At 40.6% G+C, this 72,089-nt stretch overlaps 5 non-coding genes across 5 annotated transcripts; all 5 read left to right on the top strand.

Moving 5' to 3' along the window:
- The first annotated feature begins 41,836 nt into the window (after window positions 1-41,836).
- On the top strand, window positions 41,837-41,910 carry TRNAN-GUU (transfer RNA asparagine (anticodon GUU)). Its single transcript has one exon. It is a non-coding gene; the product is annotated as a tRNA-Asn (tRNA).
- Window positions 41,911-44,171: 2,261 nt separating this feature from the next.
- Window positions 44,172-44,245, top strand: TRNAY-AUA (transfer RNA tyrosine (anticodon AUA)). The gene has a single exon. It is a non-coding gene; the product is annotated as a tRNA-Tyr (tRNA).
- Window positions 44,246-57,012: 12,767 nt separating this feature from the next.
- On the top strand, window positions 57,013-57,086 carry TRNAN-GUU (transfer RNA asparagine (anticodon GUU)). The gene has a single exon. It is a non-coding gene; the product is annotated as a tRNA-Asn (tRNA).
- A 5,766-nt stretch (window positions 57,087-62,852) lies between these two features.
- TRNAN-GUU (transfer RNA asparagine (anticodon GUU)) lies at window positions 62,853-62,926 on the top strand. The gene has a single exon. It is a non-coding gene; the product is annotated as a tRNA-Asn (tRNA).
- A 4,598-nt stretch (window positions 62,927-67,524) lies between these two features.
- Window positions 67,525-67,598, top strand: TRNAN-AUU (transfer RNA asparagine (anticodon AUU)). Its single transcript has one exon. It is a non-coding gene; the product is annotated as a tRNA-Asn (tRNA).
- Window positions 67,599-72,089: the final 4,491 nt, after the last annotated feature.

Below are 72,089 nucleotides of genomic sequence, written 5' to 3'. Positions count from 1 at the left end.
AATTGTCCCTGGGCAGCTGGATGTGTCCAGCTACCAACATGGCTGCTGCAGTCACGTGTTGCTCGACTGTACTCTGCTGTTTTTTGGGAGGGGAGGGGTCAGGGCTTACCCTCCCCGTAGATTGGAACTGGTGCCTTTTCCAGAGTCGCATACTTTTTCCGTATCCTACTGTCCTCTTGAATGGACTTTGTCCTGATCGTGATACTGTGGCACCAACGCTAGCCTTCTAAGCAGTTTGCCTACCGGCGGGGTGATGCACGCTGCTTGTTTACCACCTGCACTCCCCTCACACTCCTGTAGCATAATTGGATATTCCTGTTGGCCATCCTGTGGGCCCATATTCCCATGGCCTCTGCTACTGAGAACACATCTACTATCGCCACATCCTTGGTTAGCTCATTGATTGGCATAATGTAGAAATTATACATTCAAAAAAGGGGTGGGTGGGATTCCCATTACTTGGCACCGCCGCGCTCTCTCCTGCGGGAGTCCAGTTTCCTTACCCGGGATGGGGGGGGGGGGGGGAAGGGGACACACTCCGACTGCCCTGGTTCCCAACCTGCCAGTTCAAGTATTTGATTCACACTGAACTTGATGCTGCTGCGCAGGCGCCCTGCCGCCAGCCCCCTCCTCGCTTGCTGGCACTTGGCTCCCTTGTTCCTCTGTCTGGCTTCGCCATACAAGCTGGCCAGCCTGTGGCCCCTTATGCCGCCAGCCCGCCTGTTGACGGCCACCATCATGCCGCCTTCTCCCGGCCAGCTTCTTGGCCAGATAAACTGCTTTGGCCCCTGCTGGACACTCCCTGATTCCTGCATCTCTGCCAGCTGCCTGTGCTTCAAATGTCACCAAACTGCCAAACCTGACCAGGTGCCCTGGCTGTTTCTGAATGTGCCTTGCACTGTTCCTGACTAAGAAACCGCAGTGATAAATTTCATGCTGTCGCAGCTTATCTCCCTGCCCCCGCCCGGGCCTAACTCACGAGAAATAGCTAGAAGAGGCAAACGGTTCTATCCTCCTAACATCTGATGCTAACATCAATGGTTGCCCCCCATTGGATCCTGCTGCATTTCCATTGACTTCTGCTAACAAAACCAGTAGCACGCTAAATGCGAACCTCAATGGTTACGAACCCTCGGGAACCAGCTGCCTCTATGCATCTCCGCTACCGGCAGACCGTGGCCCAACGCTTCAAAGCAGTTAGTTAGGAAAAACCTTCCTAGCCTCCTATTGTATGCCAACATCGATGCTTTGAACCCTTGGATGCTAAAACTGTCTTGGGCCCTCAGTTTTTCTGGTGCGATAGGCACGCTGAATACCTCCAGCATGACCTGTAGTTCGCGCAGCAATTGGCTGAGCTGCAGCTTGTGGCCCTGCCCCCAGGAAATCCTCTAGGTGGTGTGCTATGGCTCTTGACCCTGTGCGCACCTGCCGGCACCACTGCAGGGATGAGTTAAATGCTCCGCAGACAGCACCCGAAATGGCACAGCCCATTGGCAATACATTTTCCCCTGAAAAATTTCACCACCGCAGCTTTGTCCCATGAGACTGAAGCTCTCCTGATGCAGGGGAAGCAGCATAAAGGCTGACTCTGCCCTTAGGGCTCCCAATGCCAGGATCCATAACGTGATCGGATCCTGAAATATGATATTGTGTATATACTGTCTGACATGTAGTATCATGTTATTCCCTATATTGTAAATTACATTTCTTAAACTGCCTGCCAGGCTGTAATTAACATAGAGGACAGTTGTAATTCCCCTTTGCTGGATTGTAAAAGAACAGGATGTTTATTTTTCACCACAGGGGGGGAGCTGTAATGTGGGACAGCTCAAAAAGCCTGATACATGGCTTCCAGACTCTGCCTCTTCCCAGGGGTTATCATCACACCTCACAATAGGAGTATCTGATAAGGCTGCTTCCTGAATGACAGCCATAAAATTGCTGTAGGACAGACAAGATACCCAATCTCTGAGCTTCAAACACAAATACTTTTGAGTGTGTATAACCGGACAAGCAGGCTCCACACACAGTGTCTTCAATTTCATCCTCCAGTAAGGGGGGGGGGGGTTCCTTTTGAGTGGCTAACAGGGCATAAGACTGACCTGCTCACCCTGCCTTGTGCTCGGACCATCCTAATAGCCACCTCAACTTGCTGGTACTGCCCTGGGCATAGTTCCTTGCCTAACGCGTCGGTCACCAAAGCCCCTTTGCGGTAGGACAGGTGCTGGTGGTGCGATTTTCTCACGTACAAACCCCAGCTGTCTCCTTACGGGCCTTATGTCCCTGGAGCTACCGTTGGGCGTGCCTCTCTGGTTATAGGTCCCTAAAACCATCCTTGAAGCCCCCCGCAGAGAATTGACCTCATCATATTTTCACCACACCTTTCCCCTGTGTTCCTTGTACACAGGATACATGAAATTGTTGTATTTTTACATGCTCATGGCTGCCTCTGGGTAAAAACAGTGTCCCTCAGAGGAAAACCAGCCAAACACTGGTAGAACATACAAACTCCACACAGATATAGCTCTGGTCAGGGATTGAACTCACAACTCCCGTGCTGAAAGGAAGCAATGGTACTCTTTATGCCGCTCAGCCAATGCTCATTTGTTTATAGTTGTACTGACTGTGTTCCACCCTTTTGTTTGGCCTTCTCCTTTCCCTCAAACCAGCCTCTATTAATGAACCTATATCTTTGAAAACCCTTTTCCTATCCCTTTTCTGGTTAGTATAGGCAAATGGCCTGCTACTGACCCGGAAGCGCCTCCCACAGGGTGCACGCTTGCACAAAGCCTGCGCCTCGTCCTCATTTGACTCCGCAGGGCCCTGCTCTAGTTCTAAGCCCAGCTGCACCTTCTAGCTATTACAATGCCCCCCCGCAAATTTAACCACAATATTGCTAACATTCTGTACATTCTGCACATTTCCTGGCTTAACAATTACATTATGCAAATTTACTATCATTGTTGATGTTCTCACCATTCCTGCGCGTCATCTCCTCCTCGATTTAGCCGCCCTTATCCTAAATGGATAGGTTCCCTGCGCCATTTATTAGCCACACATGATTTCGCCATCATGACCCCAACCACAAACTTCTCCAGACAAACATTGATAAACATTGACATAATTTACATTGCTGTTATTAATAGCTTTCTCACCACTCCTGCGTGAAGAGTCGTCCTGCCCGTGCCGAAACTGCCGCGCTGGGACCTCGCAGGACTTTGCGAGGTCGTGGTGTACTGCCAGCCGTGGTCTGATAAAGCTTGTATGCTGTCGATGGGGCTATGCCGGTCAGAGCGCAGCCCGTGCTGTAATGTGCTTGGGCTTCCCGGCCGCTGGATTCCGCGGGGAGCCAGATCCCGGCCCACCCGCCAGTCTTCTCCTCGCAATGCTGTCCGCTGTGGTGTCCCTGTATCGCTGTGCGGTTCCATGGTCGCCTCTTCCTTGCGATGATGTATAGGTATCACTGTGCGGTTCTGCGTTCCTTCTTCTCTTGGCGGTGGCGTCCCTGCTGCGCTGTAATGCTCGTCACCTGTGCCCACATGTGCCCCCCAGGCCTGCCTCTGCCTCTGGTGCTGGCCTGCTGCAGAGATGGAAGTGGATAGGTGGATGCTGACGTCCCGGCTCTGGGGTGCCTAGGGAATCTTGGCCTAGCTGCTGAGTGGGATATCCGTCGCTGTCCCCGTTCCTGTTCGATCAGCCTGCTGCAGTCTTGACCGATGCCGTCTGTACTGAGAGAAGGGCCTGCATGGTTACGCTGCTCCCGACACACCTGGCTCCTCTATCCCGGCTTCTGGACCATCTGATTCTGTGGCCGCGGGCATACCTTCATATATGGCCGCTAAATCGACCACACCGTGCTGACTTCCTCCCCCACCTCCTCCTGGACACTCTGTGGGATAATTTGCTTGCTGCTGGATCTCCCTGGCTCTTTGCTCCCATGAGACTGGGCTACTGTCGCTGGGAGGGAATGCTGCATCTTTCTGCTGGCTCTCCATGCTTGCATGCTCCTGCTGCGGTTATTTTCAGCACTGCACTCTCCAGGACAAAGGCTGCCTACCCCCCTGCTCTTTCCTTTTATGCTCCCCCCCCAGCTGCTCCGCCCCCGCTGCCTTTACTGGCTGGTCTGCTGGTTGTTGTGTGTAGGGAGGGATGGGAATACCTCCCCCCCCCCCCCCTTTCGCCATGCTGCCGGCCCACGGGCCGCCTGGCGACCCTCCCCCTTAAGGCGCTCCGGCGCCATCTTTGCGGCACCTATGCTCTTCTAACCTCAGCCTGCACGAGACCCCTTCCCTCACTCACTCTCGCTCTCCTGGCGGCCACTGCGCAGCCGCAACAAATTGAAAAGCCCTATCTCTATAATGGGGCATATTTCTCTTAATTAAAAAAACCCTATAACTTTCTGAAAAATCACAACCCCAAAAGGCACTACACTGGGGCATACTCTATCTAGTAAAACAAACCCCAAGTCTTAATTCGTCCTCTATCCGGAGTTATGCCTTCCCAAAAAATATCTAATTCACTCTATAGGAAAACGGTGTCAAAAAGCCACAAAGGAAGTCACAGAAAAAAACTGACAGTTGGAAATTTAGGTTACTCCCAATTCCTCATTTTTTATTATTTTGCCCTGAAATTTGGCATGCAGCACCGGGTGACGATTCTACACGCCCATGCCAAATTTCAGCTCAGTACGTCCAATCAGTTTTGAGGTGTAGCCCCTCAAACACCATGCCCCCATCTCAGAAGTTCCCTATGGGAGAATTCCGTTTGTTCGATTCAGCCTTAATATAAGGGCACGACCGTGCCCTTATAATATGTATCTATCTATCTATCTATCTATCTATCTATCTATCTATCTATCTATCGTATGTGTGTGTATATATACATCTATACATACATGCGCTAACACCTGGACATACACTGATGTACCCACACCTAATATCCATACATACACGCCCTGACACCTGGACATACACCAACATTCCCACACCTGCATCTATACATACACATGCTGACACCTGGACATACACCAACGTACAAGCACCTGCATCTATATATACACGCGCTGACAAATGGACATACACCGACGTACCCACACTTGCATCTATACATACATGCACTGACATCTGGACATACAAGCACCTGCATCTATACATACACGCGCTGACACCTGAACCTACACTGACCTTCCCACACCTGCATCTATACATACACATTCTGACACCTGGACATACACAGACGTACCCACACCTGCATCTATACATACACGCGTTGACACCTGGACGTACACTGACGTACACACACCTACATCTATATATGCATGGATGCAAATGTGGGTACGTCTGTATACGTCCAGGTGTTAGCATGTGTATGTATAGATGTTAGGTGTGGGTACATCAGTGTATGTCCAGGTGTCAGCAAATGTATGTATAGATTCACATGTGGGTAAGCCGGTGTACGTCCACGTGTCAGCATGTGTAGGTATAGATGCAGGTGTGGGTACGTTGGTGTACGTTTAGGGGTCAGCGTGTTAATGTACAGATGTTGGTGTGTGTATGTCAGTGTACGTACAGATATAGGTGTGTGTGTGTATGTATGTATGTATGTATGTATATGTATAGAGGAAGGTGTGATACATACATATAACACATACATGATAGATACATACATATATCACACACACGATAGATAGATAGATAGATAGATAGATAGATAGAACCCATACATACAAGATAGATACATACATACATACATACATGATAGATACATATATATACACACACATACGATAGATAGATAGATAGATAGATAGATAGATAGATAGATAGATAGATAGATATCACAAACATATATGATTCATACATATATCACACACACATACATGATACATACATGAGAAAGATGAGGCCAGGGCCCCCTGCTGATGTTGCGTTGAGGAAGGCAGTGTTCCAGGGCGGATGCCAGTCGGGGAGAGCGCCGCGCAGCCCGGGAAAAATACTGCTGAGGAGCTACATCTGGAAGAGCCCCTGGGAGGGAGAGTGCCACATGCCCCATCCTGCGCGGCAGACTCTGCAGGCCTGCACATGGGAAGGGAGGTCTCTGGCCACACGTACTCACCCTTCTGCTGAAGCCCTCTCCAGCGGGGAGCGGGGCCAGGATGAACCTCAACCTGTGAGAACTATCTTCATGATCAAGAGATCTCATATGCAAGATAAGTATGTGTTGGGATAGGGCTGGGGAGGGTGGCTTCTCGGGCACACCCCCGTCAAGTTAAGGAGATTTAACTGAGGAAGCACAAGGGAACTCTCGTCTGGGGACAACAACTGCAGGGAGACCACATCTTTTCAGATGAACATGGGAGGGCGGAAGGCTGCCTAATACTGAAGCACCCTCAGACATTAAACCATATGCAACAACTATTGCAAGCATTCCTGGGGGAAGGTCTGCAGCAGACGGATTTGCATACGGTGATGTCATCCAAGCAGTGGGCCAAAGTTGGCTGGAACCCTCATCTGTATATGAAAAGAGAAAAGGGGCATGCAGGGCATGGCGGCCTTTTGCGGCGCTTGGATAACCCCAAGTTTGCATTAAACACCCCCACCCTCCTTCGGTGTGGGGCTCATGTTGGCCATGCCCAAGCCCCTGAAGCATTCAAGCTGATTTCTTGCAGCAGCTGGGCACTGTAACAGCTTCAGAGCTGCTCTACAAGACAAGTAAAAGGGTGTGGGCCCTGCAGCACCACCTGTAGTTTGCATACACACATATATAGGACAGCATCTCTTATATGCCCCAGGGTCAATAAAATAGTATCCTTGTCTAGGCTATCCATCCCCTCAGATAAGGTATTTGTCCATGCCGCTACAGCACTACACACCCAGGCCGACGCAATTGCCGGTCTGAGTAAGGTACCTGAATGTGTATAAATGGACTTCAGGGTAATCTCCTGTTTGCGGTCAGCACACTCTTTGAGGGTAGCCGTATCCTGGGACGGGAGGGCTACCTTCTTGGATAAGCGTGTTAATGCTTTGTCCACCCTAGGGGAGGATTCCCATCGTAACCTATCCGTTGATGGGAAAGGATACGCCATAAGAATCCTTTTGGAAATCTGCAGTCTTTTATCTGGAGATTCCCAAGCTTTTTCACATAACTCGTTCAGCTCGTGTGAGGGGGGAAAGGTTACCTCAGGCTTCTTTCCCTTGTACATATGTACCCTCTTGTCAGCGACAGGGGGTTCCTCTGTGATGTGCAAAACATCTTTTATTGCCATAATCATAAATCGAATGGATTTTGCCAATTTTTGCTGTAACTTTGCATCATCTTAATCGACACTGGAGTCAGAATCCGTGTCGGTATCTGTGTCAACAATCTGGGATAGTGGGCGCTTATGAGACCCTGACAGTCCCTGCAACATAGGATCAGGCATGGGTTGAAACCCTGACTGTCCCAAAGCTTCTGCCTTGTCTAATCTTTTGTGCAATGAGTTTACACTAGCATTTAAAACATTCCACATATCCATCCAATCAGCTGTCGGCGGAGACACCACATTCATTTGCTCCCGCTCCTCTCTAATATAGCCTTCTTCCTCAGACATGTCGACACACGTGTACCGACACACTTCACACACAGGGAATGCTTTTTCTGAAGACAGTTTCCCCACAAGGCCCTTTGGAGAGACAGAGAGAGAGTATGCCAGCACACCCCCCAGCGCTATATAACCCAGGAATAAAACAGTAACTTAATGTTTGCCCAGTAGTGCTGCTGTATGTAATTTGCGAATTATGTGCCCCCCCCCCCTCTTTTATACCCTCTTGTCTAACGTGGTATAAGCAGGGTAGAGTCCGGGGAGCTTCCTCTCAGCGGTGCTGTGGAGAAAAAATGGCGCTGGTGAGTGCTGAGGGAGAAGCCCCGCCTCCTCGGAGGCGGGCTTCTGTCCCGCTTAAACTGTAAAATTGGTGGGGGCTTATACATATATAAAGTGCCCAGCTGTATATATGTTATATTTTTGCGAAAGAGGTTTATATTGCTGCCCAGGGCGCCCCCCCTGCGCCCTGCACCCTTACAGTGACCGGAGTATGTGAGGTGTATGGGAGCAAAGGCGCACAGCTGCAGTGCTGTGCGTTACCTCAGTGAAGATCATGAAGTCTTCTGCCGCCTCTGAAGTCTTCTTTTCTTCTCATACTCACCCGGCTTCTATCTTCCGGCTCTGCGAGGGGGACGGCGGCGCGGCTCTGGGACGGACGGCGAGGGTGAGATCCTGCGTACCAATCCCACTGGAGCTAATGGTGTCCAGTAGCCTAAGAAGCAGGACCTTGCAACTCAGAGAGTAGGGCTGCTTCTCTCCCCTCAGTCCCTCGATGAGGGAGTCTGTTGCCAGCAGTGCTCCCTGAAAATTAAAAACCTAACAAAATACTTTCTGTCAGAAAGCTCAGGAGAGCTCCTGAAAAGCACCCAGTCTCCACTTAGTACAGTATCAAACTGAGGTCTGGAGGAGGGGCATAGAGGGAGGAGCCAGTGCACACCCAGAACTAAAGTCTTTCTTAAAGTGCCCATGTCTCCTGCGGAGCCCGTCTATCCCCATGGTCCTTACGGAGTCTCCAGCATCCTCTAGGACTTTAGAGAAAATAGGATTTTAATACCTACCGGTAAATCCTTTTCTCTTAGTCCGTAGAGGATGCTGGGCACCCGTCCCAGTGCGTACTGTGTCTGCAGTTATTAAATGGCCCTTAACTCCAGAACATTTATGTGGAGATGAAAACATCCAAGGAAGACTGCTCTCCAGCCTCAGAGGGTTGCATCCGTGGTCCCTAGGATCCCGTCCTGGATCCCGAACCATCGCCCCTCTAGGTGGTGAGAACTGTGCAGCCACCAATGGAGTGAGATTCTGGTCTTGGAAGACAGGATTATCCTCCGGTGCATGTGTAGGTGGGATCCGGACCACTTGTCCAACAGGTCCCACTGGAACACTCTGGCATGGAACCTGCCAAACTGAATGGCCTCGTAGGCCGCAACCATCTTCCCCAGCAACAGAATGCATTGATGGATTAACACTCTTGCTGGTTTCAGAATTTGTTTGACCAGACTCTGGATCTCCAGAGCCTTTCCACTAGAAGAAAACCTCTTCTGTGTCCAGTATCACTCCCAAAAACAACAACCGCGTCATTGGGACCAACTGCGATTTTGGCAAGTTTAGGAGCCAACCATGTTGTTGAAGAACTGTCAGGGAGAGTAGATGTTTTGCACCAACTGGTCCCTGGATCTCGCCTTTATCAGGAGATCATCCAAGTACGGGATAATTGTGACTCCTTGCTTGCGAAGGAGAACCATCATTTCCGCCATCACCCTGGTGAAAATCCTCGGAGCCGTGGACAGACCAAACGGCAACGTCTGAAATTGGTAATGACAATCCTGAATTGCAAACCTCAGGTAGCTTGATGCAGTGGCTAAATGGGAACATATAAGTAGGCATCCTTTATGTCTACCAAAACCATGAAATCTCCTTTATCCCCAGGACTGGAGATCACTACCCTGAGAGATTCCATCTTGAAATTGAATTTCTTTAGGTAGAAATTAAGGGATTTCAGATTTAAGATTGGTCTGACTGAGCCGTCCGGCTTCGGGACCACGAAGAGGCTTGAATAAAAACCTTCTCCCTGCTGACTAAGGCTGATTTGAACAATCGGTGAGGGGGAACGTCTTGAAACCCCAGTTTGTACCCTTGGGACACTATTTGTAAAGCCCACGAGTCCAGGTCCCAATGAATCCAGAACTGACTGAAGAGTTTTAGACGTGCCCCCCACTGGTGCGGGCTCCTGCAAGAGAGCCCCAGCGTCATGCAGTGGATTTGGCAAAAGCAGAGGACGATCTCTGCTCCTGCGATCTTGAAGAGGCTACAGACCTCTTCCCTCTTTTCCTTCCTCTACCTGCAAAGAAAGGGGAATCTTAACTTCTTGCATATCTATTGGGCCGAAATGACTGCGTCAGATAATGATGCGTCTTCATCCGTTGAGAGGGAACATAGGGCAAGAAGGATGACTTACCTGCGGGAGCTGCCGAGATCAAATTAACTAGGCCGTCGCCAAACAAGGCTTCACCTTCATAGGGAAGAGACTCCCTTTCTTCTTGGAGTCAGCATCAGCATTCCCTTGGTGAATCCACAATGCCCTCCTATCCGAGACTGCCATGAAATTGGCCCGTGAGCACTTGTGCCCGGTGTAGGATTTTTAAATATGTGTAGTTTACTGTATGCAAAGGTTTAAAACCTTTTAGGAACTGAGATCTAAGGTGTATTACATGTAGTTTAAAAAAAACAAAAAAGGTTTATTTTATGGCAGTAGTATGATGCTCACACCTGTTAAACTGGATACACACAGAATGCCCTACACAGGGGGTGAAATGAGCGCCCCCCCACCCCCCGTACGCTCAGCACACATCACGCTGTGCTGAGCGGGGGCAGAGATGTGTGCTGAGCAGTTCGCTCAGCACACATCTCTCCCCAAAATCGGGCCGTGAATACGGACCTTTAAACTGGATCCACACTTAGATTATCTGTCCAATTTTTTTTTTCTAGTTGAAACAAAATTATGCTAATATGTGGCAGCAAATGACAATTGACCATTTGCTCACAAACACTGGAAAACATCCAAAAATGGTCATTTAGATAAATTGGTTAAATCCATTTCATTTAGCTAATTTATCCAAACTACCTTTATTGTATCTTTGTGGGTGAATGATGTGTGGGTCAGTGTTGAGGGTGGTGGAGGAGATGGGTAATAGGCACAGCAGGGTGTGGACAGTCAAATAGTGTGCTTAGAGGTTCAGAGTCATTGTATGAGACTCTGGCAACAGTGACTTGATGAGTCTGGTGTCCATAGGGTGGGACGCATTAACCTTTTTATGCTATTGAAATAGTTCTCCTCCTGACCGACGCAGTTCCTTGCTCCGAGGTTGGTGTATTGTCCTGTTGCAGCGCCTCTCCACTGTGGTCACAGTGAGCTGTGTGGTGTTGCTGGCGCATGCCAATCTCCCCCCAACCTCCCTCTTGCATTTCAGACCTACGTACGCATGATGGGATCTTGTATGATATGCGCGTGTGCTGTAGAGATGAAAGTGGGGGTGAGGAGGCAGATCGTGAGATGGGGAAACTTTGTGGACTGTTAGCGAAGGGGAGCACTGGGCAATCTGAGTTGCAAAGAGGGCAGCAGAAGAGGTTATTGCATGTGCACTGGTGACAGGTCCATCCTTGGTGGCCAGCCTCAGTGGTAAAGGGGTACATGAGCTAGTGTCCCTTGGCCAGCCATGTACCATGGCCACCTCCCTACCTCCTATATATTCTCCCTGATCTGTCACTTTGTTACGGTCTGCTGCTGGCACTGGTGTATCGTCCTGCAGATGCCGTCTCCGCCCATTGCTGTGACTTCCCCCAGAGTTAGCCACACAGAGTGACAGATCTGGGAAAATATATAGGAGATCATTACTTTCACTTGCAGCCTACCTTATTTTTTGCAGCCTAGCATGCTCCTGACCCCTTCTCTCACTAATACTTATACAACATTCATGAACTCATCTTAAGGTTTCTTTATTATTCAGTCACACTGTCTTGGATCCAAACCATTTCCTGTGGCATTGCAGTCAAACAATTGAGCTATTTACCCTTGCATAGAAAGGTATAATCTAAGCTAGAGAATTCTATTTGGAGCTCACCTTGTACTTTGTGAAGAAATAATCAGCTTTGTGGCTGAGCAGATATATGGAGTGTGTGGCTGCACACTGCATTGATCTGCTGAGTTGCAATGCTAATAATTTTTTTTTTGCAAAGTACCAATAGCTTCATTGTGAAGGTGGAAAGAAGGGTGTTACGGCATGGAATGTACAAACTGCGAGACCCTGCTGGTAGCGCCTTTGTCTATTTAGTAGGAAGGGCACGTAACAGCCGGGGGGCAATGGAGGAAGCCCCTTTAGGGCTGGAGCCCGGCGGCAACTGACTCCGTTGTCTCTGGCAGTTCCGCCCCTGGACTAGAGGAATGGTCAAGAACATGGCAACATTTAATGCCAAAAAATGCAAAATCATACACGTCTCAAAAATGCAAAGGCTAACTATAATATTAAGGGCATTATAATGGCAAGAGGAAAGCTATCTAAGTATTACTATTTCAGGTGAGCAATGTAACAAAGCAATAGGAAAGGCAAGTCAGATGCTTGTTTGCATAGGTTAAAGAACCAGTAGCAGAAAAAAGTAATACAGGTTGAGTATCCCATATCCAAATATTCCGAAATACGGAATATTCCGAAATACGGACTTTTTTGAGTGAGACTGAGATAGTGAAACCTTTGTGTTTTGATGGCTCAGTGTACACAAACTTTGTTTAATACTCAAAGTTATTAAAAATATTGTATTAAATGAACTTCAGACTGTGTGTATAAGGTGTATATGAAACATAAATGAATTCTGTGAATGTACACACACTTTGTTTAATGCACAAAGTTATAAAAAATATTGGCTAAAATGACCTTCAGGCTGTGTGTATAAGGTGTATATGAAACATAAATGCCTTCTGTGCTTAGATTTAGGTCCCATCACCATAATATCTCGTTATGGTATGCAATTATTCCAAAATACAGAAAAATCCGATATCCAAAATTCCTCTGGTCCCAAGCATTTTGGATAAGGGATACTCAAACTGTAATGCCACTGTATAGGTCCTTGGTACAGCCACATTTAGAATCCTGTGTTCAGTTCCAGAAGCCATATCTCCAGAAGGCTGTAAATACATTAGGGCAACTAAAATTGTGCATGGCCTACATCACAAAACTTACCTGGAAATACTAAAATAATTTGATGTGTATAGTTTGGAGAAGGGAAGAGGGAACATACAGTAATAGAAACATTTAAATATATAGGGAGGAATGTAATAGGGTGTGAGAATCAGAAAGTGAGAGATTTTGTGTTTTTTCCTGTTGTTTTTTTTTTTTTTTTGTTTGATTGTTTGTTTTTAAAGTGGCAATCCTTTACATGGCAAAACCAGGTTGATATTTGCCATGTAAAGGATTGCCACCGTGGGCATGTGTAGAAGGGGCACTGCTACTGTTGGCATTATGTGTGTAAGCTGCACTGATATGGTGGTTATGTGTATAAAGGGCACTGCGACTGTGGGTATTATTATTATTATTATTACATGCGGTGTAATGACAATAAGATAGTGCTACTGTGTGGCGTATTTTGATTTGGGGTGCTATTGTGTGGCCATGCCCCTTCCTTGTGATACCACACCTTCTTTTTTTAAGGAGCGCACTGTCCCTTTATTAAATATTGGAGAGAGGGCCCAAATTAATAGTTTGCAGGGAGGCGCCAAATAGAGATGAGCGGGTTCGGTTTCTCTGAATCCGAACCCGCCAGAACTTCATGTTTTTTTTCACGGGTCCGAGCGACTCGGATCTTCCCGCCTTGCTCGGTTAACCCGAGCGCGCCCGAACGTCATCATGACGCTGTCGGATTCTCGCGAGGCTCGGATTCTATCGCGAGACTCGGATTCTATATAAGGAGCCGCGCGTCGCCGCCATTTTCACACGTGCATTGAGATTGATAGGGAGAGGACGTGGCTGGCGTCCTCTCCGTTTAGAATTAGAATAGATTAGAGAGACACTTGATTTACTAATTTTGGGGAGCATTAGGAGTACTCAGTAGTGTACAGTGCAGAGTTTTGCTGATAGTGACCAGTGACCACCACTTTTATTTATAATCCGTTCTCTGCCTGAAAAAAGCGATACACAGCACACAGTGACTCAGTCACATACCATATCTGTGTGCACTGCTCAGGCTCAGGCCAGTGTGCTGCATCATCTATATATATTATATATCTGTCTGACTGCTCAGCTCACACAGCTTATAATTGTGGGGGAGACTGGGGAGCACTACTGCAGTGCCAGTTATAGGTTATAGCAGGAGCCAGGAGTACATAATATTATATTAAAATTAAACAGTGCACACTTTTGCTGCAGGAGTGCCACTGCCAGTGTGACTAGTGACCAGTGACCTGACCACCAGTATATAATATTAGTAGTATACTATCTCTTTATCAACCAGTCTATATTAGCAGCAGACACAGTACAGTGCGGTAGTTCACGGCTGTGGCTACCTCTGTGTCGGCACTCGGCAGCCCGTCCATAATTGTATATACCAGTGACCTAACCATGGTTTTTTTTTCTTTCTTTATACATACATACTAGTTACGAGTATACTATCTCTTTATCAACCAGTCTATATATTAGCAGCAGACACAGTACAGTGCGGTAGTTCACGGCTGTGGCTACCTCTGTGTCGGCACTCGGCAGCCCGTCCATAATTGTATATACCACCTAACCGTGGTTTTTTTTTCTTTCTTTATACATACATACTAGTTACGAGTATACTATCTCTTTATCAACCAGTCTATATATTAGCAGCAGACACAGTACAGTGCGGTAGTTCACGGCTGTGGCTACCTCTGTGTCGGCACTCGGCAGCCCGTCCATAATTGTATATACCACCTAACCGTGGTTTTTTTTTCTTTCTTTATACATACATACTAGTTACGAGTATACTATCTCTTTATCAACCAGTCTATATATTAGCAGCAGACACAGTACAGTGCGGTAGTTCACGGCTGTGGCTACCTCTGTGTCGGCACTCGGCAGCCCGTCCATAATTGTATATACCACCTAACCGTGGTTTTTTTTTCTTTCTTTATACATACATACTAGTTACGAGTATACTATCTCTTTATCAACCAGTCTATATATTAGCAGCAGACACAGTACAGTGCGGTAGTTCACGGCTGTGGCTACCTCTGTGTCGGCACTCGGCAGCCCGTCCATAATTGTATATACCACCTAACCGTGGTTTTTTTTTCTTTCTTTATACATACATACTAGTTACGAGTATACTATCTCTTTATCAACCAGTCTATATATTAGCAGCAGACACAGTACAGTGCGGTAGTTCACGGCTGTGGCTACCTCTGTGTCGGCACTCGGCAGCCCGTCCATAATTGTATATACCACCTAACCGTGGTTTTTTTTTCTTTCTTTATACATACATACTAGTTACGAGTATACTATCTCTTTATCAACCAGTCTATATATTAGCAGCAGACACAGTACAGTGCGGTAGTTCACGGCTGTGGCTACCTCTGTGTCGGCACTCGGCAGCCCGTCCATAATTGTATATACTACCTAACCGTGGTTTTTTTTTCTTTCTTTATACATACATACTAGTTACGAGTATACTATCTCTTTATCAACCAGTCTATATATTAGCAGCAGACACAGTACAGTGCGGTAGTTCACGGCTGTGGCTACCTCTGTGTCGGCACTCGGCAGCCCGTCCATAATTGTATACTAGTATCCAATCCATCCATCTCCATTGTTTACCTGAGGTGCCTTTTAGTTGTGCCTATTAAAATATGGAGAACAAAAATGTTGAGGTTCCAAAATTAGGGAAAGATCAAGATCCACTTCCACCTCGTGCTGAAGCTGCTGCCACTAGTCATGGCCGAGACGATGAAATGCCAGCAACGTCGTCTGCCAAGGCCGATGCCCAATGGCATAGTACAGAGCATGTCAAAACCAAAACACCAAATATCAGTAAAAAAAGGACTCCAAAACCTAAAATAAAATTGTCGGAGGAGAAGCGTAAACTTGCCAATATGCCATTTACCACACGGAGTGGCAAGGAACGGCTGAGGCCCTGGCCTATGTTCATGGCTAGTGGTTCAGCTTCACATGAGGATGGAAGCACTCATCCTCTCGCTAGAAAAAAGAAAAGACTTAAGCTGGCAAAAGCACAGCAAAGAACTGTGCGTTCTTCGAAATCACAAATCCCCAAGGAGAGTCCAATTGTGTCGGTTGCGATGCCTGACCTTCCTCTTTTTTCTTTCATTTTTCTTTGCGTCATGTGCTGTTTGGGGAGTATTTTTTTGAAGGGCCATCCTGCCTGACACTGCAGTGCCACTCCTAGATGGGCCCGGTGTTTGTGTCGGCCACTAGGGTCGCTAATCTTACTCACACAGCTACCTCATTGCGCCTCTTTTTTTCTTTGCATCATGTGCTGTTTGGGGAGGGTTTTTTGGAAGGGACATCCTGCGTGACACTGCAGTGCCACTCCTAGATGGGCCCGGTGTTTGTGTCGGCCACTAGGGTCGCTTATCTTACTCACACAGCGACCTCGGTGCAAATTTTAGGACTAAAAATAATATTGTGAGGTGTGAGGTATTCAGAATAGACTGAAAATGAGTGTAAATTATGGTTTTTGAGGTTAATAATACTTTGGGATCAAAATGACCCCCAAATTCTATGATTTAAGCTGTTTTTTAGTGTTTTTTGAAAACCCAAACAATTTCAGGTGCTCATCTCTACTTTCTATAACCATCACTGCATTACTGACCCCTCTTTAGAGATGTGCACTTGAAATTTTTCAGGTTTTGTGTTTTGGTTTTGGGTTCGGTTCCGCGGCCGTGTTTTGGGTTCGACCGCGTTTTGGCAAAACCTCACCGAATTTTTTTTGTCGGATTCGGGTGTGTTTTGGATTCGGGTGTTTTTTTCAAAAAACACTAAAAAACAGCTTAAATCATAGAATTTGGGGGTCATTTTGATCCCAAAGTATTATTAACCTCAAAAACCATAATTTCCACTCATTTTCAGTCTATTCTGAACGCCTCACACCTCACAATATTATTTTTAGTCCTAAAATTTGCACCGAGGTCGCTGGATGACTAAGCTAAGCGACCCTAGTGGCCGACACAAACACCTGGCCCATCTAGGAGTGGCACTGCAGTGTCACGCAGGATGGCCCTTCCAAAAAAACACTCCCCAAACAGCATATGACGCAAAGAAAAAAAGAGGCGCAATGAGGTAGCTGTGTGAGTAAGCTAAGCGACTCTAGCGGCCGACACAAACATCTGGCCCATCTAGGAGTGGCACTGCAGTGTCACGCAGGATGGCCCTTCCAAAAAACACTCCCCAAACAGCACATGACGCAAAGAAAAAAAGAGGCGCAATGAGGTAGCTGTGTGAGTAAGATAAGCGACCCTAGTGGCCGACACAAACACCTGGCCCATCTAGGAGTGGCACTGCAGTGTCACGCAGGATGGCCCTTCCAAAAAACACTCCCCAAACAGCACATGACGCAAAGAAAAAAAGAGGCGCAATGAGGTAGCTGTGTGAGTAAGATAAGCGACCCTAGTGGCCGACACAAACACCTGGCCCATCTAGGAGTGGCACTGCAGTGTCACGCAGGATGGCCCTTCAAAAAAATACTCCCCAAACAGCACATGACGCAAAGAAAAATTAAAGAAAAAAAAGAGGTGCAAGATGGAATTGTCCTTGGGCCCTCCCACCCACCCTTATGTTGTATAAACAGGACATGCACACTTTAACCAACCCATCATTTCAGCGACAGGGTCTGCCACACGACTGTGACTGAAATGACGGGTTGGTTTGGACCCCCACCAAAAAAGAAGCAATTAATCTCTCCTTGCACAAACTGGCTCTACAGAGGCGAGATGTCCACCTCATCATCATCCTCCGATATATCACCGTGTACATCCCCCTCCTCACAGATTATCAATTCGTCCCCACTGGAATCCACCATCTCAGCTCCCTGTATACTTTGTGGAGGCAATTGCTGCTGGTCAATGTCTCCACGGAGGAATTGATTATAATTCATTTTAATGAACATCATCTTCTCCACATTTTCTGGAAGTAACCTCGTACGCCGATTGCTGACAAGGTGAGCGGCGGCACTAAACACTCTTTCGGAGTACACACTTGTGGGAGGGCAACTTAGGTAGAATAAAGCCAGTTTGTGCAAGGGCCTCCAAATTGCCTCTTTTTCCTGCCAGTATAAGTACGGACTGTCTGACGTGCCTACTTGGATGCGGTCACTCATATAATCCTCCACCATTCTTTCAATGGGGAGAGAATCATATGCAGTGCCAGTAGACGACATGTCCGACTCCGTAATCGTTGTCAGGTCCTTCAGTCCGGACCAGATGTCAGCATCAGCAGTCGCTCCAGACTGCCCTGCATCACCGCCAGCGGGTGGGCTCGGAATTCTGAGCCTTTTCCTCGCACCCCCAGTTGCGGGAGAATGTGAAGGAGGAGATGTTGACAGGTCGCGTTCCGCTTGACTTGACAATTTTCTCACCAGCAGGTCTTTGAACCCCAGCAGACTTGTGTGTGCCGGAAAGAGAGATCCAAGGTAGGTTTTAAATCTAGGATCGAGCACGGTGGCCAAAATGTAGTGCTCTGATTTCAACGGATTGACCACCCGTGAATCCTTGTTAAGCGAATTAAGGGCTCCATCCACAAGTCCCACATGCCTAGCGGAATCGCTTTGTGTTAGCTCCTTCTTCAATGTCTCCAGCTTCTTCTGCAAAAGCCTGATGAGGGGAATGACCTGACTCAGGCTGGCAGTGTCTGAACCTACTTCACGTGTGGCAAGTTCAAAGGGCAGCAGAACCTTGCACAACGTTGAAATCATTCTCCACTGCGCTTGAGACAGGTGCATTCCACCTCCTATATCGTGCTCAATTGTATAGGCTTGAATGGCCTTTTGCTGCTCCTCCAACCTCTGAAGCATATATAGGGTTGAATTCCACCTCGTTACCACTTCTTGCTTCAGATGATGGCAGGGCAGGTTCAGGCGTTTTTGGTGTTGCTCCAGTCTTCTGTACGTGGTGCCTGTACGCCGAAAGTGTCCCGCAATTCTTCTGGCCACCGACAGCATCTCTTGCATGCGCCTCTCGTTTTTTAAATAATTCTGCACCACCAAATTCAAGGTAGAGATGAGCGCCTGAAATTTTTCGGGTTTTGTGTTTTGGTTTTGGGTTCGGTTCCGCGGCCGTGTTTTGGGTTCGAACGCGTTTTGGCAAAACCTCACCGAATTTTTTTTGTCGGATTCGGGTGTGTTTTGGATTCGGGTGTTTTTTTCAAAAAACACTAAAAAACAGCTTAAATCATAGAATTTGGGGGTCATTTTGATCCCAAAGTATTATTAACCTCAAAAACCATAATTTACACTCATTTTCAGTCTATTCTGAATACCTCACACCTCACAATATTATTTTTAGTCCTAAAATTTGCACCGAGGTCGCTGTGTGAGTAAGATAAGCGACCCTAGTGGCCGACACAAACACCGGGCCCATCTAGGAGTGGCACTGCAGTGTCACGCAGGATGTCCCTTCCAAAAAACCCTCCCCAAACAGCACATGACGCAAAGAAAAAAAGAGGCGCAATGAGGTAGCTGTGTGAGTAAGATTAGCGACCCTAGTGGCCGACACAAACACCGGGCCCATCTAGGAGTGGCACTGCAGTGTCACGCAGGATGGCCCTTCCAAAAAACCCTCCCCAAACAGCACATGACGCAAAGAAAAAAAGAGGCGCAATGAGGTAGCTGTGTGAGTAAGATTAGCGACCCTAGTGGCCGACACAAACACCGGGCCCATCTAGGAGTGGCACTGCAGTGTCACGCAGGATGTCCCTTCCAAAAAACCCTCCCCAAACAGCACATGACGCAAAGAAAAAAAGAGGCGCAATGAGGTAGCTGTGTGAGTAAGATTAGCGACCCTAGTGGCCGACATAAACACCGGGGCCCATCTAGGAGTGGCACTGCAGTGTCACGCAGGATGTCCCTTCCAAAAAACCCTCCCCAAACAGCACATGACGCAAAGAAAAAAAGAGGCGCAATGAGGTAGCTGACTGTGTGAGTAAGATTAGCGACCCTAGTGGCCGACACAAACACCGGGCCCATTTAGGAGTGGCACTGTAGTGTCACGCAGGATGTCCCTTCCAAAAAACCCTCCCCAATCAGCACATGATGCAAAGAAAAAGAAAAGAAAAAAGAGGTGCAAGATGGAATTGTCCTTGGGCCCTCCCACCCACCCTTATGTTGTATAAACAAAACAGGACATGCACACTTTAACCAACCCATCATTTCAGTGACAGGGTCTGCCACACGACTGTGACTGATATGACGGGTTGGTTTGGACCCCCCCAAAAAAGAAGCAATTAATCTCTCCTTGCACAAACTGGCTCTACAGAGGCAAGATGTCCACCTCATCATCACCCTCCGATATATCACCGTGTACATCCCCCTCCTCACAGATTATCAATTCGTCCCCACTGGAATCCACCATCTCAGCTCCCTGTGTACTTTGTGGAGGCAATTGCTGCTGGTCAATGTCTCCGCGGAGGAATTGATTATAATTCATTTTAATGAACATCATCTTCTCCACATTTTCTGGATGTAACCTCGTACGCCGATTGCTGACAAGGTGAGCGGCGGCACTAAACACTCTTTCGGAGTACACACTTGTGGGAGGGCAACTTAGGTAGAATAAAGCCAGTTTGTGCAAGGGCCTCCAAATTGCCTCTTTTTCCTGCCAGTATAAGTACGGACTGTGTGACGTGCCTACTTGGATGCGGTCACTCATATAATCCTCCACCATTCTATCAATGTTGAGAGAATCATATGCAGTGACAGTAGACGACATGTCCGTAATCGTTGTCAGGTCCTTCAGTCCGGACCAGATGTCAGCATCAGCAGTCGCTCCAGACTGCCCTGCATCACCGCCAGCGGGTGGGCTCGGAATTCTGAGCCTTTTCCTCGCACCCCCAGTTGCGGGAGAATGTGAAGGAGGAGATGTTGACAGGTCGCGTTCCGCTTGACTTGACAATTTTCTCACCAGCAGGTCTTTCAACCCCAGCAGACTTGTGTCTGCCGGAAAGAGAGATCCAAGGTAGGCTTTAAATCTAGGATCGAGCACGGTGGCCAAAATGTAGTGCTCTGATTTCAACAGATTGACCACCCGTGAATCCTTGTTAAGCGAATTAAGGGCTCCATCCACAAGTCCCACATGCCTAGCGGAATCGCTCCGTGTTAGCTCCTCCTTCAATGTCTCCAGCTTCTTCTGCAAAAGCCTGATGAGGGGAATGACCTGACTCAGGCTGGCAGTGTCTGAACTGACTTCACGTGTGGCAAGTTCAAAGGGCATCAGAACCTTGCACAACGTTGAAATCATTCTCCACTGCGCTTGAGACAGGTGCATTCCACCTACTATATCGTGCTCAATTGTATAGGCTTGAATGGCCTTTTGCTGCTCCTCCAACCTCTGAAGCATATAGAGGGTTGAATTCCACCTCGTTACCACTTCTTGCTTCAGATGATGGCAGGGCAGGTTCAGTAGTTTTTGGTGGTGCTCCAGTCTTCTGTACGTGGTGCCTGTACGCCGAAAGTGTCCCGCAATTCTTCTGGCCACCGACAGCATCTCTTGCACGCCCCTGTCGTTTTTTAAAAAATTCTGCACCACCAAATTCAAGGTATGTGCAAAACATGGGACGTGCTGGAATTTGCCCATATTTAATGCACACACAATATTGCTGGCGTTGTCCGATGCCACAAATCCACAGGAGAGTCCAATTGGGGTAAGCCATTCCGCGATGATCTTCCTCAGTTGCCGTAAGAGGTTTTCAGCTGTGTGCGTATTCTGGAAAGCGGTGATACAAAGCGTAGCCTGCCTAGGAAAGAGTTGGCGTTTGCGAGATGCTGCTACTGGTGCCGCCGCTGCTGTTCTTGCGGCGGGAGTCCATACATCTACCCAGTGGGCTGTCACAGTCATATAGTCCTGACCCTGCCCTGCTCCACTTGTCCACATGTCCGTGGTTAAGTGGACATTGGGTACAACTGCATTTTTTAGGACACTGGTGAGTCTTTTTCTGACGTCCGTGTACATTCTCGGTATCGCCTGCCTAGAGAAGTGGAACCTAGATGGTATTTGGTAACGGGGGCACACTGCCTCAATAAATTGTCTAGTTCCCTGTGAACTAACGGCGGATACCGGACGCACGTCTAACACCAACATAGTTGTCAAGGCCTCAGTTATCCGCTTTGCAGCAGGATGACTGCTGTGATATTTCATCTTCCTCGCAAAGGACTGTTGAACAGTCAATTGCTTACTGGAAGTAGTACAAGTGGGCTTACGACTTCCCCTCTGGGATGACCATCGACTCCCAGCGGCAACAACAGCAGCGCCAGCAGCAGTAGGCGTTACACGCAAGGATGCATCGGAGGAATCCCAGGCAGGAGAGGACTCGTCAGAATTGCCAGTGACATGGCCTGCAGGACTATTGGCATTCCTGGGGAAGGAGGAAATTGACACTGAGGGAGTTGGTGGGGTGGTTTGCGTGAGCTTGGTTACAAGAGGAAGGGATTTACTGGTCAGTGGACTGCTTCCGCTGTCACCCAAAGTTTTTGAACTTGTCACTGACTTATTATGAATGCGCTGCAGGTGACGTATAAGGGAGGATGTTCCGAGGTGGTTAACGTCCTTACCCCTACTTATTACAGCTTGACAAAGGGAACACACGGCTTGACACCTGTTGTCCGCATTGCTGGTGAAATACCTCCACACCGAAGAGCTGATTTTTTTGGTATTTTCACCTGGCATGTCAACGGCCATATTCCTCCCACGGACAACAGGTGTCTCCCCGGGTGCCTGACTTAAACAAACCACCTCACCATCAGAATCCTCCTGGTCAATTTCCTCCCCAGCGCCAGCAACACCCATATCCTCCTCATCCTGGTGTACTTCAACACTGACATCTTCAATCTGACTATCAGGAACTGGACTGCGGGTGCTCCTTCCAGCACTTGCAGGGGGCGTGCAAATGGTGGAAGGCGCATGCTCTTCACGTCCAGTGTTGGGAAGGTCAGGCATCGCAACCGACACAATTGGACTCTCCTTGTGGATTTGGGATTTCGAAGAATGCACAGTTCTTTGCTGTGCTGCTTTTGCCAGCTTGAGTCTTTTCATTTTTCTAGCGAGAGGCTGAGTGCTTCCATCCTCATGTGAAGCTGAACCACTAGCCATGAACATAGGCCAGGGCCTCAGCCGTTCCTTGCCACTCTGTGTCGTAAATGGCATATTGGCAAGTTTACGCTTCTCCTCCGACAATTTTATTTTAGGTTTTTGAGTCCTTTTTTTTCTGATATTTGGTGTTTTGGATTTGACATGCTCTGTACTATGACATTGGGCATCGGCCTTGGCAGACGACGTTGCTGGCATTTCATCGTCCCGGCCATGACTAGTGGCAGCAGCTTCAGCACGAGGTGGAAGTGGATCTTGATCTTTCCCTAATTTTGGAACCTCAACATTTTTGTTCTCCATATTTTAATAGGCACAACTAAAAGGCACCTCAGGTAAACAATGGAGATGGATACTAGTATACAATTATGGACTGCCTGCCGAGTGCAGACACAGAGGTAGCCACAGCCGTGAACTACCGTACTGTACTGTGTCTGCTGCTAATATAGACTGGTTGATAAAGAGATAGTATACTCGTAACTAGTATGTATGTATAAAGAAAGAAAAAAAAACCACGGTTAGGTGGTATATACAATTATGGACGGGCTGCCGAGTGCCGACACAGAGGTAGCCACAGCCGTGAACTACCGCACTGTACTGTGTCTGCTGCTAATATATAGACTGGTTGATAAAGAGATAGTATACTCGTAACTAGTATGTATGTATAAAGAAAGAAAAAAAAACCACGGTTAGGTGGTATATACAATTATGGACGGGCTGCCGAGTGCCGACACAGAGGTAGCCACAGCCGTGAACTACCGCACTGTACTGTGTCTGCTGCTAATATAGACTGGTTGATAAAGAGATAGTATACTCGTAACTAGTATGACTATAAAGAAAGAAAAAAAAACCACGGTTAGGTGGTATATACAATTATGGACGGGCTGCCGAGTGCCGACACAGAGGTAGCCACAGCCGTGAACTACCGCACTGTACTGTGTCTGCTGCTAATATATAGACTGGTTGATAAAGAGATAGTATACTCGTAACTAGTATGTATGTATAAAGAAAGAAAAAAAAACCACGGTTAGGTGGTATATACAATTATGGACGAGCTGCCGAGTGCCGACACAGAGGTAGCCACAGCCGTGAACTACCGCACTGTACTGTGTCTGCTGCTAATATAGACTGGTTGATAAAGAGATAGTATACTCGTAACTAGTATGTATGTATAAAGAAAGAAAAAAAAACCACGGTTAGGTGGTATATACAATTATGGACGGGCTGCCGAGTGCCGACACAGAGGTAGCCACAGCCGTGAACTACCGCACTGTACTGTGTCTGCTGCTAATATATAGACTGGTTGATAAAGAGATAGTATACTCGTAACTAGTATGTATGTATAAAGAAAGAAAAAAAAACCACGGTTAGGTGGTATATACAATTATGGACGGGCTGCCGAGTGCCGACACAGAGGTAGCCACAGCCGTGAACTACCGCACTGTACTGTGTCTGCTGCTAATATAGACTGGTTGATAAAGAGATAGTATACTCGTAACTAGTATGTATGTATAAAGAAAGAAAAAAAAACCACGGTTAGGTGGTATATACAATTATGGACGGGCTGCCGAGTGCCGACACAGAGGTAGCCACAGCCGTGAACTACCGCACTGTACTGTGTCTGCTGCTAATATATAGACTGGTTGATAAAGAGATAGTATACTCGTAACTAGTATGTATGTATAAAGAAAGAAAAAAAAACCACGGTTAGGTGGTATATACAATTATGGACGGGCTGCCGAGTGCCGACACAGAGGTAGCCACAGCCGTGAACTACCGCACTGTACTGTGTCTGCTGCTAATATAGACTGGTTGATAAAGAGATAGTATACTCGTAACTAGTATGTATGTATAAAGAAAGAAAAAAAAACCACGGTTAGGTGGTATATACAATTATGGACGGGCTGCCGAGTGCCGACACAGTGGTAGCCACAGCCGTGAACTACCGCACTGTACTGTGTCTGCTGCTAATATAGACTGGTTGATAAAGAGATAGTATACTCGTAACTAGTATGACTATAAAGAAAGAAAAAAAAACCACGGTTAGGTGGTATATACAATTATGGACGGGCTGCCGAGTGCCGACACAGAGGTAGCCACAGCCGTGAACTACCGCACTGTACTGTGTCTGCTGCTAATATAGACTGGTTGATAAAGAGATAGTATACTACTAATATTATATATACTGGTGGTCAGGTCACTGGTCACTAGTCACACTGGCAGTGGCACTCCTGCAGCAAAAGTGTGCACTGTTTAATTTTAATATAATATTATGTACTCCTGGCTCCTGCTATAACCTATAACTGGCACTGCAGTGCTCCCCAGTCTCCCCCACAATTATAAGCTGTGTGAGCTGAGCACAGTCAGATATATATATACATTGATGCAGCACACTGGGCTGAGCAGTGCACACAGATATGGTATGTGACTGAGTCACTGTGTGTATCGTTTTTTTCAGGCAGAGAACGGATATATTAAATAAAACAAACAACTGCACTGTCTGGTGGTCACTGTGGTCGTCAGTCACTAAACTCTGCACTCTCTTCTACAGTATCACAGCCTCAGGTCAATCTCTCTCTCTCTCTCTCAACCCTAATCTAAATGGAGAGGACGCCAGCCACGTCCTCTCCCTATCAATCTCAATGCACGTGTGAAAATGGCGGCGACGCGCGGCTCCTTATATAGAATCCGAGTCTCGCGATAGAATCCGAGCCTCGCGAGAATCCGACAGTGTCATGATGACGTTCGGGCGCGCTCGGGTTAACCGAGCAAGGCGGGAAGATCCGAGTCGCTCGGATCCGTGTAAAAAAAGCTGAAGTTCGGGCGGGTTCGGATTCCGAGGAACCGAACCCGCTCATCTCTAATTCAAGGTATGTGCAAAACATTGGACGTGCTGGAATTTGCCCATATTTAATGCACACACAATATTGCTGGCGTTGTCCGATGCCACAAATCCACAGGAGAGTCCAATTGGGGTAAGCCATTCCGCGATGATCTTCCTCAGTTGCCGTAAGAGGTTTTCAGCTGTGTGCGTATTCTGGAAACCGGTGATACAAAGCGTAGCCTGCCTAGGAAAGAGTTGGCGTTTGCGAGATGCTGCTACTGGTGCCGCCGCTGCTGTTCTTGCGGCGGGAGTCCATACATCTACCCAGTGGGCTGTCACAGTCATATAGTCCTGACCCTGCCCTGCTCCACTTGTCCACATGTCCGTGGTTAAATGGACATTGGGTACAACTGCATTTTTTAGGACACTGGTGAGTCTTTTTCTGACGTCCGTGTACATTCTCGGTATCGCCTGCCTAGAGAAGTGGAACCTAGATGGTATTTGGTAACGGGGGCACACTACCTCAAGAAATTGTCTAGTTCCCTGTGAACTAACGGCGGATACCGGACGCACGTCTAACACCAACATAGTTGTCAAGGCCTCAGTTATCCGCTTTGCAACAGGATGACTGCTGTGATATTTCATCTTCCTCGCAAAGGACTGTTGGACAGTCAATTGCTTGGTGGAAGTAGTAAAAGTGGGCTTACGACTTCCCCTCTGGGATGACCATCGACTCCCAGCAGCAACAACAGCAGCGCCAGCAGCAGTAGGCGTTACACGCAAGGATGCATCGGAGGAATCCCAGGCAGGAGAGGACTCGTCAGAATTGCCAGTGACATGGCCTGCAGGACTATTGGCATTCCTGGGGAAGGAGGAAATTGACACTGAGGGAGTTGGTGGGGTGGTTTGCGTGAGCTTGGTTACAAGAGGAAGGGATTTACTGGTCAGTGGACTGCTTCCGCTGTCGCCCAAAGTTTTTGAACTTGTCACTGACTTATTATGAATGCGCTGCAGGTGACGTATAAGGGAGGATGTTCCGAGGTGGTTAACGTCCTTACCCCTACTTATTACAGCTTGACAAAGGCAACACACGGCTTGACACCTGTTGTCCGCATTTCTGTTGAAATACTTCCACACCGAAGAGCTGATTTTTGGGGTATTTTCACCAGGCATGTCAATGGCCATATTCCTCCCACGGACAACAGGTGTCTCCCCGGGTGCCTGACTTAAACAAACCACCTCACCATCAGAATCCTCCTGGTCAATTTCCTCCCCAGCGCCAGCAACACCCATATCCTCCTCATCCTGGTGTACTTCAACACTGACATCTTCAATCTGACTATCAGGAACTGGACTGCGGGTGCTCCTTCCAGCACTTGCAGGGGGCGTGCAAATGGTGGAAGGCGCATGCTCTTCACGTCCAGTGTTGGGAAGGTCAGGCATCGCAACCGACACAATTGGACTCTCCTTGTGGATTTGGGATTTCAAAGAACGCACAGTTCTTTGCTGTGCTTTTGCCAGCTTGAGTCTTTTCATTTTTCTAGCGAGAGGCTGAGTGCTTCCATCCTCATGTGAAGCTGAACCACTAGCCATGAACATAGGCCAGGGCCTCAGCCGTTCCTTGCCACTCCGTGTGGTAAATGGCATATTGGCAAGTTTACGCTTCTCCTCCGACAATTTTATTTTAGATTTTTGAGTCCTTTTTTTACTGATATTTGGTGTTTTGGATTTTACATGCTCTGTACTATGACATTGGGCATCGGCCTTGGCAGACAACGTTGCTGGCATTTCATCGTCTCGGCCATGACTAGTGGCAGCAGCTTCAGCACGAGGTGGAAGTCGATCTTGATCTTTCCCTATTTTTGGAACCTCAACATTTTTGTTCTCCATATTTTAATAGGCACAACTAAAAGGCACCTCAGGTAAACAATGGAGATGGATGGATACTAGTATACTTATGGATGACGAGCGACTGCCGACACAGAGGTAGCTACAGCCGTGGACTACCGTACTGTGTCTGCTGCTAATATAGACTGGATGATAATGAGATAAAATTAAAATATATATATATATATCACACTAGTACTGCAGCCGGACAGGTATATATTATGTAATGACGGACCTTCTGGACACTGTCTGTCAGCACTGCAGACTCCTAAAGTAAGCTACTAGTATCAAGAAGATAGAAAAAAAAAAACCACGGGTAGGTGGTATACAATTATGGATGGACGAGCGACTGCCGACACAGAGGTAACTACAGCCGTGGACTACCGTACTGTGTCTGCTGCTAATATAGACTGGATGATAATGAGATAAAATTAAAATATATATATATATATATATCACACTAGTACTGCAGCCGGACAGGTATATATTATGTAATGACGGACCTGCTGGACACTGTCTGTCAGCACTGCAGACTCCTAAAGTAAGCTACTAGTATCAAGAAGATAGAAAAAAAAAAAACACGGGTAGGTGGTATACAATTATGGATGGACGAGCGACTGCCGACACAGAGGTAGCTACAGCCGTGGACTACCGTACTGTGTCTGCTGCTAATATAGACTGGATGATAATGAGATAAAATTAAAATATATATATATATCACACTAGTACTGCAGCCGGACAGGTATATATTATGTAATGACGGACCTGCTGGACACTGTCTGTCAGCACTGCAGACTCCTAAAGTAAGCTACTAGTATCAAGAAGATAGAAAAAAAAAAAAACACGGGTAGGTGGTATACAATTATGGATGGACGAGCGACTGCCGACACAGAGGTAGCTACTACAGCCGTGGACTACCGTACTGTGTCTGCTGCTAATATAGACTGGATGATAATGAGATAAAATTAAAATATATATATATATATATATATCACACTAGTACTGGCGCCGGACAGGTATATATTATGTAATGACGGACCTGCTGGACACTGTCTGTCAGCACTGCAGACTCCTAAAGTAAGCTACTAGTATCAAGAAGATAGAAGAAAAGAAAAAACACGGGTAGGTGGTATACAATTATGGATGGACGAGCGACTGCCGACACAGAGGTAGCTACAGCCGTGGACTACCGTACTGTGTCTGCTGCTAATATAGACTGGATGATAATGAGATAAAATTAAAATATATATATATTATATATCACACTAGTACTGCAGCCGGACAGGTATATATTATGTAATGACGGACCTGCTGGACACTGTCTGTCAGACTCAGCACTGCAGACTCCTAAAGTAAGCTACTAGTATCAAGAAGATAGAAAAAAAAAACCACGGGTAGGTGGTATACAATTATGGATGGACGAGCGACTGCCGACACAGAGGTAGCTACAGCCGTGGACTACCGTACTGTGTCTGCTGCTAATATAGACTGGATGATAGTGAGATAAAATTAAAATATATATATATATCACACTAGTACTGCAGCCGGACAGGTATATATTATGTAATGACGGACCTGCTGGACACTGTCTGCAGAATGCGTTTATAAAAACACCACACGACGAGTGTTTAACTTTTTCAGGCAGACAATCACAATATACTGGTGGTCAGCAGACAATCACAATACTGGTGGTCAGTGGTCACTGGTCAGTCACACTGGCAGTGGCACTCTGGCAGCAAAAGTGTGCACTGTACTTAAAATATGTACTCCTGCTATAACTGCTCCCCAGTCTCCCCCACAATTAAGCTGTGTGAGCAGTGAGCACTCAGCACAGTCAGATAATGATATACAGTATTACATATAATGCAGCACACTGGGCTGAGCACAGATATGGTATGTGACTGTGTCACACTGTGTATCGTTTTTTTTCAGGCAGAGAACGGATTAATTAAACTGGTGGTCACTGGTCACACTATCAGCAGCAAGTAGTACTCCTCCTAATAATATGCTCCCCAAAATTTGTGTCTCTCTCTAGTACTCTAGTCTAAACGGAGAGGACGCCAGCCACGTCCTCTCCCTATCAATCTCAATGCACGTGTGAAAATGGCGGCGACGCGCGGCTCCTTATATAGAATCCGAGTCTCGCGATAGAATACGAGCCTCGCGAGAATCCGACAGCGGGATGATGACGTTCGGGCGCGCTCGGGTTAACCGAGCAAGGCGGGAAGATCCGAGTCGCTCGGCCCCGTGTAAAAAAACCTGAAGTTCGGGCGGGTTCGGATTCCGAGGAACCGAACCCGCTCATCTCTACCCTCTATACAGTACACTGACCTCTATATACCTGCTAGTACATCCCTGATGCCTATATTTCCTAAGCTAAATCCCTGACGCCTCTATTCCCTACGCTACATCCCTGACGCCTCTATTCCCTATGCTACATCCCTGACGCCTCTATACCCTACGCTACATCCCTGATGCCTCTATTCCCTACGCTACATTCCTGATGCCTCTATAACCTACGCTACATCCCTGACGCCTCTATACCCTACGCTACATCCCTGACGCCTCTATACAGTACAATGCATTACTGATCCCTCTAGACCATACATCCTCATTACATCAGAGAGATAGTGAAACACTGGAAAAAATAAGGATAAAGTGGACTACAGAAACTGATGCTCTAAACAAAGGAGAGAGAGAGAGAGAGAAAAGCACAAGGGAAAGTGGGCAATCGGAACACCATAGAGAGAGGAGAGATAGAAATGCCTGAAAAAGTAAAGGGGGTTGGGTATGGCATCCGGCGCTCGGGATTCCAGCAGTCATATGATACCTAATCCTAACCCTCTGGGGGGGTGGCGGATAGGGCTAACCCTCAGGGGGTGGCAGCTAGGACTAACCCCCCCCCCCCCTAGTGCCTTCCCTAACACCCCCTCCCCCGGTCCTAACCCTCCCTCCAATACTCGCCTTCGGGATGTTGGCTGTCAGCAAGATGCATCCTCATTTCAATGTCTACTGAAATAATTCAGGTTGACACCAGGAAACATTAACGCCACTGCATCCTTGCTGCTTTCTCATGTGGAAGTCTGTTTAATGTGAAAACAAGGTGATATCTAATTATCTAATTAGCACACAGGTAAGGAATTAAGAAAATCTTTATTTAAGGGTGAAGATGTTTCTCACAAAATCGTTGCCCCAATGCATCATTGAAATTCAAGCTGGAAAGATGATTTTAATATATCACTTGTACATTTTGTATTGCTCTTCTGGTGACAATGTAGTTTGTTTTTGTCAATTACCATTTTAATAATAGGGTAAATAAAATTAAGTGGATTTTTGAAAGAAAACAATACTGTCAATATACTATTAAAACAAATTAAAATGGTAAAAGTTATTGTACTTTAAGTAAAAATAAAAGAGCCAAAATATCAATCCCAGTTTTGGATTACTTTAATTAACAAAAAAAAAAGCATACAGCAGAGGATAGTTTCAATCTGCCTACCTCTGGGTTATGGGTCCAGCATGCTTCCATTGCAGTACTCTGCTGCACATGTAAGTGCAAGAGATCCTGAAGCACTCACTCATCATGGGAAAGTACCAATGTGTTTCTTCGTTGGTTGATGGAAGAAACATCTTACAAAAACTCTCCAGATTATTGACTTTTTAAAGTTTTGCTAGGAAACGTTTTAGATGAATGCTTATTAGCCTTTGTCAGTATGGACTTTTGCAAAGTGTCTCTGTGGCGCAATCAGTTAGTATGTACGGCTATTAACCAAAAGGTTGGTGGTTCAATCCCACCCAGGGACCTAATTGACCTTGTTATCAGATTTTGGTGATCTTTAAGTAGACTAGTCAAAATTTCAAACCCCCTGTTATGGTGTAGGGTACTTGGCCTTCTCTGATGTAATCAGAGTTAGATTTGATTCAGTGATTTTATAAAAACAGCTAGGAAGCACAATTTAGCAGTGGGTTGCAGAGAAAAAAAATATGCTGGCAGAAAAATCCAATTGAGTGATTAAACAGTTTTTTATTTTCTGGCTTTATTTTTATGCTAACAAATTTGTTCTCTGAAAAGTGTCCACAAAGCCAAGTCTCTGATTAACACCTTTGTAAGGATGGTTTTTCACCTATTACTAAATTAAACTTGCTTCATTGGAAAGGCAGCAAGATGCATCCTCATTTCAATGTCTACTGAAATAATACAGGTTGACACCAGGAAACATTAACGCCACTGCATCCTTGCTGCTTTCTCATGTGGAAGTCTGTTTAATGTGAAAACAAGGTGATATCTAATTAGCACACAGGTAAGGAATTAAGAAAATCTTTATTTAAGGGTGAAGATGTTTCTCACAAAATCGTTGCCCCAATGCATCATTGAAATTATAGCTGGAAAGATGATTTTAATATATCACTTGTACATTTTGTATTGCTCTTCTGGTGACAATGTAGTTTGTTTTTGTCAATTACCATTTTAATAATAGGGTAAAGAAAATGAAGTGGATTTTTGAAAGAAAACAATACTGTCAATATACTATTAAAACAAATTAAAATGGTAAAAGTTATTGTACTTTAAGTAAAAATAAAAGAGACAAAATATCAATCCCAGTTTTGGATTACTTTAATTAACAAACAAAAAAATGCATATAGCAGAGGATAGTTTCAATCTGCCTACCTCTGGGTTATGGGCCCAGCATGCTTCCATTGCAGTACTCTGCTGCACATGTAAGTGCAAGAGATCCTGAAGCACTCACTCATCATGGGAAAGTACCAATGTGTTTCTTCGTTGGTTGATGGAAGAAACATCTTACAAAAACTCTCCTGATTATTGACTTTTTAAAGTTTTTCTAGGAAACGTTTTAGATGAATGCTTATTAGCCTTTGTCAGTATGAACTTTTGCAAAGTGTCTCTGTGGTGCAATCAGTTAGTATGTACGGCTATTAACCAAAAGGTTGGTGGTTCAATCCCACCCAGGGACCTAATTGACCTTGTTATCAGATTTTGGTGATCTTTAAGTAGACAAGTCAAATTTCATACCCCCTGTTATGGTGTAGGGTACCTGGCCTTCTCTGATGTAATCAGAGTTAGATTTGATTCAGTGATTTTATAAAAACATCTAGGAAGCACAATTTAGCAGTGGGTTGCAGAGAAAAAGAAATATGCTGGCAAAAAAATCAAATTGCGTGATTAAACAGCTCTTCATTTTCTGGCTTTATTTTTATGCTAACAAATTTGTTCTCTGAAAAGTGTCCTCAAAGCCAAGTCTCTGATTAACACCTTTGTAAGGATGGTTTTTCACCTATTACTAAATTAAACTTGCTTCATTGGAAAGGCAGCAAGATGCATCCTCATTTCAATGTCTACTGAAATAATACAGGTTGACACCAGGAAACATTAACGCCACTGCATCCTTGCTGCTTTCTCATGTGGAAGTCTGTTTAATGTGAAAACAAGGTGATATCTAATTAGCACACAGGTAAGAAATTACGAAAATCTTTATTTAAGGGTGAAGATGTTTCTCACAAAATTGTTGCCCCAATGCATCATTGAAATTCAAGCTGGAAAGATGATTTTAATATATCACTTGTACATTTTGTATTGCTCTTCTGGTGACAATGTAGTTTTTTTTGTCAATTACCATTTTAATAATAGGGTAAAGAAAATTAAGTGGATTTTTGAAAGAAAACTATACTGTCAATATACTATTAAAACAAATTAAAATGGTAAAAGTTATTGTACTTTAAGTAAAAATAAAAGAGCAAAAATATCAATCCCAGTTTTGATTACTTAAATTAACCAAAAAAAATGCATATAGCAAAGGATAGTTTCAATCTGCCTACCTCTGGGTTATGGGTCCAGCATGCTTCCATTGCAGTACTCTGCTGCACATGTAAGTGCAAGAGATCCTGAAGCACTCCCTCATCATGGGAAAGTACCAATGTGTTTATTCATTGGTTGATGGAAGAAACATCTTACAAAAACTCTCCAGATTATTGATTTTTTAATATTTTTCTAGGAAACGTTCTAGATGTATGCTTATTAGCCTTTGTCAGTATGTACTGTTTGCAAAGTGTCTCGGTGGCGCAATCGGTTAGTGTGTTCGGCTATTAACCAAAAGGTTGGTGGTTCAATCCCACCCAGGGACGTAATTGACCTTGTGATCAGATTTTGGTGATATTTAAGTAGACAAGTCAAAATTTCAAACCCCCTCTTATTGTGTAGGGTACCTGGCCTTCTCTGATGTAATCAGAGTTAGATTTGATTCAGTGATTTTATAAAAAACAGCTAGGAAGCACAATTTAGCAGTGGGTTGCAGAGAAAAAAAATATGCTGGCAGAAAAATCCAATTGAGTGATTAAACAGCTCTTCATTTTCTGGAATTTATTTTTATGCTAACAAATTTGTTCTCTGAAAAGTGTCCACAAAGCCAAGTCTCTGATTAACACCTTTGTAAGGATGGTTTTTCACCTATTACTAAATTAAACTTGCTTCATTGGAAAGGCAGCAAGATGCATCCTCATTTCAATGTCTACTGAAATAATACAGGTTGACACCAGGAAACATTAACGCCACTGCATCTTTGCTGCTTTCTCACATGGAAGTCTGTTTAATGTGAAAACAAGGTGATATCTAATTAGCACACAGGTAAGGAATTACGAAAATCTTTATTTAAGGGTGAAGATGTTTCTCACAAAATTGTTGCCCCAATGCATCATTGAAATTCAAGCTGGAAAGATGATTTTAATATATCACTTGTACATTTTGTATTGCTCTTCTGGTGACAATGTAGTTTTTTTGTCAATTACCATTTTAATAACAGGGTAAAGAAAATTAAGTGGATTTTTGAAAGAAAACTATACTGTCAATATACTATTAAAACAAATTAAAATGGTAAAAGTTATTGTACTTTAAGTAAAAATAAAAGAGCAAAAATATCAATCCCAGTTTTGATTACTTAAATTAACAAAAAAAATGCATATAGCAAAGGATAGTTTCAATCTGCCTACCTCTGGGTTATGGGTCCAGCATGCTTCCATTGCAGTACTCTGCTGCCCATGTAAGTGCAAGAGATCCTGAAGCACTCACTCATCATGGGAAAGTACCAATGTGTTTATTCGTTGGTTGATGGAAGAAACATCTTACAAAAACTCTCCAGATTATTGATTTTTTAATGTTTTTCTAGGAAACGTTCTAGATGTATGCTTATTAGCCTTTGTCAGTATGTACTTTTTGCAAAGTGTCTCTGTGGCGCAATCGGTTAGTGTGTTTGGCTGTTAACCAAAAGGTTGGTGGTTCAATCCCACCCAGGGATGTAATTAACCTTGTGATCAGATTTTGGTGATATTTAAGTAGACAAGTCAAAATTTCAAACCTCCTCTTATGGTGTAGGGTACATGGCCTTCTCTGATGTAATCAGAGTTAGATTTGATTCAGTGATTTTATAAAAAACAGCTAGGAAGCACAATTTAGCAGTGGGTTGCAGAGAAAAAAAATTTGCTGGCAGAAAAATCCAATCGAGTGATTAAACAGCTCTTCATTTTCTGGCTTTATTTTTATGCTAACAAATTTGTTCTCTGAAAAGTGTCCACAAAGCCAAGTCTCTGATTAACACCTTTGTAAGGATGGTTTTTCACCTATTACTAAATTAAACTTGCTTCATTGGAAAGGCAGCAAGATGCATCCTCATTTCAATGTCTACTGAAATAATACAAGTTGACACCAGGAAACATTAACGCCACTGCATCCTTGCTGCTTTCTCATGTGGAAGTCTGTTTAATGTGAAAACAAGGTGATATCTAATTAGCACACAGGTAAGGAATTAAGAAAATCTTTATTTAAGGGTGAAGATGTTTCTCACAAAATTGTTGACCCAATGCATCATTGAAATTCAAGCTGGAAAGATGATTTTAATATATCACTTGTACATTTTGTATTGCTCTTCTGGTGACAATGTAGTTTGTTTTTGTCAATTACCATTTTAATAATAGGGTAAAGAAAATGAAGTGGATTTTTGAAAGAAAACAATACTGTCAATATACTATTAAAACAAATTAAAATGGTAAAAGTTATTGTACTTTAAGTAAAAATAAAAGAGACAAAATATCAATCCGAGTTTTGGATTACTTTAATTAACAAAAAAAAATGCATATAGCAGAGGATAGTTTCAATCTGCCTACCTCTGGGTTATGGGCCCAGCATGCTTCCATTGCAGTACTCTGCTGCACATGTAAGTGCAAGAGATCCTGAAGCACTCACTCATCATGGGAAAGTACCAATGTGTTTCTTCGTTGGTTGATGGAAGAAACATCTTACAAAAACTCTCCAGATAATTGACATTTTAAAGTTTTTCTAGGAAACGTTTTAGATGAATGCTTATTAGCCTTTGTCAGTATGAACTTTTGCAAAGTGTCTCTGTGGCGCAATCAGTTAGTATGTACGGCTATTAACCAAAAGGTTGGTGGTTCAATCCCACCAATTGACCTTGTTATCAGATTTTGGTGATATTTAAGTAGACAAGTCAAATTTCATACCCCCTGTTATGGTGTAGGGTACCTGGCCTTCTCTGATGTAATCAGAGTTAGATTTGATTCAGTGATTTTATAAAAACATCTAGGAAGCACAATTTAGCAGTGGGTTGCAGAGAAAAAGAAATATGCTGGCAAAAAAATCAAATTGCGTGATTAAACAGCTCTTCATTTTCTGGCTTTATTTTTATGCTAACAAATTTGTTCTCTGAAAAGTGTCCACAAAGCCAAGTCTCTGATTAACACCTTTGTAGGGATGGTTTTTCACCTATTACTAAATTAAACTTGCTTCATTGGAAAGGCAGCAAGATGCATCCTCATTTCAATGTCTACTGAAATAATACAAGTTGACACCAGGAAACATTAACGCCACTGCATCCTTGCTGCTTTCTCATGTGGAAGTCTGTTTAATGTGAAAACAAGGTGATATCTAATTAGCACACAGGTAAGAAATTCCGAAAATCTTTATTTAAGGGTGAAGATGTTTCTCACAAAATTGTTGCCCCAATGCATCTTTGAAATTCAAGCTGGAAAGATGATTTTAATATATCACTTGTACATTTTGTATTGCTCTTCTGGTGACAATGTAGTTTTTTTTGTCAATTACCATTTTAATAATAGGGTAAAGAAAATTAAGCGGATTTTTGAAAGAAAACTATACTGTCAATATACTATTAAAACAAATTAAAATGGTAAAAGTTATTGTACTTTAAGTAAAAATAAAAGAGCAAAAATATCAATCCCAGTTTTGATTACTTAAATTAACAAAAAAAAATGCATATAACAAAGGATAGTTTCAATCTGCCTACCTCTGGGTTATGGGTCCAGCATGCTTCCATTGCAGTACTCTGCTGCACATGTAAGTGCAAGAGATCCTGAAGCACTCACTCATCATGGGAAAGTACCAATGTGTTTATTCATTGGTTGATGGAAGAAACATCTTACAAAAACTCTCCAGATTATTGATTTTTTAATGTTTTTCTAGGAAACGTTCTAGATGTATGCTTATTAGCCTTTGTCAGTATGTACTGTTTGCAAAGTGTCTCTGTGGCGCAATCGGTTAGTGTGTTCGGCTATTAACCAAAAGGTTGGTGGTTCAATCCCACCCAGGGACGTAATTAACCTTGTGATCAGATTTTGGTGATATTTAAGTAGACAAGTCAAAATTTCAAACCTCCTCTTATGGTGTAGGGTACATGGCCTTCTCTGATGTAATCAGAGTTAGATTTGATTCAGTGATTTTATAAAAAACAGCTAGGAAGCACAATTTAGCAGTGGGTTGCAGAGAAAAAAAATATGCTGGCAGAAAAATCCAATCGAGTGATTAAACAGCTCTTCATTTTCTGGCTTTATTTTTATGCTAACAAATTTGTTCTCTGAAAAGTGTCCACAAAGCCAAGTCTCTGATTAACACCTTTGTAAGGATGGTTTTTCACCTATTACTAAATTAAACTTGCTTCATTGGAAAGGCAGCAAGATGCATCCTCATTTCAATGTCTACTGAAATAATACAAGTTGACACCAGGAAACATTAACGCCACTGCATCCTTGCTGCTTTCTCATGTGGAAGTCTGTTTAATGTGAAAACAAGGTGATATCTAATTAGCACACAGGTAAGGAATTAAGAAAATCTTTATTTAAGGGTGAAGATGTTTCTCACAAAATTGTTGACCCAATGCATCATTGAAATTCAAGCTGGAAAGATGATTTTAATATATCACTTGTACATTTTGTATTGCTCTTCTGGTGACAATGTAGTTTGTTTTTGTCAATTACCATTTTAATAATAGGGTAAAGAAAATTAAGTGGATTTTTGAAAGAAAACAATACTGTCAATATACTATTAAAACAAATTAAAATGGTAAAAGTTATTGTACTTTAAGTAAAAATAAAAGAGACAAAATATCAATCCCAGTTTTGGATTACTTTAATTAACAAAAAAAAAATGCATATAGCAGAGGATAGTTTCAATCTGCCTACCTCTGGGTTATGGGCCCAGCATGCTTCCATTGCAGTACTCTGCTGCACATGTAAGTTCAAGAGATCCTGAAGCACTCACTCATCATGGGAAAGTACCAATGTGTTTCTTCGTTGGTTGATGGAAGAAACATCTTACAAAAACTCTCCAGATTATTGACTTTTTAAAGTTTTGCTAGGAAACGTTTTAGATGAATGCTTATTAGCCTTTGTCAGTATGGAAATTTGCAAAGTGTCTCTGTGGCGCAATCAGTTAGTATGTACGGCTTTTAACCAAAAGGTTGGTGGTTTAATCCCACCTAGGGACCTAATTGACCTTGTTATCAGATTTTGGTGATCTTTAAGTAGACAAGTCAAAATTTCAAACCCCCTGTTAAGGTGTAGGGTACTTGGCCTTCTCTGATGTAATCAGAGTTAGATTTGATTCAGTGATTTTATAAAAACAGCTAGGAAGCACAATTTAGCAGTGGGTTGCAGAGAAAAAAAATATGCTGGCAGAAAAATCCAATTGAGTGATTAAACAGCTCTTTATTTTCTGGCTTTATTTTTATGCTAACAAATTTGTTCTCTGAAAAGTGTCCACAAAGCCAAGTCTCTGATTAACACCTTTGTAAGGATGGTTTTTCACCTATTACTAAATTAAACTTGCTTCATTGGAAAGGCAGCAAGATGCATCCTCATTTCAATGTCTACTGAAATAATACAGGTTGACACCAGGAAACATTAACGCCACTGCATCCTTGCTGCTTTCTCATGTAAAAGTCTGTTTAATATGAAAACAAGGTGATATCTAATTAGCACACAGGTAAGGAATTAAGAAAATCTTTATTTAAGGGTGAAGATGTTTCTCACAAAATCGTTGCCCCAATGCATCATTGAAATTCAAGCTGGAAAGATGATTTTAATATATCACTTGTACATTTTGTATTGCTCTTCTGGTGACAATGTAGTTTGTTTTTGTCAATTACCATTTTAATAATAGGGTAAAGAAAATGAAGTGGATTTTTGAAAGAAAACAATACTGTCAATATACTATTAAAACAAATTAAAATGGTAAAAGTTATTGTACTTTAAGTAAAAATAAAAGAGCCAAAATATCAATCCCAGTTTTGGATTACTTTAATTAACAAAAAAAAATGCATATAGCAGAGGATAGTTTCAATCTGCCTACCTCTGGGTTATGGGCCCAGCATGCTTCCATTGCAGTACTCTGCTGCACATGTAAGTGCAAGAGATCCTGAAGCACTCACTCATCATGGGAAAGTACCAATGTGTTTCTTCGTTGGTTGATGGAAGAAACATCTTACAAAAACTCTCCAGATTATTGACTTTTTAAAGTTTTTCTAGGAAACGTTTTAGATGAATGCTTATTAGCCTTTGTCAGTATGAACTTTTGCAAAGTGTCTCTGTGGCGCAATCAGTTAGTATGTACGGCTATTAACCAAAAGGTTGGTGGTTCAATCCCACCCAGGGACCTAATTGACCTTGTTATCAGATTTTGGTGATCTTTAAGTAGACAAGTCAAATTTCATACCCCCTGTTATGGTGTAGGGTACCTGGCCTTCTCTGATGTAATCAGAGTTAGATTTGATTCAGTGATTTTATAAAAACATCTAGGAAGCACAATTTAGCAGTGGGTTGCAGAGAAAAAGAAATATGCTGGCAAAAAAATCAAATTGCGTGATTAAACAGCTCTTCATTTTCTGGCTTTATTTTTATGCTAACAAATTTGTTCTCTGAAAAGTGTCCACAAAGCCAAGTCTCTGATTAACACCTTTGTAGGGATGGTTTTTCACCTATTACTAAATTAAACTTGCTTCATTGGAAAGGCAGCAAGATGCATCCTCATTTCAATGTCTACTGAAATAATACAGGTTGACACCAGGAAACATTAACGCCACTGCATCCTTGCTGCTTTCTCATGTGGAAGTCTGTTTAATGTGAAAACAAGGTGATATCTAATTAGCACACAGGTAAGAAATTACGAAAATCTTTATTTAAGGGTGAATATGTTTCTCACAAAATTGTTGCCCCAATGCATCATTGAAATTCAAGCTGGAAAGATGATTTTAATATATCACTTGTACATTTTGTATTGCTCTTCTGGTGACAATGTAGTTTTTTTTGTCAATTACCATTTTAATAATAGGGTAAAGAAAATTAAGTGGATTTTTGAAAGAAAACTATACTGTCAATATACTATTAAAACAAATTAAAATGGTAAAAGTTATTGTACTTTAAGTAAAAATAAAAGAGCAAAAATATCAATCCCAGTTTTGATTACTTAAATTAACAAAAAAAAATGCATATAGCAAAGGATAGTTTCAATCTGCCTACCTCTGGGTTATGGGTCCAGCATGCTTCCATTGCAGTACTCTGCTGCACATGTAAGTGCAAGAGATCCTGAAGCACTCCCTCATCATGGGAAAGTACCAATGTGTTTATTCATTGGTTGATGGAAGAAACATCTTACAAAAACTCTCCAGATTATTGATTTTTTAATATTTTTCTAGGAAACGTTCTAGATGTATGCTTATTAGCCTTTGTTAGTATGTACTGTTTGCAAAGTGTCTTGGTGGCGCAATCGGTTAGTGTGTTCGGCTATTAACCAAAAGGTCGGTGGTTCAATCCCACCCAGGGACGTAATTGACCTTGTGATCAGATTTTGGTGATATTTAAGTAGACAAGTCAAAATTTCAAACCCCCTCTTATTGTGTAGGGTACCTGGCCTTCTCTGATGTAATCAGAGTTAGATTTGATTCAGTGATTTTATAAAAAACAGCTAGGAAGCACAATTTAGCAGTGGGTTGCAGAGAAAAAAAATATGCTGGCAGAAAAATCCAATTGAGTGATTAAACAGCTCTTCATTTTCTGGAATTTATTTTTATGCTAACAAATTTGTTCTCTGAAAAGTGTCCACAAAGCCAAGTCTCTGATTAACACCTTTGTAAGGATGGTTTTTCACCTATTACTAAATTAAACTTGCTTCATTGGAAAGGCAGCAAGATGCATCCTCATTTCAATGTCTACTGAAATAATACAGGTTGACACCAGGAAACATTAACGCCACTGCATCTTTGCTGCTTTCTCACATGGAAGTCTGTTTAATGTGAAAACAAGGTGATATCTAATTAGCACACAGGTAAGGAATTATGAAAATCTTTATTTAAGGGTGAAGATGTTTCTCACAAAATTGTTGCCCCAATGCATCATTGAAATTCAAGCTGGAAAGATGATTTTAATATATCACTTGTACATTTTGTATTGCTCTTCTGGTGACAATGTAGTTTTTTTGTCAATTACCATTTTAATAACAGGGTAAAGAAAATTAAGTGGATTTTTGAAAGAAAACTATACTGTCAATATACTATTAAAACAAATTAAAATGGTAAAAGTTATTGTACTTTAAGTAAAAATAAAAGAGCAAAAATATCAATCCCAGTTTTGATTACTTAAATTAACAAAAAAAATGCATATAGCAAAGGATAGTTTCAATCTGCCTACCTCTGGGTTATGGGTCCAGCATGCTTCCATTGCAGTACTCTGCTGCCCATGTAAGTGCAAGAGATCCTGAAGCACTCACTCATCATGGGAAAGTACCAATGTGTTTATTCGTTGGTTGATGGAAGAAACATCTTACAAAAACTCTCCAGATTATTGATTTTTTAATGTTTTTCTAGGAAACGTTCTAGATGTATGCTTATTAGCCTTTGTCAGTATATACTTTTTGCAAAGTGTCTCTGTGGCGCAATCGGTTAGTGTGTTTGGCTGTTAACCAAAAGGTTGGTGGTTCAATCCCACCCAGGGACGTAATTAACCTTGTGATCAGATTTTGGTGATATTTAAGTAGACAAGTCAAAATTTCAAACCTCCTCTTATGGTGTAGGGTACATGGCCTTCTCTGATGTAATCAGAGTTAGATTTGATTCAGTGATTTTATAAAAAACAGCTAGGAAGCACAATTTAGCAGTGGGTTGCAGAGAAAAAAAATATGCTGGCAGAAAAATCCAATCGAGTGATTAAACAGCTCTTCATTTTCTGGCTTTATTTTTATGCTAACAAATTTGTTCTCTGAAAAGTGTCCACAAAGCCAAGTCTCTGATTAACACCTTTGTAAGGATGGTTTTTCACCTATTACTAAATTAAACTTGCTTCATTGGAAAGGCAGCAAGATGCATCCTCATTTCAATGTCTACTGAAATAATACAAGTTGACACCAGGAAACATTAACGCCACTGCATCCTTGCTGCTTTCTCATGTGGAAGTCTGTTTAATGTGAAAACAAGGTGATATCTAATTAGCACACAGGTAAGGAATTAAGAAAATCTTTATTTAAGGGTGAAGATGTTTCTCACAAAATTGTTGACCCAATGCATCATTGAAATTCAAGCTGGAAAGATGATTTTAATATATCACTTGTACATTTTGTATTGCTCTTCTGGTGACAATGTAGTTTGTTTTTGTCAATTACCATTTTAATAATAGGGTAAAGAAAATGAAGTGGATTTTTGAAAGAAAACAATACTGTCAATATACTATTAAAACAAATTAAAATGGTAAAAGTTATTGTACTTTAAGTAAAAATAAAAGAGACAAAATATCAATCCCAGTTTTGGATTACTTTAATTAACAAAAAAAAATGCATATAGCAGAGGATAGTTTCAATCTGCCTACCTCTGGGTTATGGGCCCAGCATGCTTCCATTGCAGTACTCTGCTGCACATGTAAGTGCAAGAGATCCTGAAGCACTCACTCATCATGGGAAAGTACCAATGTGTTTCTTCGTTGGTTGATGGAAGAAACATCTTACAAAAACTCTCCAGATTATTGACATTTTAAAGTTTTTCTAGGAAACGTTTTAGATGAATGCTTATTAGCCTTTGTCAGTATGGAAATTTGCAAAGTGTCTCTGTGGCGCAATCAGTTAGTATGTATGGCTTTTAACCAAAAGGTTGGTGGTTTAATCCCACCCAGGGACCTAATTGACCTTGTTATCAGATTTTGGTGATCTTTAAGTAGACAAGTCAAAATTTCAAACCCCCTGTTATGGTGTAGGGTACTTGGCCTTCTCTGATGTAATCAGAGTTAGATTTGATTCAGTGATTTTATAAAAACAGCTAGGAAGCACAATTTAGCAGTGGGTTGCAGAGAAAAAAAATATGCTGGCAGAAAAATCCAATTGAGTGATTAAACAGCTCTTTATTTTCTTGCTTTATTTTTATGCTAACAAATTTGTTCTCTGAAAAGTGTCCACAAAGCCAAGTCTCTGATTAACACCTTTGTAAGGATGGTTTTTCACCTATTACTAAATTAAACTTGCTTCATTGGAAAGGCAGCAAGATGCATCCTCATTTCAATGTCTACTGAAATAATACAGGTTGACACCAGGAAACATTAACGCCACTGCATCCTTGCTGCTTTCTCATGTAAAAGTCTGTTTAATATGAAAACAAGGTGATATCTAATTAGCACACAGGTAAGGAATTAAGAAAATCTTTATTTAAGGGTGAAGATGTTTCTCACAAAATCGTTGCCCCAATGCATCATTGAAATTCAAGCTGGAAAGATGATTTTAATATATCACTTGTACATTTTGTATTGCTCTTCTGGTGACAATGTAGTTTTTTTTGTCAATTACCATTTTAATAATAGGGTAAAGAAAATTAAGTGGATTTTTGAAAGAAAACTATACTGTCAATATACTATTAAAACAAATTAAAATGGTAAAAGTTATTGTACTTTAAGTAAAAATAAAAGAGCAAAAATATCAATCCCAGTTTTGATTACTTAAATTAACAAAAAAAATGCATATAGCAAAGGATAGTTTCAATCTGCCTACCTCTGGGTTATGGGTCCAGCATGCTTCCATTGCAGTACTCTGCTGCACATGTAAGTGCAAGAGATCCTGAAGCACTCACTCATCATGGGAAAGTACCAATGTGTTTATTCATTGGTTGATGGAAGAAACATCTTACAAAAACTCTCCAGATTATTGATTTTTTAATATTTTTCTAGGAAACGTTCTAGATGTATGCTTATTAGCCTTTGTCAGTATGTACTGTTTACAAAGTGTCTCGGTGGCGCAATCGGTTAGTGTGTTCGGCTATAAACCAAAAGGTTGGTGGTTCAATCCCACCCAGGGACGTAATTGACCTTGTGATCAGATTTTGGTGATATTTAAGTAGACAAGTCAAAATTTCAAACCCCCTCTTATTGTGTAGGGTACCTGGCCTTCTCTGATGTAATCAGAGTTAGATTTGATTCAGTGATTTTATAAAAAACAGCTAGGAAGCACAATTTAGCAGTGGGTTGCAGAGAAAAAAAATATGCTGGCAGAAAAATCCAATCGAGTGATTAAACAGCTCTTCATTTTCTGGCTTTATTTTTATGCTAACAAATTTGTTCTCTGAAAAGTGTCCACAAAGCCAAGTCTCTGATTAACACCTTTGTAAGGATGGTTTTTCACCTATTACTAAATTAAACTTGCTTCATTGGAAAGGCAGCAAGATGCATCCTCATTTCAATGTCTACTGAAATAATACAAGTTGACACCAGGAAACATTAACGCCACTGCATCCTTGCTGCTTTCTCATGTGGAAGTCTGTTTAATGTGAAAACAAGGTGATATCTAATTAGCACACAGGTAAGGAATTAAGAAAATCTTTATTTAAGGGTGAAGATGTTTCTCACAAAATTGTTGACCCAATGCATCATTGAAATTCAAGCTGGAAAGATGATTTTAATATATCACTTGTACATTTTGTATTGCTCTTCTGGTGACAATGTAGTTTGTTTTTGTCAATTACCATTTTAATAATAGGGTAAAGAAAATGAAGTGGATTTTTGAAAGAAAACAATACTGTCAATATACTATTAAAACAAATTAAAATGGTAAAAGTTATTGTACTTTAAGTAAAAATAAAAGAGCCAAAATATCAATCCCAGTTTTGGATTACTTTAATTAACAAAAAAAAAAAGCATACAGCAGAGGATAGTTTCAATCTGCCTACCTCTGGGTTATGGGTCCAGCATGCTTCCATTGCAGTACTCTGCTGCACATGTAAGTGCAAGAGATCCTGAAGCACTCACTCATCATGGGAAAGTACCAATGTGTTTCTTCGTTGGTTGATGGAAGAAACATCTTACAAAAACTCTCCAGATTATTGACTTTTTAAAGTTTTGCTAGGAAACGTTTTAGATGAATGCTTATTAGCCTTTGTCAGTATGGACTTTTGCAAAGTGTCTCTGTGGCGCAATCAGTTAGTATGTACGGCTATTAACCAAAAGGTTGGTGGTTCAATCCCACCCAGGGACCTAATTTCCCTTGTTATCAGATTTTGGTGATCTTTAAGTAGACAAGTCAAAATTTCAAACCCCCTGTTATGGTGTAGGGTACCTGGCCTTCTCTGATGTAATCAGAGTTAGATTTGATTCAGTGATTTTATAAAAACAGCTTGGAAGCACAATTTAGCAGTGGGTTGCAGAGAAAAAAAATATGCTGGCAGAAAAATCCAATTGAGTGATTAAACAGTTTTTTATTTTCTGGCTTTATTTTTATGCTAACAAATTTGTTCTCTGAAAAGTGTCCACAAAGCCAAGTCTCTGATTAACACCTTTGTAAGGATGGTTTTTCACCTATTACTAAATTAAACTTGCTTCATTGGAAAGGCAGCAAGATGCATCCTCATTTCAATGTCTACTGAAATAATACAGGTTGACACCAGGAAACATTAACGCCACTGCATCCTTGCTGCTTTCTCATGTGGAAGTCTGTTTAATGTGAAAACAAGGTGATATCTAATTAGCACACAGGTAAGGAATTAAGAAAATCGTTATTTAAGGGTGAAGATGTTTCTCACAAAATCGTTGCCCCAATGCATCATTGAAATTATAGCTGGAAAGATGATTTTAATATATCACTTGTACATTTTGTATTGCTCTTCTGGTGACAATGTAGTTTGTTTTTGTCAATTACCATTTTAATAATAGGGTAAAGAAAATGAAGTGGATTTTTGAAAGAAAACAATACTGTCAATATACTATTAAAACAAATTAAAATGGTAAAAGTTATTGTACTTTAAGTAAAAATAAAAGAGACAAAATATCAATCCCAGTTTTGGATTACTTTAATTAACAAACAAAAAAATGCATATAGCAGAGGATAGTTTCAATCTGCCTACCTCTGGGTTATGGGCCCAGCATGCTTCCATTGCAGTACTCTGCTGCACATGTAAGTGCAAGAGATCCTGAAGCACTCACTCATCATGGGAAAGTACCAATGTGTTTCTTCGTTGGTTGATGGAAGAAACATCTTACAAAAACTCTCCAGATTATTGACTTTTTAAAGTTTTTCTAGGAAACGTTTTAGATGAATGCTTATTAGCCTTTGTCAGTATGAACTTTTGCAAAGTGTCTCTGTGGCGCAATCAGTTAGTATGTACGGCTATTAACCAAAAGGTTGTTGGTTCAATCCCACCCAGGGACCTAATTGACCTTGTTATCAGATTTTGGTGATCTTTAAGTAGACAAGTCAAATTTCATACCCCCTGTTATGGTGTAGGGTACCTGGCCTTCTCTGATGTAATCAGAGTTAGATTTGATTCAGTGATTTTATAAAAACATCTAGGAAGCACAATTTAGCAGTGGGTTGCAGAGAAAAAGAAATATGCTGGCAAAAAAATCAAATTGCGTGATTAAACAGCTCTTCATTTTCTGGCTTTATTTTTATGCTAACAAATTTGTTCTCTGAAAAGTGTCCACAAAGCCAAGTCTCTGATTAACACCTTTGTAGGGATGGTTTTTCACCTATTACTAAATTAAACTTGCTTCATTGGAAAGGCAGCAAGATGCATCCTCATTTCAATGTCTACTGAAATAATACAGGTTGACACCAGGAAACATTAACGCCACTGCATCCTTGCTGCTTTCTCATGTGGAAGTCTGTTTAATGTGAAAACAAGGTGATATCTAATTAGCACACAGGTAAGAAATTACGAAAATCTTTATTTAAGGGTGAAGATGTTTCTCACAAAATTGTTGCCCCAATGCATCATTGAAATTCAAGCTGGAAAGATGATTTTAATATATCACTTGTACATTTTGTATTGCTCTTCTGGTGACAATGTAGTTTTTTTTGTCAATTACCATTTTAATAATAGGGTAAAGAAAATTAAGTGGATTTTTGAAAGAAAACTATACTGTCAATATACTATTAAAACAAATTAAAATGGTAAAAGTTATTGTACTTTAAGTAAAAATAAAAGAGCAAAAATATCAATCCCAGTTTTGATTACTTAAATTAACCAAAAAAATGCATATAGCAAAGGATAGTTTCAATCTGCCTACCTCTGGGTTATGGGTCCAGCATGCTTCCATTGCAGTACTCTGCTGCACATGTAAGTGCAAGAGATCCTGAAGCACTCCCTCATCATGGGAAAGTACCAATGTGTTTATTCATTGGTTGATGGAAGAAACATCTTACAAAAACTCTCCAGATTATTGATTTTTTAATATTTTTCTAGGAAACGTTCTAGATGTATGCTTATTAGCCTTTGTCAGTATGTACTGTTTGCAAAGTGTCTCGGTGGCGCAATCGGTTAGTGTGTTCGGCTATTAACCAAAAGGTTGGTGGTTCAATCCCACCCAGGGACGTAATTGACCTTGTGATCAGATTTTGGTGATATTTAAGTAGACAAGTCAAAATTTCAAACCCCCTCTTATTGTGTAGGGTACCTGGCCTTCTCTGATGTAATCAGAGTTAGATTTGATTCAGTGATTTTATAAAAAAACAGCTAGGAAGCACAATTTAGCAGTGGGTTGCAGAGAAAAAAAATATGCTGGCAGAAAAATCCAATTGAGTGATTAAACAGCTCTTCATTTTCTGGAATTTATTTTTATGCTAACAAATTTGTTCTCTGAAAAGTGTCCACAAAGCCAAGTCTCTGATTAACACCTTTGTAAGGATGGTTTTTCACCTATTACTAAATTAAACTTGCTTCATTGGAAAGGCAGCAAGATGCATCCTCATTTCAATGTCTACTGAAATAATACAGGTTGACACCAGGAAACATTAACGCCACTGCATCTTTGCTGCTTTCTCACATGGAAGTCTGTTTAATGTGAAAACAAGGTGATATCTAATTAGCACACAGGTAAGGAATTACGAAAATCTTTATTTAAGGGTGAAGATGTTTCTCACAAAATTGTTGCCCCAATGCATCATTGAAATTCAAGCTGGAAAGATGATTTTAATATATCACTTGTACATTTTGTATTGCTCTTCTGGTGACAATGTAGTTTTTTTGTCAATTACCATTTTAATAACAGGGTAAAGAAAATTAAGTGGATTTTTGAAAGAAAACTATACTGTCAATATACTATTAAAACAAATTAAAATGGTAAAAGTTATTGTACTTTAAGTAAAAATAAAAGAGCAAAAATATCAATCCCAGTTTTGATTACTTAAATTAACAAAAAAAATGCATATAGCAAAGGATAGTTTCAATCTGCCTACCTCTGGGTTATGGGTCCAGCATGCTTCCATTGCAGTACTCTGCTGCCCATGTAAGTGCAAGAGATCCTGAAGCACTCACTCATCATGGGAAAGTACCAATGTGTTTATTCGTTGGTTGATGGAAGAAACATCTTACAAAAACTCTCCAGATTATTGATTTTTTAATGTTTTTCTAGGAAACGTTCTAGATGTATGCTTATTAGCCTTTGTCAGTATGTACTTTATGAAAAGTGTCTCTGTGGCGCAATCGGTTAGTGTGTTTGGCTGTTAACCAAAAGGTTGGTGGTTCAATCCCACCCAGGGATGTAATTAACCTTGTGATCAGATTTTGGTGATATTTAAGTAGACAAGTCAAAATTTCAAACCTCCTCTTATGGTGTAGGGTACATGGCCTTCTCTGATGTAATCAGAGTTAGATTTGATTCAGTGATTTTATAAAAAACAGCTAGGAAGCACAATTTAGCAGTGGGTTGCAGAGAAAAAAAATTTGCTGGCAGAAAAATCCAATCGAGTGATTAAACAGCTCTTCATTTTCTGGCTTTATTTTTATGCTAACAAATTTGTTCTCTGAAAAGTGTCCACAAAGCCAAGTCTCTGATTAACACCTTTGTAAGGATGGTTTTTCACCTATTACTAAATTAAACTTGCTTCATTGGAAAGGCAGCAAGATGCATCCTCATTTCAATGTCTACTGAAATAATACAAGTTGACACCAGGAAACATTAACTCCACTGCATCCTTGCTACTTTCTCATGTGGAAGTCTGTTTAATGTGAAAACAAGGTGATATCTAATTAGCACACAGGTAAGGAATTAAGAAAATCTTTATTTAAGGGTGAAGATGTTTCTCACAAAATTGTTGACCCAATGCATCATTGAAATTCAAGCTGGAAAGATGATTTTAATATATCACTTGTACATTTTGTATTGCTCTTCTGGTGACAATGTAGTTTGTTTTTGTCAATTACCATTTTAATAATAGGGTAAAGAAAATGAAGTGGATTTTTGAAAGAAAACAATACTGTCAATATACTATTAAAACAAATTAAAATGGTAAAAGTTATTGTACTTTAAGTAAAAATAAAAGAGACAAAATATCAATCCGAGTTTTGGATTACTTTAATTAACAAAAAAAAATGCATATAGCAGAGGATAGTTTCAATCTGCCTACCTCTGGGTTATGGGCCCAGCATGCTTCCATTGCAGTACTCTGCTGCACATGTAAGTGCAAGAGATCCTGAAGCACTCACTCATCATGGGAAAGTACCAATGTGTTTCTTCGTTGGTTGATGGAAGAAACATCTTACAAAAACTCTCCAGATAATTGACATTTTAAAGTTTTTCTAGGAAACGTTTTAGATGAATGCTTATTAGCCTTTGTCAGTATGAACTTTTGCAAAGTGTCTCTGTGGCGCAATCAGTTAGTATGTACGGCTATTAACCAAAAGGTTGGTGGTTCAATCCCACCAATTGACCTTGTTATCAGATTTTGGTGATATTTAAGTAGACAAGTCAAATTTCATACCCCCTGTTATGGTGTAGGGTACCTGGCCTTCTCTGATGTAATCAGAGTTAGATTTGATTCAGTGATTTTATAAAAACATCTAGGAAGCACAATTTAGCAGTGGGTTGCAGAGAAAAAGAAATATGCTGGCAAAAAAATCAAATTGCGTGATTAAACAGCTCTTCATTTTCTGGCTTTATTTTTATGCTAACAAATTTGTTCTCTGAAAAGTGTCCACAAAGCCAAGTCTCTGATTAACACCTTTGTAGGGATGGTTTTTCACCTATTACTAAATTAAACTTGCTTCATTGGAAAGGCAGCAAGATGCATCCTCATTTCAATGTCTACTGAAATAATACAAGTTGACACCAGGAAACATTAACGCCACTGCATCCTTGCTGCTTTCTCATGTGGAAGTCTGTTTAATGTGAAAACAAGGTGATATCTAATTAGCACACAGGTAAGAAATTCCGAAAATCTTTATTTAAGGGTGAAGATGTTTCTCACAAAATTGTTGCCCCAATGCATCTTTGAAATTCAAGCTGGAAAGATGATTTTAATATATCACTTGTACATTTTGTATTGCTCTTCTGGTGACAATGTAGTTTTTTTTGTCAATTACCATTTTAATAATAGGGTAAAGAAAATTAAGCGGATTTTTGAAAGAAAACTATACTGTCAATATACTATTAAAACAAATTAAAATGGTAAAAGTTATTGTACTTTAAGTAAAAATAAAAGAGCAAAAATATCAATCCCAGTTTTGATTACTTAAATTAACAAAAAAAAATGCATATAACAAAGGATAGTTTCAATCTGCCTACCTCTGGGTTATGGGTCCAGCATGCTTCCATTGCAGTACTCTGCTGCACATGTAAGTGCAAGAGATCCTGAAGCACTCACTCATCATGGGAAAGTACCAATGTGTTTATTCATTGGTTGATGGAAGAAACATCTTACAAAAACTCTCCAGATTATTGATTTTTTAATGTTTTTCTAGGAAACGTTCTAGATGTATGCTTATTAGCCTTTGTCAGTATGTACTGTTTGCAAAGTGTCTCTGTGGCGCAATCGGTTAGTGTGTTCGGCTATTAACCAAAAGGTTGGTGGTTCAATCCCACCCAGGGACGTAATTAACCTTGTGATCAGATTTTGGTGATATTTAAGTAGACAAGTCAAAATTTCAAACCTCCTCTTATGGTGTAGGGTACATGGCCTTCTCTGATGTAATCAGAGTTAGATTTGATTCAGTGATTTTATAAAAAACAGCTAGGAAGCACAATTTAGCAGTGGGTTGCAGAGAAAAAAAATATGCTGGCAGAAAAATCCAATCGAGTGATTAAACAGCTCTTCATTTTCTGGCTTTATTTTTATGCTAACAAATTTGTTCTCTGAAAAGTGTCCACAAAGCCAAGTCTCTGATTAACACCTTTGTAAGGATGGTTTTTCACCTATTACTAAATTAAACTTGCTTCATTGGAAAGGCAGCAAGATGCATCCTCATTTCAATGTCTACTGAAATAATACAAGTTGACACCAGGAAACATTAACGCCACTGCATCCTTGCTGCTTTCTCATGTGGAAGTCTGTTTAATGTGAAAACAAGGTGATATCTAATTAGCACACAGGTAAGGAATTAAGAAAATCTTTATTTAAGGGTGAAGATGTTTCTCACAAAATTGTTGACCCAATGCATCATTGAAATTCAAGCTGGAAAGATGATTTTAATATATCACTTGTACATTTTGTATTGCTCTTCTGGTGACAATGTAGTTTGTTTTTGTCAATTACCATTTTAATAATAGGGTAAAGAAAATTAAGTGGATTTTTGAAAGAAAACAATACTGTCAATATACTATTAAAACAAATTAAAATGGTAAAAGTTATTGTACTTTAAGTAAAAATAAAAGAGACAAAATATCAATCCCAGTTTTGGATTACTTTAATTAACAAAAAAAAAATGCATATAGCAGAGGATAGTTTCAATCTGCCTACCTCTGGGTTATGGGCCCAGCATGCTTCCATTGCAGTACTCTGCTGCACATGTAAGTTCAAGAGATCCTGAAGCACTCACTCATCATGGGAAAGTACCAATGTGTTTCTTCGTTGGTTGATGGAAGAAACATCTTACAAAAACTCTCCAGATTATTGACTTTTTAAAGTTTTTCTAGGAAACGTTTTAGATGAATGCTTATTAGCCTTTGTCAGTATGGACGTTTGCAAAGTGTCTCTGTGGCGCAATCAGTTAGTGTGTACGGCTATTAACCAAAAGGTTGGTGGTTCAATTCCACCCAGGGACCTAATTGACCTTGTTATCAGATTTTGGTTATCTTTAAGTAGACAAGTCAAATTTCATACCCCCTGTTATGGTGTGGGGTACCTGGCCTTCTCTGATGTAATCAGAGTTAGATTTGATTCAGTGATTTTATAAAAACATCTAGGAAGCACAATTTAGCAGTGGGTTGCAGAGAAAAAGAAATATGCTGGCAAAAAAATCAAATTGCGTGATTAAACAGCTCTTCATTTTCTGGCTTTATTTTTATGCTAACAAATTTGTTCTCTGAAAAGTGTCCACAAAGCCAAGTCTCTGATTAACACCTTTGTAGGGATGGTTTTTCACCTATTACTAAATTAAACTTGCTTCATTGGAAAGGCAGCAAGATGCATCCTCATTTCAATGTCTACTGAAATAATACAGGTTGACACCAGGAAACATTAACGCCACTGCATCCTTGCTGCTTTCTCATGTGGAAGTCTGTTTAATGTGAAAACAAGGTGATATCTAATTAGCACACAGGTAATGAATTAAGAAAATCTTTATTTAAGGGTGAAGATGTTTCTCACAAAATCGTTGCCCCAATGCATCATTGAAATTCAAGCTGGAAAGATGATTTTAATATATCACTTGTACATTTTGTATTGCTCTTCTGGTGACAATGTAGTTTGTTTTTGTCAATTACCATTTTAATAATAGGGTAAAGAAAATGAAGTGGATTTTTGAAAGAAAACAATACTGTCAATATACTATTAAAACAAATTAAAATGGTAAAAGTTATTGTACTTTAAGTAAAAATAAAAGAGCCAAAATATCAATCCCAGTTTTGGATTACTTTAATTAACAAAAAAAAAAGCATACAGCAGAGGATAGTTTCAATCTGCCTACCTCTGGGTTATGGGTCCAGCATGCTTCCATTGCAGTACTCTGCTGCACATGTAAGTGCAAGAGATCCTGAAGCACTCACTCATCATGGGAAAGTACCAATGTGTTTCTTCGTTGGTTGATGGAAGAAACATCTTACAAAAACTCTCCAGATTATTGACTTTTTAAAGTTTTGCTAGGAAACGTTTTAGATGAATGCTTATTAGCCTTTGTCAGTATGGAAATTTGCAAAGTGTCTCTGTGGCGCAATCAGTTAGTATGTACGGCTTTTAACCAAAAGGTTGGTGGTTTAATCCCACCTAGGGACCTAATTGACCTTGTTATCAGATTTTGGTGATCTTTAAGTAGACAAGTCAAAATTTCAAACCCCCTGTTATGGTGTAGGGTACTTGGCCTTCTCTGATGTAATCAGAGTTAGATTTGATTCAGTGATTTTATAAAAACAGCTAGGAAGCACAATTTAGCAGTGGGTTGCAGAGAAAAAAAATATGCTGGCAGAAAAATCCAATTGAGTGATTAAACAGCTCTTTATTTTCTGGCTTTATTTTTATGCTAACAAATTTGTTCTCTGAAAAGTGTCCACAAAGCCAAGTCTCTGATTAACACCTTTGTAAGGATGGTTTTTCACCTATTACTAAATTAAACTTGCTTCATTGGAAAGGCAGCAAGATGCATCCTCATTTCAATGTCTACTGAAATAATACAGGTTGACACCAGGAAACATTAACGCCACTGCATCCTTGCTGCTTTCTCATGTAAAAGTCTGTTTAATATGAAAACAAGGTGATATCTAATTAGCACACAGGTAAGGAATTAAGAAAATCTTTATTTAAGGGTGAAGATGTTTCTCACAAAATCGTTGCCCCAATGCATCATTGAAATTCAAGCTGGAAAGATGATTTTAATATATCACTTGTACATTTTGTATTGCTCTTCTGGTGACAATGTAGTTTGTTTTTGTCAATTACCATTTTAATAATAGGGTAAAGAAAATGAAGTGGATTTTTGAAAGAAAACAATACTGTCAATATACTATTAAAACAAATTAAAATGGTAAAAGTTATTGTACTTTAAGTAAAAATAAAAGAGCCAAAATATCAATCCCAGTTTTGGATTACTTTAATTAACAAAAAAAAAAGCATATAGCAGAGGATAGTTTCAATCTGCCTACCTCTGGGTTATGGGCCCAGCATGCTTCCATTGCAGTACTCTGCTGCACATGTAAGTGCAAGAGATCCTGAAGCACTCACTCATCATGGGAAAGTACCAATGTGTTTCTTCGTTGGTTGATGGAAGAAACATCTTACAAAAACTCTCCAGATTATTGACTTTTTAAAGTTTTTCTAGGAAACGTTTTAGATGAATGCTTATTAGCCTTTGTCAGTATGAACTTTTGCAAAGTGTCTCTGTGGCGCAATCAGTTAGTATGTACGGCTATTAACCAAAAGGTTGGTGGTTCAATCCCACCCAGGGACCTAATTGACCTTGTTATCAGATTTTGGTGATCTTTAAGTAGACAAGTCAAATTTCATACCCCCTGTTATGGTGTAGGGTACCTGGCCTTCTCTGATGTAATCAGAGTTAGATTTGATTCAGTGATTTTATAAAAACATCTAGGAAGCACAATTTAGCAGTGGGTTGCAGAGAAAAAGAAATATGCTGGCAAAAAAATCAAATTGCGTGATTAAACAGCTCTTCATTTTCTGGCTTTATTTTTATGCTAACAAATTTGTTCTCTGAAAAGTGTCCACAAAGCCAAGTCTCTGATTAACACCTTTGTAGGGATGGTTTTTCACCTATTACTAAATTAAACTTGCTTCATTGGAAAGGCAGCAAGATGCATCCTCATTTCAATGTCTACTGAAATAATACAGGTTGACACCAGGAAACATTAACGCCACTGCATCCTTGCTGCTTTCTCATGTGGAAGTCTGTTTAATGTGAAAACAAGGTGATATCTAATTAGCACACAGGTAAGAAATTACGAAAATCTTTATTTAAGGGTGAATATGTTTCTCACAAAATTGTTGCCCCAATGCATCATTGAAATTCAAGCTGGAAAGATGATTTTAATATATCACTTGTACATTTTGTATTGCTCTTCTGGTGACAATGTAGTTTTTTTTGTCAATTACCATTTTAATAATAGGGTAAAGAAAATTAAGTGGATTTTTGAAAGAAAACTATACTGTCAATATACTATTAAAACAAATTAAAATGGTAAAAGTTATTGTACTTTAAGTAAAAATAAAAGAGCAAAAATATCAATCCCAGTTTTGATTACTTAAATTAACAAAAAAAAATGCATATAGCAAAGGATAGTTTCAATCTGCCTACCTCTGGGTTATGGGTCCAGCATGCTTCCATTGCAGTACTCTGCTGCACATGTAAGTGCAAGAGATCCTGAAGCACTCCCTCATCATGGGAAAGTACCAATGTGTTTATTCATTGGTTGATGGAAGAAACATCTTACAAAAACTCTCCAGATTATTGATTTTTTAATATTTTTCTAGGAAACGTTCTAGATGTATGCTTATTAGCCTTTGTTAGTATGTACTGTTTGCAAAGTGTCTTGGTGGCGCAATCGGTTAGTGTGTTCGGCTATTAACCAAAAGGTCGGTGGTTCAATCCCACCCAGGGACGTAATTGACCTTGTGATCAGATTTTGGTGATATTTAAGTAGACAAGTCAAAATTTCAAACCCCCTCTTATTGTGTAGGGTACCTGGCCTTCTCTGATGTAATCAGAGTTAGATTTGATTCAGTGATTTTATAAAAAACAGCTAGGAAGCACAATTTAGCAGTGGGTTGCAGAGAAAAAAAATATGCTGGCAGAAAAATCCAATTGAGTGATTAAACAGCTCTTCATTTTCTGGAATTTATTTTTATGCTAACAAATTTGTTCTCTGAAAAGTGTCCACAAAGCCAAGTCTCTGATTAACACCTTTGTAAGGATGGTTTTTCACCTATTACTAAATTAAACTTGCTTCATTGGAAAGGCAGCAAGATGTATCCTCATTTCAATGTCTACTGAAATAATACAGGTTGACACCAGGAAACATTAACGCCACTGCATCTTTGCTGCTTTCTCACATGGAGGTCTGTTTAATGTGAAAACAAGGTGATATCTAATTAGCACACAGGTAAGGAATTACGAAAATCTTTATTTAAGGGTGAAGATGTTTCTCACAAAATTGTTGCCCCAATGCATCATTGAAATTCAAGCTGGAAAGATGATTTTAATATATCACTTGTACATTTTGTATTGCTCTTCTGGTGACAATGTAGTTTTTTTGTCAATTACCATTTTAATAACAGGGTAAAGAAAATTAAGTGGATTTTTGAAAGAAAACTATACTGTCAATATACTATTAAAACAAATTAAAATGGTAAAAGTTATTGTACTTTAAGTAAAAATAAAAGAGCAAAAATATCAATCCCAGTTTTGATTACTTAAATTAACCAAAAAAATGCATATAGCAAAGGATAGTTTCAATCTGCCTACCTCTGGGTTATGGGTCCAGCATGCTTCCATTGCAGTACTCTGCTGCCCATGTAAGTGCAAGAGATCCTGAAGCACTCACTCATCATGGGAAAGTACCAATGTGTTTATTCGTTGGTTGATGGAAGAAACATCTTACAAAAACTCTCCAGATTATTGATTTTTTAATGTTTTTCTAGGAAACGTTCTAGATGTATGCTTATTAGCCTTTGTCAGTATGTACTTTTTGCAAAGTGTCTCTGTGGCGCAATCGGTTAGTGTGTTTGGCTGTTAACCAAAAGGTTGGTGGTTCAATCCCACCCAGGGACGTAATTAACCTTGTGATCAGATTTTGGTGATATTTAAGTAGACAAGTCAAAATTTCAAACCTCCTCTTATGGTGTAGGGTATATGGCCTTCTCTGATGTAATCAGAGTTAGATTTGATTCAGTGATTTTATAAAAAACAGCTAGGAAGCACAATTTAGCAGTGGGTTGCAGAGAAAAAAAATATGCTGGCAGAAAAATCCAATCGAGTGATTAAACAGCTCTTCATTTTCTGGCTTTATTTTTATGCTAACAAATTTGTTCTCTGAAAAGTGTCCACAAAGCCAAGTCTCTGATTAACACCTTTGTAAGGATGGTTTTTCACCTATTACTAAATTAAACTTGCTTCATTGGAAAGGCAGCAAGATGCATCCTCATTTCAATGTCTACTGAAATAATACAAGTTGACACCAGGAAACATTAACGCCACTGCATCCTTGCTGCTTTCTCATGTGGAAGTCTGTTTAATGTGAAAACAAGGTGATATCTAATTAGCACACAGGTAAGGAATTAAGAAAATCTTTATTTAAGGGTGAAGATGTTTCTCACAAAATTGTTGACCCAATGCATCATTGAAATTCAAGCTGGAAAGATGATTTTAATATATCACTTGTACATTTTGTATTGCTCTTCTGGTGACAATGTAGTTTGTTTTTGTCAATTACCATTTTAATAATAGGGTAAAGAAAATGAAGTGGTTTTTTGAAAGAAAACAATACTGTCAATATACTATTAAAACAAATTAAAATGGTAAAAGTTATTGTACTTTAAGTAAAAATAAAAGAGACAAAATATCAATCCCAGTTTTGGATTACTTTAATTAACAAAAAAAAATGCATATAGCAGAGGATAGTTTCAATCTGCCTACCTCTGGGTTATGGGCCCAGCATGCTTCCATTGCAGTACTCTGCTGCACATGTAAGTGCAAGAGATCCTGAAGCACTCACTCATCATGGGAAAGTACCAATGTGTTTCTTCGTTGGTTGATGGAAGAAACATCTTACAAAAACTCTCCAGATTATTGACATTTTAAAGTTTTTCTAGGAAACGTTTTAGATGAATGCTTATTAGCCTTTGTCAGTATGGAAATTTGCAAAGTGTCTCTGTGGCGCAATCAGTTAGTATGTACGGCTTTTAACCAAAAGGTTGGTGGTTTAATCCCACCCAGGGACCTAATTGACCTTGTTATCAGATTTTGGTGATCTTTAAGTAGACAAGTCAAAATTTCAAACCCCCTGTTATGGTGTAGGGTACTTGGCCTTCTCTGATGTAATCAGAGTTAGATTTGATTCAGTGATTTTATAAAAACAGCTAGGAAGCACAATTTAGCAGTGGGTTGCAGAGAAAAAAAATATGCTGGCAGAAAAATCCAATTGAGTGATTAAACAGCTCTTTATTTTCTGGCTTTATTTTTATGCTAACAAATTTGTTCTCTGAAAAGTGTCCACAAAGCCAAGTCTCTGATTAACACCTTTGTAAGGATGGTTTTTCACCTATTACTAAATTAAACTTGCTTCATTGGAAAGGCAGCAAGATGCATCCTCATTTCAATGTCTACTGAAATAATACAGGTTGACACCAGGAAACATTAACGCCACTGCATCCTTGCTGCTTTCTCATGTAAAAGTCTGTTTAATATGAAAACAAGGTGATATCTAATTAGCACACAGGTAAGGAATTAAGAAAATCTTTATTTAAGGGTGAAGATGTTTCTCACAAAATCGTTGCCCCAATGCATCATTGAAATTCAAGCTGGAAAGATGATTTTAATATATCACTTGTACATTTTGTATTGCTCTTCTGGTGACAATGTAGTTTTTTTTGTCAATTACCATTTTAATAATCGGGTAAAGAAAATTAAGTGGATTTTTGAAAGAAAACTATACTGTCAATATACTATTAAAACAAATTAAAATGGTAAAAGTTATTGTACTTTAAGTAAAAATAAAAGAGCAAAAATATCAATCCCAGTTTTGATTACTTAAATTAACAAAAAAAATGCATATAGCAAAGGATAGTTTCAATCTGCCTACCTCTGGGTTATGGGTCCAGCATGCTTCCATTGCAGTACTCTGCTGCACATGTAAGTGCAAGAGATCCTGAAGCACTCACTCATCATGGGAAAGTACCAATGTGTTTATTCATTGGTTGATGGAAGAAACATCTTACAAAAACTCTCCAGATTATTGATTTTTTAATATTTTTCTAGGAAACGTTCTAGATGTATGCTTATTAGCCTTTGTCAGTATGTACTGTTTACAAAGTGTCTCGGTGGCGCAATCGGTTAGTGTGTTCGGCTATTAACCAAAAGGTTGGTGGTTCAATCCCACCCAGGGACGTAATTGACCTTGTGATCAGATTTTGGTGATATTTAAGTAGACAAGTCAAAATTTCAAACCCCCTCTTATTGTGTAGGGTACCTGGCCTTCTCTGATGTAATCAGAGTTAGATTTGATTCAGTGATTTTATAAAAAACAGCTAGGAAGCACAATTTAGCAGTGGGTTGCAGAGAAAAAAAATATGCTGGCAGAAAAATCCAATCGAGTGATTAAACAGCTCTTCATTTTCTGGCTTTATTTTTATGCTAACAAATTTGTTCTCTGAAAAGTGTCCACAAAGCCAAGTCTCTGATTAACACCTTTGTAAGGATGGTTTTTCACCTATTACTAAATTAAACTTGCTTCATTGGAAAGGCAGCAAGATGCATCCTCATTTCAATGTCTACTGAAATAATACAAGTTGACACCATTAAACATTAACGCCACTGCATCCTTGCTGCTTTCTCATGTGGAAGTCTGTTTAATGTGAAAACAAGGTGATATCTAATTAGCACACAGGTAAGGAATTAAGAAAATCTTTATTTAAGGGTGAAGATGTTTCTCACAAAATTGTTGACCCAATGCAACATTGAATTTCAAGCTGGAAAGATGATTTTAATATATCACTTGTACATTTTGTATTGCTCTTCTGGTGACAATGTAGTTTGTTTTTGTCAATTACCATTTTAATAATAGGGTAAAGAAAATGAAGTGGATTTTTGAAAGAAAACAATACTGTCAATATACTATTAAAACAAATTAAAATGGTAAAAGTTATTGTACTTTAAGTAAAAATAAAAGAGACAAAATATCAATCCCAGTTTTGGATTACTTTAATTAACAAAAAAAAAAATGCATATAGCAGAGGATAGTTTCAATCTGCCTACCTCTGGGTTATGGGCCCAGCATGCTTCCATTGCAGTACTCTGCTGCACATGTAAGTTCAAGAGATCCTGAAGCACTCACTCATCATGGGAAAGTACCAATGTGTTTCTTCGTTGGTTGATGGAAGAAACATCTTACAAAAACTCTCCAGATTATTGACTTTTTAAAGTTTTTCTAGGAAACGTTTTAGATGAATGCTTATTAGCCTTTGTCAGTATGGACTTTTGCAAAGTGTCTCTGTGGCGCAATCAGTTAGTATGTACGGCTATTAACCAAAAGGTTGGTGGTTCAATCCCACCCAGGGACCTAATTGACCTTGTTATCAGATTTTGGTGATCTTTAAGTAGACAAGTCAAATTTCATACCCCCTGTTATGGTGTAGGGTACCTGGCCTTCTCTGATGTAATCAGAGTTAGATTTGATTCAGTGATTTTATAAAAACATCTAGGAAGCACAATTTAGCAGTGGGTTGCAGAGAAAAAGAAATATGCTGGCAAAAAAATCAAATTGCGTGATTAAACAGCTCTTCATTTTCTGGCTTTATTTTTATGCTAACAAATTTGTTCTCTGAAAAGTGTCCACAAAGCCAAGTCTCTGATTAACACCTTTGTAGGGATGGTTTTTCACCTATTACTAAATTAAACTTGCTTCATTGGAAAGGCAGCAAGATGCATCCTCATTTCAATGTCTACTGAAATAATACAGGTTGACACCAGGAAACATTAACGCCACTGCATCCTTGCTGCTTTCTCATGTGGAAGTCTGTTTAATGTGAAAACAAGGTGATATCTAATTAGCACACAGGTAAGAAATTACGAAAATCTTTATTTAAGGGTGAATATGTTTCTCACAAAATTGTTGCCCCAATGCATCATTGAAATTCAAGCTGGAAAGATGATTTTAATATATCACTTGTACATTTTGTATTGCTCTTCTGGTGACAATGTAGTTTTTTTTGTCAATTACCATTTTAATAATAGGGTAAAGAAAATTAAGTGGATTTTTGAAAGAAAACTATACTGTCAATATACTATTAAAACAAATTAAAATGGTAAAAGTTATTGTACTTTAAGTAAAAATAAAAGAGCAAAAATATCAATCCCAGTTTTGATTACTTAAATTAACAAAAAAAAATGCATATAGCAAAGGATAGTTTCAATCTGCCTACCTCTGGGTTATGGGTCCAGCATGCTTCCATTGCAGTACTCTGCTGCACATGTAAGTGCAAGAGATCCTGAAGCACTCCCTCATCATGGGAAAGTACCAATGTGTTTATTCATTGGTTGATGGAAGAAACATCTTACAAAAACTCTCCAGATTATTGATTTTTTAATATTTTTCTAGGAAACGTTCTAGATGTATGCTTATTAGCCTTTGTTAGTATGTACTGTTTGCAAAGTGTCTTGGTGGCGCAATCGGTTAGTGTGTTCGGCTATTAACCAAAAGGTCGGTGGTTCAATCCCACCCAGGGACGTAATTGACCTTGTGATCAGATTTTGGTGATATTTAAGTAGACAAGTCAAAATTTCAAACCCCCTCTTATTGTGTAGGGTACCTGGCCTTCTCTGATGTAATCAGAGTTAGATTTGATTCAGTGATTTTATAAAAAACAGCTAGGAAGCACAATTTAGCAGTGGGTTGCAGAGAAAAAAAATATGCTGGCAGAAAAATCCAATTGAGTGATTAAACAGCTCTTCATTTTCTGGAATTTATTTTTATGCTAACAAATTTGTTCTCTGAAAAGTGTCCACAAAGCCAAGTCTCTGATTAACACCTTTGTAAGGATGGTTTTTCACCTATTACTAAATTAAACTTGCTTCATTGGAAAGGCAGCAAGATGCATCCTCATTTCAATGTCTACTGAAATAATACAGGTTGACACCAGGAAACATTAACGCCACTGCATCTTTGCTGCTTTCTCACATGGAGGTCTGTTTAATGTGAAAACAAGGTGATATCTAATTAGCACACAGGTAAGGAATTACGAAAATCTTTATTTAAGGGTGAAGATGTTTCTCACAAAATTGTTGCCCCAATGCATCATTGAAATTCAAGCTGGAAAGATGATTTTAATATATCACTTGTACATTTTGTATTGCTCTTCTGGTGACAATGTAGTTTTTTTGTCAATTACCATTTTAATAACAGGGTAAAGAAAATTAAGTGGATTTTTGAAAGAAAACTATACTGTCAATATACTATTAAAACAAATTAAAATGGTAAAAGTTATTGTACTTTAAGTAAAAATAAAAGAGCAAAAATATCAATCCCAGTTTTGATTACTTAAATTAACCAAAAAAATGCATATAGCAAAGGATAGTTTCAATCTGCCTACCTCTGGGTTATGGGTCCAGCATGCTTCCATTGCAGTACTCTGCTGCCCATGTAAGTGCAAGAGATCCTGAAGCACTCACTCATCATGGGAAAGTACCAATGTGTTTATTCGTTGGTTGATGGAAGAAACATCTTACAAAAACTCTCCAGATTATTGATTTTTTAATGTTTTTCTAGGAAACGTTCTAGATGTATGCTTATTAGCCTTTGTCAGTATGTACTTTTTGCAAAGTGTCTCTGTGGCGCAATCGGTTAGTGTGTTTGGCTGTTAACCAAAAGGTTGGTGGTTCAATCCCACCCAGGGACGTAATTAACCTTGTGATCAGATTTTGGTGATATTTAAGTAGACAAGTCAAAATTTCAAACCTCCTCTTATGGTGTAGGGTATATGGCCTTCTCTGATGTAATCAGAGTTAGATTTGATTCAGTGATTTTATAAAAAACAGCTAGGAAGCACAATTTAGCAGTGGGTTGCAGAGAAAAAAAATATGCTGGCAGAAAAATCCAATCGAGTGATTAAACAGCTCTTCATTTTCTGGCTTTATTTTTATGCTAACAAATTTGTTCTCTGAAAAGTGTCCACAAAGCCAAGTCTCTGATTAACACCTTTGTAAGGATGGTTTTTCACCTATTACTAAATTAAACTTGCTTCATTGGAAAGGCAGCAAGATGCATCCTCATTTCAATGTCTACTGAAATAATACAAGTTGACACCAGGAAACATTAACGCCACTGCATCCTTGCTGCTTTCTCATGTGGAAGTCTGTTTAATGTGAAAACAAGGTGATATCTAATTAGCACACAGGTAAGGAATTAAGAAAATCTTTATTTAAGGGTGAAGATGTTTCTCACAAAATTGTTGACCCAATGCATCATTGAAATTCAAGCTGGAAAGATGATTTTAATATATCACTTGTACATTTTGTATTGCTCTTCTGGTGACAATGTAGTTTGTTTTTGTCAATTACCATTTTAATAATAGGGTAAAGAAAATGAAGTGGATTTTTGAAAGAAAACAATACTGTCAATATACTATTAAAACAAATTAAAATGGTAAAAGTTATTGTACTTTAAGTAAAAATAAAAGAGACAAAATATCAATCCCAGTTTTGGATTACTTTAATTAACAAAAAAAATGCATATAGCAGAGGATAGTTTCAATCTGCCTACCTCTGGGTTATGGGCCCAGCATGCTTCCATTGCAGTACTCTGCTGCACATGTAAGTGCAAGAGATCCTGAAGCACTCACTCATCATGGGAAAGTACCAATGTGTTTCTTCGTTGGTTGATGGAAGAAACATCTTACAAAAACTCTCCAGATTATTGACATTTTAAAGTTTTTCTAGGAAACGTTTTAGATGAATGCTTATTAGCCTTTGTCAGTATGGAAATTTGCAAAGTGTCTCTGTGGCGCAATCAGTTAGTATGTACGGCTTTTAACCAAAAGGTTGGTGGTTTAATCCCACCCAGGGACCTAATTGACCTTGTTATCAGATTTTGGTGATCTTTAAGTAGACAAGTCAAAATTTCAAACCCCCTGTTATGGTGTAGGGTACTTGGCCTTCTCTGATGTAATCAGAGTTAGATTTGATTCAGTGATTTTATAAAAACAGCTAGGAAGCACAATTTAGCAGTGGGTTGCAGAGAAAAAAAATATGCTGGCAGAAAAATCCAATTGAGTGATTAAACAGCTCTTTATTTTCTGGCTTTATTTTTATGCTAACAAATTTGTTCTCTGAAAAGTGTCCACAAAGCCAAGTCTCTGATTAACACCTTTGTAAGGATGGTTTTTCACCTATTACTAAATTAAACTTGCTTCATTGGAAAGGCAGCAAGATGCATCCTCATTTCAATGTCTACTGAAATAATACAGGTTGACACCAGGAAACATTAACGCCACTGCATCCTTGCTGCTTTCTCATGTAAAAGTCTGTTTAATATGAAAACAAGGTGATATCTAATTAGCACACAGGTAAGGAATTAAGAAAATCTTTATTTAAGGGTGAAGATGTTTCTCACAAAATCGTTGCCCCAATGCATCATTGAAATTCAAGCTGGAAAGATGATTTTAATATATCACTTGTACATTTTGTATTGCTCTTCTGGTGACAATGTAGTTTTTTTTGTCAATTACCATTTTAATAATCGGGTAAAGAAAATTAAGTGGATTTTTGAAAGAAAACTATACTGTCAATATACTATTAAAACAAATTAAAATGGTAAAAGTTATTGTACTTTAAGTAAAAATAAAAGAGCAAAAATATCAATCCCAGTTTTGATTACTTAAATTAACAAAAAAAATGCATATAGCAAAGGATAGTTTCAATCTGCCTACCTCTGGGTTATGGGTCCAGCATGCTTCCATTGCAGTACTCTGCTGCACATGTAAGTGCAAGAGATCCTGAAGCACTCACTCATCATGGGAAAGTACCAATGTGTTTATTCATTGGTTGATGGAAGAAACATCTTACAAAAACTCTCCAGATTATTGATTTTTTAATATTTTTCTAGGAAACGTTCTAGATGTATGCTTATTAGCCTTTGTCAGTATGTACTGTTTACAAAGTGTCTCGGTGGCGCAATCGGTTAGTGTGTTCGGCTATTAACCAAAAGGTTGGTGGTTCAATCCCACCCAGGGACGTAATTGACCTTGTGATCAGATTTTGGTGATATTTAAGTAGACAAGTCAAAATTTCAAACCCCCTCTTATTGTGTAGGGTACCTGGCCTTCTCTGATGTAATCAGAGTTAGATTTGATTCAGTGATTTTATAAAAAACAGCTAGGAAGCACAATTTAGCAGTGGGTTGCAGAGAAAAAAAATATGCTGGCAGAAAAATCCAATCGAGTGATTAAACAGCTCTTCATTTTCTGGCTTTATTTTTATGCTAACAAATTTGTTCTCTGAAAAGTGTCCACAAAGCCAAGTCTCTGATTAACACCTTTGTAAGGATGGTTTTTCACCTATTACTAAATTAAACTTGCTTCATTGGAAAGGCAGCAAGATGCATCCTCATTTCAATGTCTACTGAAATAATACAAGTTGACACCATTAAACATTAACGCCACTGCATCCTTGCTGCTTTCTCATGTGGAAGTCTGTTTAATGTGAAAACAAGGTGATATCTAATTAGCACACAGGTAAGGAATAAAGAAAATCTTTATTTAAGGGTGAAGATGTTTCTCACAAAATTGTTGACCCAATGCAACATTGAATTTCAAGCTGGAAAGATGATTTTAATATATCACTTGTACATTTTGTATTGCTCTTCTGGTGACAATGTAGTTTGTTTTTGTCAATTACCATTTTAATAATAGGGTAAAGAAAATGAAGTGGATTTTTGAAAGAAAACAATACTGTCAATATACTATTAAAACAAATTAAAATGGTAAAAGTTATTGTACTTTAAGTAAAAATAAAAGAGACAAAATATCAATCCCAGTTTTGGATTACTTTAATTAACAAAAAAAAAATGCATATAGCAGAGGATAGTTTCAATCTGCCTACCTCTGGGTTATGGGCCCAGCATGCTTCCATTGCAGTACTCTGCTGCACATGTAAGTTCAAGAGATCCTGAAGCACTCACTCATCATGGGAAAGTACCAATGTGTTTCTTCGTTGGTTGATGGAAGAAACATCTTACAAAAACTCTCCAGATTATTGACTTTTTAAAGTTTTTCTAGGAAACGTTTTAGATGAATGCTTATTAGCCTTTGTCAGTATGGACTTTTGCAAAGTGTCTCTGTGGCGCAATCAGTTAGTATGTACGGCTATTAACCAAAAGGTTGGTGGTTCAATCCCACCCAGGGACCTAATTGACCTTGTTATCAGATTTTGGTGATCTTTAAGTAGACAAGTCAAAATTTCAAACCCCCTGTTATGGTGTAGGGTACCTGGCCTTCTCTGATGTAATCAGAGTTAGATTTGATTCAGTGATTTTATAAAAACAGCTAGGAAGCACAATTTAGCAGTGGGTTGCAGAGAAAAAAAATATGCTGGCAGAAAAATCCAATTGAGTGATTAAAGAGCTCTTTATTTTCTGGCTTTATTTTTATGCTAACAAATTTGTTCTCTGAAAAGTGTCCACAAAGCCAAGTCTCTGATTAACACCTTTGTAGGGATGGTTTTTCACCTATTACTAAATTAAACTTGCTTCATTGGAAAGGCAGCAAGATGTATCCTCATTTCAATGTCTACTGAAATAATACAGGTTGACACCAGGAAACATTAACGCCACTGCATCCTTGCTGCTTTCTCATGTGGAAGTCTGTTTAATGTGAAAACAAGGTGGTATCTAATTAGCACACAGGTAAGGAATTACGAAAATCTTTATTTAAGGGTGAAGATGTTTCTCACAAAATTGTTGCCCCAATGCATCATTGAAATTCAAGCTGGAAAGATGATTTTAATATATCACTTGTACATTTTGTATTGCTCTTCTGGTGACAATGTAGTTTTTTTGTCAATTACCATTTTAATAACAGGGTAAAGAAAATTAAGTGGATTTTTGATAGAAAACTATACTGTCAATATACTATTAAAACAAATTAAAATGGTAAAAGTTATTGTACTTTAAGTAAAAATAAAAGAGCCAAAATATCAATCCCAGTTTTGGATTACTTTAATTAACAAACAAAAAAATGCATATAGCAGAGGATAGTTTCAATCTGCCTACCTCTGGGTTATGGGCCCAGCATGCTTCCATTGCAGTACTCTGCTGCACATGTAAGTGCAAGAGATCCTGAAGCACTCACTCATCATGGGAAAGTACCAATGTGTTTCTTCGTTGGTTGATGGAAGAAACATCTTACAAAAACTCTCCAGATTATTGACTTTTTAAAGTTTTTCTAGGAAACGTTTTAGATGAATGCTTATTAGCCTTTGTCAGTATGGACTTTTGCAAAGTGTCTCTGTGGTGCAATCGGTTAGTGTGTTTGGCTATTAACCAAAAGGTTGGTGGTTCAATCCCACCCAGGGACATAATTAACCTTGTGATCAGATTTTGGTGATATTTAAGTAGACAAGTCAAAATTTCAAACCTCATCTTATGGTGTAGGGTACATGGCCTTCTCTGATGTAATCAGAGTTAGATTTGATTCAGTGATTTTATAAAAAACAGCTAGGAAGCACAATTTAGCAGTGGGTTGCAGAGAAAAAAAATATGCTGGCAGAAAAATCCAATCGAGTGATTAAACAGCTCTTCATTTTCTGGCTTTATTTTTATGCTAACAAATTTGTTCTCTGAAAAGTGTCCACAAAGCCAAGTCTCTGATTAACACCTTTGTAAGGATGGTTTTTCACCTATTACTAAATTAAACTTGCTTCATTGGAAAGGCAGCAAGATGCATCCTCATTTCAATGTCTACTGAAATAATACAAGTTGACACCAGGAAACATTAACGCCACTGCATCCTTGCTGCTTTCTCATGTGGAAGTCTGTTTAATGTGAAAACAAGGTGATATCTAATTAGCACACAGGTAAGGAATTAAGAAAATCTTTATTTAAGGGTGAAGATGTTTCTCACAAAATTGTTGACCCAATGCAACATTGAAATTCAAGCTGGAAAGATGATTTTAATATATCACTTGTACATTTTGTATTGCTCTTCTGGTGACAATGTAGTTTGTTTTTGTCAATTACCATTTTAATAATAGGGTAAAGAAAATTAAGTGGATTTTTGAAAGAAAACAATACTGTCAATATACTATTAAAACAAATTAAAATGGTAAAAGTTATTGTACTTTAAGTAAAAATAAAAGAGACAAAATATCAATCCCAGTTTTGGATTACTTTAATTAACAAAAAAAAAAAATGCATATAGCAGAGGATAGTTTCAATCTGCCTACCTCTGGGTTATGGGCCCAGCATGCTTCCATTGCAGTACTCTGCTGCACATGTAAGTTCAAGAGATCCTGAAGCACTCACTCATCATGGGAAAGTACCAATGTGTTTCTTCGTTGGTTGATGGAAGAAACATCTTACAAAAACTCTCCAGATTATTGACTTTTTAAAGTTTTTCTAGGAAACGTTTTAGATGAATGCTTATTAGCCTTTGTCAGTATGGACTTTTGCAAAGTGTCTCTGTGGCGCAATCAGTTAGTATGTACAGCTATTAACCAAAAGGTTGGTGGTTCAATCCCACCCAGGGACCTAATTGACCTTGTTATCAGATTTTGGTGATCTTTAAGTAGACAAGTCAAAATTTCAAACCCCCTGTTTTGGTGTAGGGTACCTGGCCTTCTCTGATGTAATCAGAGTTAGATTTGATTCAGTGATTTTATAAAAACAGCTAGGAAGCACAATTTAGCAGTGGGTTGCAGAGAAAAAAAATATGCTGGCAGAAAAATCCAATTGAGTGATTAAACAGCTCTTTATTTTCTGGCTTTATTTTTATGCTAACAAATTTGTTCTCTGAAAAGTGTCCACAAAGCCAAGTCTCTGATTAACACCTTTGTAGGGATGGTTTTTCACCTATTACTAAATTAAACTTGCTTCATTGGAAAGGCAGCAAGATGTATCCTCATTTCAATGTCTACTGAAATAATACAGGTTGACACCAGGAAACATTAACGCCACTGCATCCTTGCTGCTTTCTCATGTGGAAGTCTGTTTAATGTGAAAACAAGGTGATATCTAATTAGCACACAGGTAAGGAATTAAGAAAATCTTTATTTAAGGGTGAAGATGTTTCTCACAAAATTGTTGACCCAATGCATCATTGAAATTCAAGCTGGAAAGATGATTTTAATATATCACTTGTACATTTTGTATTGCTCTTCTGGTGACAATGTAGTTTGTTTTTGTCAATTACCATTTTAATAATAGGGTAAAGAAAATGAAGTGGATTTTTGAAAGAAAACAATACTGTCAATATACTATTAAAACAAATTAAAATGGTAAAAGTTATTGTACTTTAAGTAAAAATAAAAGAGACAAAATATCAATCCCAGTTTTTGATTACTTTAATTAACAAAAAAAAAATGCATATAGCAGAGGATAGTTTCAATCTGCCTACCTCTGGGTTATGGGCCCAGCATGCTTCCATTGCAGTACTCTGCTGCACATGTAAGTTCAAGAGATCCTGAAGCACTCACTCATCATGGGAAAGTACCAATGTGTTTCTTCGTTGGTTGATGGAAGAAACATCTTACAAAAACTCTCCAGATTAATCAGGCAGAGGCGCTCACTGGGCAGAGATGCTGATCGCATCTCTGGCATGTGCCGGTGCACTGCGGCACCAGCACACACGCACTTCAGACCTGATCTCCTGTTGTGTGAATATGCACAGCAGGGATCAGGTCTGAATTAGGCCCTATATACAGCTGTCAGTAAGGCAGGGATGTGCTGCTGCCAGTGAGGCAGGGATGTGCTGCTGGTAGTGAAGCAGTGATGTGCTGCTGTCAGCGAAGCAGTGCTGTGCTGCTGTCAGCGAGACAGGGATGTGCTGCTGTCAGCGAGGCAGGGATGTGCTGCTGTCAGCGAAGCAGGGATGTGCTGCTGTCAGCGAAGCAGGGATGTGCTGCTGTCAGTGAAGCAGGGATGTGCTGCTGTCAGCGAGGCAGGGATGTGCTGCTGTCAGCGAGGCAGGGATGTGCTGCTGTCAGCGAGGCAGGGATGTGCTGCTATAAGTGAGGTAGGGATGTGCTGCTGTCATTGAAGCAGGAATGTGCTGCTGCAGTGAGGCAGAGATATGCAGCCCACTATCTCCCTATCACCCCTGCCTGAGTCACACACTTTCCCTGTCACCCCTGCCTCAGTTACCCACTATCTCCCAGTCACCGCTGCCTCAGTCAACCACTATATCTGCGATCCCTGCCTCAGTCACCCACTATACCAGTCACCCCTGCTTTAGTCACCCACTGTCACCCTATCACCCCTGCTTCAGTCACCCACTATCCCTGTCAACCCTGCCTCAGTCACCCACTATCTCCCAGTCACCCCTGCCTCAGTCAGCCACTATCCCTGTCACCCATGCCTCAGTCTCTTACTGTCCCTGTCACCCCTGCCACAGTCATCCACTATCTCCCTATCACCCCTGCCTTAGTCATTTATTATACCTGTCACCCACTTTCTTCCCATACTTACCCAACCCCTTCCTATCACCCCTCCCTCAGTAACCCACTATCTCCCTGTCACCCACTATCTCCCAGTCACCCCGGCCTCAGTCACCCACTATCTCCCACTCATACATGCTTCAGTCACCCACTATCTCCAAGTCATCCCTGCCTCAGTCACCTACTGACACCAGTGCAGACATTTCTGCTGCGGCCTCTCCACTCTCCAGCGTGAACGTCCTGACGACTGAGGAAATCCGCTTCCTAGTTGAGGACTCCGGGAATGAACACTGCCGATATTGCTGTCAGATGACTTTCTACCCAACGGAGGATTTTTGATACTTCCAGCTTTGCCATGCAGTTTCGAGTGCCGCCTTGATGATTTGTGTACACTACCATGGTGGCGTTGTCAGATTGTACTTGAACAGGCCTGTTTTGTACTAGAGGCAGGGCCAGTGTCAATTAATTGAACACTGCCTGCAATTCCAGAATGTATATCAGGAGGAGAGATTCCTCCCTGGTCCACCGACCCTGGAGAAAGTGTTGCTCCAACACCATGGCCCAGCCCAAAAGACTGGCATCCATTGTCAGGAGGACACAGTTGGAGATCCAGAAGGGATGGCCCCTGCTCAACTGTTGGTCCTGTAGCCACCAGCTCAGTGTCAGACGAACCTCCGGAGTCAAGGAGATCATTTGAGACATCATCCGATGAGGCAGGCCGTCCCACTTGGAGAGGATTAACCTCTGCAGAGGGCGGTAATGAAATTGAGCGTACTCTACCATATCGAAAGCCGACACCATGAGGTCTAGTACTTGCATCGCTGTGTGTATCAACACTCTTGGGCGAGAGAGGACGATACTGTCCTGAATTTTCAGGACTTTCTCTGGAGACAGAAACAATTGTTGGCTGTGTGTGTCCAGCAGTGCCCCTAGGTGCACAATGTTCCGAGCAGGGACCAGCGAGGACTTTTTTCAGTTGATGAGCCACCCGTGGACTTTTAGGAATTGGACCGCCAGTTCCAGATAACTGTGGAGAACCTCTTGGGAGTTCACCAGGATCAGCAAGTCGTCCAGATTTGGCAGGATCCTGATTCTCTGATGGTGAAGGGTCGTCATCACGGCCATGACCTTGGTGAATATCCGAGGTGCCGTGGCCAAACCAGAAGGCAGGACTTGAAATCCAAAAACAAACCAGGCACAACACTGCTTAGCTTCCATCATCAGATGAGATTGGACCAGTGGCGTAACTACTACCCCCGCAGTCCTCGCGGTGGCTTGGGGGCGAGGGGCTGCGGGGGAGCCACTGATTTACAGCAGACTGACATGCGGACGAGCGTCCGCATGTCAGTCTGCAGTCTCCTTCCCTCCGCCGCTTTTTGGAGGGACACGGAGGGCACACAGCGCGCCTCCCTGTGT

This window comes from Pseudophryne corroboree, unplaced genomic scaffold (assembly GCF_028390025.1).
Source record: "Pseudophryne corroboree isolate aPseCor3 unplaced genomic scaffold, aPseCor3.hap2 scaffold_518, whole genome shotgun sequence".
NCBI classification, from domain to species: domain Eukaryota; kingdom Metazoa; phylum Chordata; class Amphibia; order Anura; family Myobatrachidae; genus Pseudophryne; species Pseudophryne corroboree.
Note: the sequence above shows the minus strand (reverse complement) of the source record. Positions and strands in the feature narration are given on the sequence as shown.